Below are 72,089 nucleotides of genomic sequence, written 5' to 3' on the forward strand. Positions count from 1 at the left end.
ATGACTGCAAACTGGGCACCATAATAGACTCTCCAGCCGACACAAGCATCCTACAAAAGGGCCTCATAGAAACAGACAACTGGTGCCAGAGCCATGGCCTCAAGCTAAACTCCAAAAAGTGTATAGTCATCCCTTTGGCAAAAACAAAGTGCCCACAAATTACCACATAGGTGGTAATCCATTAAGTACAGAAGAAGTAATTAGGAACCTGGGGATCCAAGTTGACAGCAACCTCTCATTTGACAACCACGTGGCCAAAGTGGTTAGAAAAACATTTTATATAGCCCACCTAATCATGAAGGGATTCACATCTAGATCAAGGGAGGTCATCGTGCCTCTTTACTCATCCCTCATCAGGCCCATAATTGAGTACAATGCCCCTTTTGGGATGTACCTTACCAGACACCTGCAGCAACTGGAAAGACCCCAAAAGTACCTCACCAAGAGGATCAAAGGGCTCAAACAGATGCCATATGCTGCCCAGTTAAAGAAACTCCAGCTCTACTCAGTGGCATACTGCCTGCTCAGAGGCAATCTGTGCCTGACGTATAAAGCCATGTCCAACCCGGAATTAATGGACATGCTTCTCCTCAGAAAATCCAAATCCCATCGAGCTACGCGCTCGAGAGACTTGAACCTCAGCACTGAAATAAATAGGACATGCTGGAGGGACAGATTCATAACCCAGAGGCTCCCTTCACTCTGGAATAAAATCCCAGTCCAGGTTAGGCAGAGTCCCTCATTAACTCTCTTCAAGAGGAATCTTGATGAGTGGATGGGAGATGGTAGGTTTACCCCGGGTATCACTTCTGTGTCACTGTTAGACAGAGGCACAGTATAATAACCTCGAAAAAGGGCATAGCAAAATTCATTTAAAATGGGTGGCGAAAGCCAAACACACTCTGGCTAGGCTTATAAATGCCCTAGGGCAGATAGCCTAGTATGAACCTATGAACCTATTAGAACCAGAAGCCTATCACATTACTCATGGATGAACTATGCAATCAAATGACATGCTTTAAACTACTTTTCTGAAAAAAAGAAAATGCTTCAGAAATCTTGAGACCCTCAGTTAAGAGCATCAAAGAAGCATCAACTGGACAGGAGGTGGTGATACAGTTGGTAGCTTACTTCACTGTAGGCTACCGATCAAACCAAAGATTGAAACAAGAATGTTTAACTGCAACAACTTTAATATGCTATTGGACCAGAAATTACTAATGCTGTTGGCACTAGACTTGCATTGCAACGTATCCTCAGTAATTGATTTAAAGTGTATGCATTGTAATTATAGGACCTGAAGTGAGTCCTGTATTACTTTTTGTCAGTACCTCTCCATGTTAGGATTGGTTAATTTGCATGCCTTCTGGCTTTCCTTCATATGGTACTATTTCTCAGACTATTCCAGAATTAAATTATGATTTCCTGTTATCTGTGGTCACCATAATTTGCACAGACAGTTCCATGGAAAGATGACATAATAAGACATTATAATGTTCTGTCATTGTCATGAGGACACACAATCATTAATGTTTATCTAGAATCACCAAGGCTACTGGGTTGAGACCTGCTTTTGTTTTGGTCCAATATCAGCATCCCTGGAGGTCAGCACTTGTCTGTGTGTATTAACTGTTGAATCACCACATTTAACTAAATAACTGTATAGTGACCAAAAGAATCATTAATGTCAGCATACATTAACTCTGGAATTGCCTTAGTTATGCAACTAAAGATACAGTGATCAAAGGAATCATAAATGACTTAATGAGCCCTTTGCAGTTTCACTATATAGAGACTTGCATGGTTTAATCTTAGAAACAAGCACATGTTACTGGCAATATCAACCACAGAAACACCACAGGATGGAATGAAGGTGGGGCTGTAACCACAACCTCTACTAAAAGGGGGCCTCTACCCATGCAGGACACCCTGGATGCTACTCAGAGGCCAGCTTTATATCCAAGAGCTGTAGGTCAGCCATTCTAAGGAATGAACCTTGCAAAATATAGGGGTACAGCAAGACCCTTCTGCAAAAGGGTGGTCAGAACTAAAAGACACAACTACCACTCATAATATGGCACATCTCTGTGCATGACAGGACCCCTTCACTAGAGTGTGGGCACATCATTCTTACCTTGAATGGTGGGGAACATTAACTGCTCAAAACCAGAAATTGCACTAATTTTTTTTTGGTTTAGAAACCCATTCTGTGTACAGTAACCACAACAGCAATGACATAGAGGTCCTCTGCCAATGGGAAATGGCCAGTCGAACTGACTGTTCATTGGGACAAAATCTCAGAGACTACAGGAAGGCAAATATGCTCTCATTTGGACTTCCACAGCAGAATTTCTGAGGTGTACATCTTGACCTCTCTCATCTAGACCAGAGCACTGCCACTGGAGCCTTGAACTGCCAAGCCTTCCCTTATAGACTTCCAACCCTCATGTGCTAGTTCAGTACCTGGCTAACAGGGGGTCCATGCCTGTAGGCTGGCCACTGCAATGATCTACACCACCACCCTATCACCTGGTGGCTGTGGGTTGGATCATGAGTGCCCTCAAGCCTTCCTGGAAGAGAGAGCCTCTGACCATGGCTGACCTTGGGGAACATCCCTCAGCAAAATGAAGTAAGAAGGTAGCATTGTTGCCATTTGGACTTCCACCAGTGGGACTTCCAAGAAGAGTAACACCCATCCCTTTTAACACTGATTCTAGCAAACCTTCCCTTATTGAATTCCACAAGGCTGACTCCAGCATCTGCTCACCTTGCTAGGCCGAGAGGTTCCCGATGCTTATATCTTGGCTGCTGCTACAATTCTGCCCTACATCCATGCAACTTGGTGGCTATCCTGCCACATCTGATAACACATACAAATGAGTACCCTTGGGGAACAGTCCCTATAACCATCACTGACATTCCATTTGTGCACAGGTAGGCAGATCTGCTCTCACTCAGACTTCCACCTGCATATCTTCTAAGGATGGCACTACTTGACTCCTCACTCTGGCTAGAGGAGTCCAACAATGACTTTGAACTACTGAACCTTCCGAGAGGTCTGAGTCTGCATACCATCCAACACCATAATTTGCTCCATCATCATTTGCTGTTGACAATGCACATCCATATGGCATCATGCCTGCCCTCAGGCATTCCAGAGGGATGAACCTGCCAGATCCAGATGAATCCACAGAACTCAAATTCAGAACCTCGGATTTGATGACAGCATCTACTGTCACTTCTACTTCACATTCTTTCAGATAATCAGTCCAGAAATTGTACACATAAAGAAATTATAACTAAATGACAAGGGAAATAAATTAGCAAATATTTAATCTTGTACATGAATATGACATACAAGCATCAGAAAAAAATACACCATTTGTAAGACACTACTGCCAATTTTTTTATACTTTTGAACTTTACATTCTTTCCCCAAAAGCACTCCACATACCAGTGGCAGCCATTATTCTCCTAGGTGCTTCAACATTTGAAGAATAAATAAAGAAGAAAAACTAAATTACTAAATTGCTTAAAAAATGAACTCATAGCTACATTGATTAATACTAATGATTATTTTAGTTATTATTTTAGGGACTTCCATGATGATGAGACCATCATCTTGCTATTCTTGCCTGGCCACACCACTTCACCTGGGCTGCTGACCACCACTTCCACCCCTTGAGATTTCCAGCTCTCAGACCTCCACCCCAACATCCTGCTGTTACTGCCTGTCTATAGCAATCCATTCCCAGCCACAGATGGTCACTCTTTCCCCAGGGGCCTTTCATGACCTGGGTCAGAACCATATCACAGCTGAATTCAAAAACAACCACTCACCCTGAAGAAGGACAGACTGTAATTATGGATGCAGATTCTTAAGGAGAATAACAATAACCATACCGGATAGTATATTTATAAAACAGCAGAAAGTAGTGTAAAAACTAAGCCAACATGGGAATGGAGAAAGGAAATTCTGCCTATATAGATTCATAGATTAGTACTAAGCTAACTGCCCTCGCGGGCCATTGTAAGCCTGGCCAATTATCCCTTGTGAGACTCAAACCTTGCACTTTGTGTTTGATAGGTAAACACCTTACCCATTAGGCTACCTTCCCACCTCTAATAGGGGTGACTGCAAGTACTGATACTGACAATAGGGAACAGGGAGCTGGAATTTACTGAAGAGAACTGGCAAAGGAACCAAAATATTTGGAGCAAATAATTAGAGAGGAAAAGGTAACAGAATGGTAAGATGCCAATAATTTATTTGGACTGCAGGTTAGAGATTGCCTTCCCTATCAAGGATTGATATCATAGTAGAGGCAAAGAGAAAGAAACAGGAGGATTCTTAGTGAAAGACCAGTGCTGGTAGAGTTTTTAGTAGAATCGAGAACAGAAGTTGATGTTAAAAAGGGATAATTAGTACAACATATAAAATACTGTATGATAACTGTAAGAATCAATTAGAGGAAGTTAGAAAGGATTGGGAAGAGAGATTGGATAAGCAATTCACAAATAAACAATGGGGCATATATGTATGTCTCCCACATATGCAACAAAGTCTAGAAAATTTAGGATCTTTGCTTGGAAGATTTTACACAGGTGTTTTATACTCCAGGTTAACTCAATCATTTTTCCTTAGGTAGGTAGCAAATGTTGAAGGTCTGATAAGGAAGAAAGAGGAGTGTAATGAGTTGTCAGACTTTAAAAATTTCCTGCAGAGTACAGTATCAGAAATACTGGGTAAACAAACTGGTATGAGCAAGGAAATTATTTTTTGAGCTATGAAACTGAATCAGAATTGCCTAGACATAGTTAGGCCTTGCTGACTCTAATTATGGTGGCTGCCAAAAAAGCAATTACTAGAAAATGGAAATCGAAGTCTAGACCAAACTGTACTAGAGGTAGTGAATATAATAACAGAGGTAAAACAACTGGAAATGGGATCTTTAGAAAAGGGTATGAGCAAATTATATAGAAAAAAATGGGAGTTGTGGGAACAAAGCATGCAGAATAATGTTTTGGAGAAGGAATGAGGTTTCAAAGAAGGCAGGAGTGGAGTGAGCTATGATTCGAAGTGATGAATAATGTTTGCAACTAAAATATGTCAATATGGTTTGTTTTCATTTATAGCTGACTCCACCCTACTGTTTTCTCCCTTTCTTCTTTTCTTAGCTGATTGCATTTGTTTCCTGGTAACAGGCCCAACCACAAGAGAGCACAGTTGGACACACTTTGGATCCTTTGAACTAAGTCTTTTTACCCGTGGAGTTTTTTTGCTCTGGATTTTGTATTAGCGTGGACTTTTGGTTTTGTTTTCATTTATATAAATGCATGATTGCCTATCATAAATGATATGTTTCTTTCTTCTTTTTTTTTTTTGTAACAACCTCTAGTCACCACAGGGCACCTAGCCACAAACAGCAGCACAACTGCCCAGAGGTCCTAGTCAGTAAACAAATAATTAGAACTTAGTGCACTATGTTATACCTAACCACTGGGGACTTTAACTTTTTTCTCAGGCAGCTGAACCTCAAGGGTGTTGGTTTCCTGAGTACCCTGCTCCCCCTAGCCCATTGTACAACACTAGCTCTGACTGTGGAGAGAGAGACATGTTCTTTCCCCTGAGAAGTTCCTTGTCCCTGGCTCACCTGAGGACTTTCACCCCAAGCTGAGTCCACATCTCTCTTAACCCCAAGACTCCACTTGCACCGATACACACAGAGTTCTCAAGGATCCCGGCCAGTAATGAAGAACTCCAGGCACCAACATAAATTTAACCACTAAACAGGGATTTTTATACCCCAGGACAGTCACATTTCCAGGTTCCAGACACTCCTATAACCATATTCTCCACCCTGGCTGGAACACACTCAGTTCAGCCATCACTCTCTCACCTGGGAACTTTAACCACTCAGATGTCCACCTAAAACTTCACTCTCCCTGCCTGGTTGTGGCACTCATATCTCACTTGCAGACAGGTGCTGTCCTCCCTTGGTGCTTCCATGACTGTAACTAACTCCAGAGCTTCCAACTCAGGCCAGACTCATAAAACCCTACCCCTGAGACCCTATAACTCAGCCAAACACACATGGATAACTGCCAAGGGGTCCTGGCCAAAAACCTAAAGCTGTAGATACCACAGAGCTGACCACCAAAGAGTGTTTGTTTAACCAAGCAGCTTGATTTCCAGAAACTCAGCCCTCCCACCCTGCTGTACCACATGCCAGCAGCACTGTCAGCCCAGATGCCAGCCACTATTCTCCCCAGGGAATTTTACCACCTGGACCTTCACCCCCTCCACCATGCCCTTCTCCAGCATTGCAGTTGTACTCCTTTCCTGGTTTCACCCAATGTTCCTTCTTAAGACTTCCATAACTCTGGTACCCAGAGCTTTCATCCTAATCTGGACCCACACTACCCCTGTCCCACAGAACCACCCCCCAGGACCCTGCTGCATACATACATTCTCTTAGAGAGATAATTTCTCATGAATCCTGGACAGGAAATAAATATTTACACACCCAGACTCCACCATAAAGTCAACCACCAGGAGGGACTTCAAATTTCTCCCCAGGTAGCTAGACTTTAGAGCACCAGCCCCCTCATACTGTGCTTACATTTCTGAATACACCACCTCAACCTCAGCTGGTGGCTGAGACTCCTTCTGCTGAGGTGTTTCAGAGTTCAGACCTCCTCCCCAAAACTCTGCTTTTTCTGTCAACTGCAGCTGTCCTTTCCTGGATGCAGAAAGGGACTTCTATGACTCAGGCTCCCCCAAGGCTGAACCCACACCTTCCCTGACCCCAGGGGACCATAGACATTCACCTATAGACAACCCCTTTCTCCCAGAAACAAATACCTGCATAACAGAGTGCAGGAACTGGTCAGAAAATTAATACTTGGAACTGCACTTCTTCACCACACACCTAATAACTTGGAAAGATTGAGTTCTACTTAGCAGCAACAGTTCCAGGGTACCAGACCTTCACCACTCTGTCCTCCGTGCCTAGCATCACCACTCCAACCATGGCCACCTCTTCCACCCCTGTGAACTTTCAGGACATAAAACCTCCACCACTACCAAACATCTTATTCTCCATATCCAGCAGTAGCACTTCATTCTTGGGTGCAGATGGGTGCATTTCCCCTCCTTTGGTACTTGTATGACCCTGGACCAAGCAGGGGCTCCACCTGACCTGAATTCACACCACAGTGTCCTGATGGTATCCATCTAGAAACATCTGTACAATTCCCTAGTGGTCCTGGCCAGCAAAGAAATAAGCAGATGTGAGGCTTCACACTGAATACAACCACCATGAAGGACTTGTTTTTTTTACTTCTGCACAACTGCCCCCCACCACCACCCAGCTTTTCCTGCCTATCCACACCACTCCAGCTTCAAATGCAGAAAGGTGCTATCTCCTAGGTACTTCCCTGATATTACCATAGCCCAGGGCTTCCACCTCGAGATGGACTTACACCACACCTAACCCATGAGCCCCCTGCACCATCTAGTCACATTTTTGAATAATTGTTCAAGGGCCCCGTCAAATAAATACAGCCAAGGACATCATGATACAGCTAAACACTGAGGGGGAATTTGAATTTTTTTCACCCAGGCAGCTGGAAACAGCACCTTCCCCAACCCTTTTTCACCTTCCCTGGCTGCAAAATTTGCAACTCATCCATTGCCCACTGCCTCCCCCTGCAGACTTCCACCATCACCTGCAACCCCACTATTCTCTAACACCCAGTTCTCCCTGTCCAGCTGCTGCACTTCTTTCCTGGCTGCAGGCAGGTACTCTTCACTTAACCTTGGCTCACCCCAGGGCTACCATCACTGGTTTGACAATCACTATCCTAACCCAAGAATGCACGAGCATCCAACCACACATGTTATTTGTTGTTTGTCTTTTCGGCTTTTCCCGGTTAGGGGGTCGCCTCAGCAGAACTCCGGTTCGGTAGTGATTGACAGTAGATTTTTATGGTGCCGAGTTGCCAGCCCGACACCCAACCTTCAACAACGGCACGCTCATTCACGCATATCTTTCGAATGTCACTCGACCGCGGGGAGGACATGCAGACTCCACACAGAAGGCACTCCAGCCGAGAATCAAACAGGAGAACCTCTTGCTGTGAGGCAACAATGCTATCGCTGCACCACCATGGCTACAACCACACATACACTTAGATAACTGTGAAGGGATACTGGCAAATAAATATAGACTCCAAGGCACCACCAACCATCTGGCCAACTATGGAAAGACATTATTTTTTTTTTTTTTAGCCAGGCAGCTGGGCTTCCAGAGCAAAAGATCCTCCATATCTCTCTCCAGCTATGGCAATTTCAGCCTGGCTACCAGCCATCAACCTCTTCCTGAGGCGTTAAAGCACCTCACTCTCCATTTCTCAACACCCTGCCCTCTCAGCACGGCTATGGCTCTCCTTTATCAGGCTGAAGTGTTCTTCATCCTGAAAATTTTCACAACCCTGTCTCCCTCAAAAATGCTTCCACACAAGGCCAGAACCACATCATTCCTGATTTTGTGCCCCCCTAGACACACATACTCGGATAATTCCCTAGGGGTTCTGATATTTAAATAAATACTTAGACCCCAAGCCAAGTACTGGGATGGTACTCTGAAATTTTCCTAAGCAGGTGCACTTCCACGGCAAGGCCCCATCACCACTTTAGTCTCATTAACTGGCTGTACCACTCCAGATGCATCTACTTACCTCTACTTCCATAAACAACTTGAACTCATACCCAGCCTCAGTTTCTCATTTGAATACATGAGACATGCGACAACTTCCAGTCATTATCATACTCCACTGTAATTTTTGGCACATAATTGTATGTGTAAAGTTGAGCCTTTCTAACCAAGTGCTCAATATCAAATAAAACAAACTGACAGTTTTAAAAAATAAGTGAATGTAAAATGAAATATAAGTTGTGGTGAGCAAGTCCCCTGGCTTATAATGTCAGATGGCTTGAAATCTCATGTGTTTCAAGTACTAAGGTCACATTCTAGAATTATTGATATTTTCCTACTAAAATAAAAAAAAAAGTTATATTGTCATTGTTTTAAAAGCATTCAGAATCATTTGTTTATTTGTTAGATGGGTAGCTGAACCCAAAAACCTCGTTTTGCTGCAACCTGAGCATTAAGGCTAAAACTTCAATGATTAATACATGTTACTGTAGTAATCGTAAGCCAAGATTGATAGACAAGTTATGTAGTATGCAGCATTCATTTGCAGCAGAACTGAAATCATGCAGACAGGTGCAATCTAGTACCATTTCAGAGTCTCATAATGCTTCTGTTGCAGTGAACTAAAATGACATAAGAAGCAAATAACTGCATAATGCCATGCAAATGAACTGGGATTGTAATATGAGGTTCTAATGATGATAAAATACATGCAGGTGAATCATAGTTATGTACAGAAGAATTTGCACAACTCTGTGCACCTGATTATAAAATGTCAAAGCATGCCAACAATTTCATCACTGCATGTAGCGAAATTGTTTAGAGTTACACCAGCCATCGTGCAGCAGGACATCCTAGCCCTTAATGCTGACAGTTCTAAACAGTGTGCTCATTGAGCCACCCTGTGCCGACGACACAAATGTTACTTCATCAAATTACTTTCCTTAGTTTCACTGATCGAGAGATTATTGGTCACTTAAGAGTCTTTCTGGAAAGTGTGTGGGTTGTAGTAGGCATGTTTCATTCCACACTTGGAATCAACAGGAATGCATGGCCTTCCCATACTTATGGAGACCAAGGTATGTATACTTCTCTCCATACTAAATATTGGGATCTTTCAAAGATCATTTGTGGATATAATGGGTGTTTTACAGGCCTTCACCTCTAGATATTCAAGAAAGTTCCTCAATAAAATGCTTCTAAATGTTGAGGGCCATACATGGTTTCCTGGCATACCACAGGAGAGAGCTAACACCATATATACATTTTACAGCATACCCGCTTCCCTGGGGTACTGGGATCCACAGACTGCACACATCTAGCAGTAAAGGTCCCATGTGGTCCATTGCTACAATGGTTTGTGAAAAGAAAAGGAATTCTGTGAATACCCCGACAGAATGTGTTACATTCATATGATTTTAATAAAATGTATCAACACTGCACACAGGCAGCTTGTTTGATTCACATATATGCCATACATTACAGTTGTATCACCACTTCTAGGGTACTGAAATTCCATGGGGCTATCTAGGGGGTATATGCAAGCACTGTAGCTAATGTTAAATTGCAGAGTGACATAGATAATATGTCTATATGTAGTATCCTCCATATAAATATACTTTGATGCAGGGGACAGTGAATACCTTCTGCAGCCATGTCGTATGACACCCACAGAGTACGGCCAAACTCCAGCATAGCACCTTGCACTCACAAACCTGCATCATGAGCTCTAGTGTAGTACCATGTATGCACAAACTCACAACATCATAAAGTATGTGTTCAACCTGCTCAAAGTCCACTTTTCCTATCCACAGGGTTGGCCTTAGGTGAAATGGAGTCCCAGGCAAAGGATTTCATAATATCTACCCTACTGCCCCCCACACACACTTCACCCCTTAGTGCCCTCTGTTCTCCCCTAACTTGGCCTCCTCACACCATCCAAAAAATACTTTCTTGTTTTTCATACTTTGTCTTAATCTTCATTTTTTTTGCAACTCTCTCAACACAGGCTGAGCGGCTAATATTGGGCCTCAGTAACTGTGGAGGAAATAAGGAAAGAAATTTAGTCTTTTTTTTTTTCTTTTAAGGAAAAAATAAGTTGTGGCCAAGCTTTGGTGTTCAACACTGGCAAAATTGTTCTTGCCAGTAAACCGAGAAGACAAATGTTTGCAAGGATACATACATCCTATATGGGCATATTCCCTATCCCCAAAATACATTCACCATCTTTGCATGAATGTTGGATTGGGATGAAAGAGAAAGAACCCGGAAACATCAAAATGGGTTTTGAGCAAGCTGAAGATATGCTTTACAATGTTGCAGGTTTAGCACTCATGGTGCTATATTGGAATTGATTTGTTGCATGTTTGTGCATGCATGATGTTGCACTGAGTTTGCCCACACTCTAATGGTTCTGTATGACTGTTCTAAGGCAGGTCTTCAGTAATACTGAATACTGAAAAATACTTGTTAGATGAGTTTTAAGCTACCTGCTAGGCAGATGAGTTACTCATTTGCCTGTGAAATATTGTGTCCATAGGTAAAATCAGTAATATTATTTTTTTTTCACAGACAGACACACACACACACACACACACACACACACACACACACACACACACACACACACACACACACACACACACACACACACACAAACAATGCTGACACTGCCCCTAACAAGCCAAAGCTATCAAAATGTGCACACACACACAGGGGGGCTTCCAAGGTGGCTGCACACTCACCAACTGCTTAACTTCAGCTCTCTCAGTGTGAAAGCAGAAACTGAGAAGCAGCCAATGATATTGCCAGCTTGAGTAAAATTCAATTACTGGCTATTAAGTACACTGCCTGGATGCCAGCAAAGAAGCAACTCAACTAGAAAAGGTGATGAGAAAACACACTGACTGGGAAAAATCTCATAGCTTTCCAGCAAAAAGCAATTCAAGCTTCACCTTTCGTGCAAGACATGGCTTCCAGTAATCTAGAGGGGAAACTAAGTTAAATGTGCTCAGAGCTGATTAAAATAAATAAAACACTGAAGGAGTATATCTACTCATATAACAAAAGAATGGAACTAGACTGTAGAAGCTTTAAACAGGTATTCAGATGAGGTGATAAAACTGCAAAAATCAGTGGTAGAAATGAAGACTGAGTATGAGATAATTCAAGAAAAGATGTTTAAAAAATGATAGAATTAGAGGACAAAGGAGGTAGGGAAAATCTGAGATTTTCTTTTGTACTTGAGAAACTAAAAGGAAAAGACTATATTAATTTCATGAAGGCACAAATAACCATCTCGACTGGTATTCCACAACAGGAACTGTTACTTGAAAGGTCACACCATGTGTATGCTCTAAATGGGTCTATATTACGAGATCAAAACCTTAGGTAGTCTAATACCTAAAGGTCGATCTCTAAATATCAAAATGTAAAAATCGCGAATGGATGTTTCCACACAGGGAAACAATGCCATTGGCCAAAGTTTTAAACAGAAATCAAGTACGGGGGGGGCTCTGCCCCCCACAACCCCTGATGTGAGGGGCTGTGCTCCTCCCCGCTGCATCTAACTAAATATATCAACTCTGAGATCACTCTACATTGCAAAAAGGGCAAAATCCATGTAACGGCCAAACAACTTGTTTCCCTGTGTGAAAACGCCCATTCATGATTTTTACATTTCGATATTTAGTGATTGACTTTTAGGTATTTGACTACCTAAGGTTTCGATCTCGTGATAAAGACCCACTCCAAACCTGGCCATGACAAAACAAAAGTTGATAGTGACAAAACTGCGACAAATGGGCAAAGTAATAAAAGCTGGAAACAGTAGAGTGTTTGTGGAAAATGGGTATTTACTGTACACCAGGCAGAAGAGAAACAAATTGATTCCAGTAATCAGAGAATGTCAAGAGACAGGTGTGAAATTCAAGCTGCTGTATCCAACTGTCTTCAGAATATTTTTTCCTAGAGGATCAAAGTCATTTTTGATACAGAAGAGGCTAAGAAGGAAATGCAAAAGTTTGTCCAACAAAAAGTCTGTTGTCAATCAGAAGGGCACCCTGCTTCTCATTCTTCTGATAATGAAGCACATGGAGAGACTTTGCTAGTAAAGTTTTTCCACTATTCCAAAGGAAAATGCTTGAGCAACAGAGAAAAGCATGGGAGTTGACCAGAAGAATTGGGAGTACCTTGGAATTGAACCAGAATCTGGAGCTGGGAGATGGAGATGAAGAGGAGGAAGACTAGCAACAGAGAAATTAGTGAATAAATGTGAGACTACAAAGCATCAATTGCATTTGTGAAACACGGTTGTATAAGAATAAGTGGAAAGAGTGGATTTTTTGTTGACGTCGTTAAACTTGAGGGAACTGAAAACCATTTGGATCACTTCATGTCATTAATGTTTGGAAGGACTATGAGGTGAGGGTAAGAAGGAGCAAGGTAAGTGTAAGCAAAACAATTCCTGTTGTTACAGCATTTCTATGAAACGTTTCAGAATGTAAATTGTATATTTTATAGTAAAGTATTTTCAGTTCTTGTTATGTGATAAAGTTACTAAAGTAATCAGATGCCTTTTTTCCTCTTCTCGTCCTTTCTTCTTTTTAATATTAAGAAATGTAGGCATCACAGTGCAAAAAGAGAAGAAAAGTTAGACAAAAGCACTGTTAAGTTAATAGGCTGTAATTCTGGGTTGTTGAGGTTAGGGATGGGGTGCAAAAGTACACAGATCATGTAGAGCCGATATGTTTTCTCTTACTTTTGCATAGATGAATGTGTAGATTAAGACCCCTGGGTTAATGTAATAATGAATTTTACATAGAAACAAGTAAATATGAGAATGCTGAATATTGTGAGAAGTTTTCCTGTATCAATAAATGTTTCAGCTTGTCTTTCAGGCTGCAGCAGATGACTACATTTTTCTTTCTTCTCTTACATTTCCATACAGACAGGCTGATAATAAAGCAATAAAAGATAGAAAACTGGTTTCGTCAAGGCTTAAAGTTAATGAATTCTGAAATATGCAAGTGCTTTTCACATCTGGGGGATAACAAAAAAAAAAAACAGGCACTAATTAGTGTAAGCAGATGCACAGGCAATAACATGCATCTTAGCAAGGATAACCTCAATTTCTGGTTAATTAGGGCCTGTGTTAACAGCTGCATATTTGGCACAAATATTCCTATTAAGAAGCTTAAACTTTATTATTTGAAAATGTTCATAGTTATGTGTGTGTTTGTATTAAGTTAATGGAGTTCTGTTTTTTTTTTTTTTGAGGGTTTCTATTGAAACAAAAAGTCTTGTAAAATATGACAGGTTCCAGTGCTGATGATAAGAAAAAAACTATAGAAAGGATTAACCTGTCAAACATTAACTGGTGCATGTATCACAAAAACTGGAAATAGAAAATTTAAAAAGCTGCCATATATAATAGTTGGGAATAAAGACTTCTTACCATCATGGTGATACTGTCAATAATATCTTGGAATATGAGTGGTCTCATGGGTATAGACAAAAAGGAAAGCAAACTTAATTATATTATGAAATGCAAAGTACAAATGATGCTACATAAGACACATTTGGAAGGAACTGAGCATGTGAGTTTGACAAAGAAAATATTTCAAGATGATTATTCTGCAGAATATCGGGGACAAAAGAAAAGAAGAGTATTCATATTAATTGTTAGAGGAGCTCCAGTAGTGATAGAGGAAGAAAAAAAGATAATAATGGCAGATTTGTGGTAGTAAGGGGCTACTGGAAAGGGATGAGGATTAGGCTGGCATGTATCTATATTCCACTTAAAACTGCTGTTATGGAGCTTAAACAATTGGGGAGAAGTAATCAGCTTTCAGCAAGGAATTATTATAGGTGGGGACTTGAATTTGATCTGCAACAATGAGAATATATCTGGGGATCCTAGAAGGGGACGTATAACAAAAGAGGATATATTTCTAAAGAAATTTATGAAAGTATTTGGTATGAAAGATGTGAGTTCAGTAGTAGGACCTCACAGAGAATTTACATAGTATTTCCCAAGGAACAATAACTGGTCTAGACTAGACAGAAATTATATTTCACAGGAATGAGCATTTAACTGAGAACTTTGACACAAATCCAATAACTATTTCAGATCATGTGCCACTAATTACTAAGATAAACATGCAGGGTAATTAAGTAAAGATCAAACAATGGTAATCGCTCACCTACCTGTTAAAAAGGGGGAATTTAAAGAATGGGTAGTGAAAATTATCAGGGAGTTAGAAGTTATAGCTAGTAAGTGGGATAAAATGAAAGTCAAGTTTAAAAATAGGGTAGAAATAATAGAAAAAGAGATCTGGTTTTATATAAGAATTATTTAAAGGGGTTGGCAAAGTTTAAAATATTACAAAATAAAGAGAATGTCATAGATCAAGCAAAGGCACAATTGCAGAGGGCTAAGAGAAAATAAATAAATACTTGGATAACATGCATTAGTTTACAAGCCTTGCTGTTAAGCAGCTTTTTGATAATAACTCAAGAACACAAAACCTTTAGGCATAATGACTTGTGCAACCAAAAATATAAAGGTTCTTGCCAAACTTAGGGAGCCTATTAAAAGGAAAAAATAAAGAGATCCTATAGCGGTACTAGAAACATTTCAGAAATTTTATGAAAATCTGTATAAAGCAGAGAAGTGGAGAAATCAAGAAAAAGAAGTGTGTGGCCATGCAGCCTAGAAAAACAGAATTACTCAAAACCAAAAAAAGCCTCGAAGAAAAATGGGGAGCAATATGTTGAGATGTAACTGTACAATAATTCCGCCTTCTATTACCTAATTCCAATAATCTTACTATCTACTCTCATTTTCTCCTTCACATATACTTCTCTACAAACTTGTACATACTTCTTCTCAAACAGACTAATTTATTGCTAAATTCCCCTCTCCCTTCTTACCTAATTCAACTAATAAGCTCTATCCCAACTCCTCTTTTATAGTTCCTTCCTATTCTGTATCCCCAATACTGCTATTTTTTAGCAGTATTTCACCCTCCTCATCTTTTAACCCATTTTTCCCCAATATTCTGCATTTTGTATTCCTTTTTCTTCCTCTGCTAATTTACCTTATCTGTTCTCTACACCTAATGTATTTACTCAATTTGGGAGCCTTGCAGTACTATTTGCTACGTGTATTTTTTCTACATGTGTCATGTTAATGCACTAGCTTATACTTCTAATTGTATAGTATTTGATTTGTATTGTATTTATCTGTCCACTTGTGCTTCATAATGCATTTTGTTGTGTTTTTACACAATGCATTTTGTTTTACTAACTGTTCGGAATATTATGCACATTCATACTAAATACCTTTGTGGAGCCTTTCTCCCTGGGCCTCCACTGAAAATGGGCTGTTTTTGGGCCAGTGGTCTTTCACAGTAAACACATGCCAATAAATAAATAATAAATGAATAAATAAGTAATCTAATTTATTCAAAATAACAAATGGTCAGTTGCTTTCATCCTTGTCAAAATGTTAGGATTTCATCAGAACCATGAGATGAAACAAATCAGTTGACTTTAAAAGACCAAAAAACATGTAATGAATACTTACAAAAATGTGAAAAAACTTGAAACTCTAGTATTCCAACTTACTATAATTAAAAGATTTAGGTACTGTAACTGAGTACATGAATGAAGATATATAAATATGATCCATAGAAATATTGTAAACATTTTAAAAACAGGAATAAGATAAGAATTATCGTTATTATTATTATATCTTTTACCCTCTTATGTAAAATACTATTAAACAAACTTTCACAAGTACAAAGAATAGATAAGAGGGGATGGAAATTTCCTGGAGCAAACTGGTAAAGGAACTAAGGTATTGGGAACAAATAATTAGAAAGGGAAAGTTAATAGAATGGGGAAGAGGCCAAGAAGACATTTAGATTCCAGGCTAGTGATTACCTTCCTTGTCAGAGATTGATATCAGAGTATAGACAAAGAGAAAGGGATAGGGGGATCCTAATGAAAGATCAGAGATTGATATCAGAGTATAGACAAAGAGAAAGGGATAGGGGGATCCTAATGAAAGATCTGCACCGGTTGAGATTTTAACTGAATCTAGAAAAGAAGCTCTTAAAAAAAGGATAATTAGTAGGGCAGATAAAATACTGCATGATAACTAAAGGAATCAATCAGAAGATGTCATAAAAGATTGGGAAGTGAGATTAGATATGCAATTCACAAAGAAACAATGGGAGAACACATTTATGGCTCTCAACTGTGCAACAAAGTCTAAAAGATTTAGGATTTTTGACTGGAAGAGTTTGCATAGATACTTTTATATCTTCAAAGGTTCACGGGCATTTACTAGGCTAATGACCACAAGGGCCTTTTTAAGCCTAGCCATGTATTCCAAATCTCTGACAAGTTCTGATACCCTTGATAAGTGTAAGCATGGGCCTGGAGATGAACCATTTTCAGGTTACCTGTGCCCATTAGAGACATAAGTGCCAAACCAGGGATGAATTTCTGGTTTCCCATCTAATTGCCCAAGTTGCACTTGAATTGGGTTAGGGAGGAACTCTGCTTCACATAGATTGGGAGCCTGTTCCATAGATGTGGTAGTCTCTGGGATACATATCTATCTCTCCAGCACATCCTATTTATATCACAGGCAAGGTTTAAGTCTTTAGAATGGGTAATCCTGATGCTGTTTGTTTTCTGGATTTCTTTAAAATGGGTAATCCTGATGCTGTTTGTTTTCTGGATATGCAGAAGGTCCATCAGAGTGTGGTCTGACAATGCCCTGTATGCCAAGCATAGATCTCCCCTCAAAAGCCTGTAGGAGACAGAATACAAGGATAGGGCCTTGAGGTGGTCTGCATAGGATATTTTACTTATGGCCTTTATTCTTTTGTGAGGAACCTCTGTGGACATTCCAGTTGTTGCATATGCCTGGTTAGGTACATACCAAAGGGGACACTGTACTCAACTACATGTCTGATCAATGCCGAATACAGTGGAACAATGACTTCCTTGTTCTTGGATGCCATACCTTTTATTTATAAGTTGTGCAACATAGAATGATTTCCTAATCACTGTAGACACATGATGTTCAAAGGCTAGATTACTAACTGCGTGTGTCAATAAGTCCCTAACTACTGGGTCATCTCTAAGGGGTGTGTTCTCAATATGATTGTTACCAGGGATGGATGAATTCCCAAAAGATACTATTATGCATTTCTTGGCATTTAGTTTTAGTCCATGGCTCTGACACCAGTTGTTTGTCTGTGTCAGCCCTTCCTGGAGAATATTTGTGTCAGTGTGAGATTCAATGACAGCTCCTAATTTGTAATTGTCTGCAAATTTAGTCAGCCAGAGATTACTGACATTGGCATTGACTACTGAGACGTAAATGCCAAAAAGGAGCAGTCCAAGGACTGATCCCTGAGGGACTCCACTTATGACTGGCCTCTTTGTAGAGGTGGACTCCCCAGTTCTAACTTCCTGGGTCTTGTCTGTGAGCCAGTTGGCTATCCACTGGGTAACATGCTGGTTTGTACCTAACCTCTTGAGTTTGTCAACAATGCCTGAGTGGACCATTGTGTCAAACACCTTGGCTAGGTCAAGGTAGATAGTGTGAATGATTTTGCCCTCATCCATTGCTTTGGTGACCTTCTCAAAGAAGTCCACCAGGTTGAGTAGGCATAATCTACTCTTGATGAAACCAGGCTGGGTTGTGTCCACTGTCTGGAGATTTACTATATCTCTATTGATCATCTCCATGATAATTCTTTCCATGTCTTTACATATAAGACTAGTGAGACTTATGGGTTTGTAGTTTCCAGGGTCTAGTAGATGGCCCACATTTGTGCAGAGGGATGACTGTTGCTTTTCTCCATTCAAGAGGCATGAATCCTGTTTGGAGGTTACAGTTAAACAGTAATTCCAGAGGCCCTGATAGGTCATGTTACATGCTATTTAGAAGACATCCTGGGATATCATCTGGGTCTACTGATGCAGTGTTCTTGGTCTTAAAGAGAGCATTAAGGACCTGTTCCCTAGTGATAGTAGGATCTCAAGCAAACTCCAGAGAATTTTTACTCAGGTAGATGGGAAATGTTGGAAGTGTAATGGGGAAGAAAGAGTTACCTGGTAACATATGTTCATGGAATATAATGAGCTGGTAGACTTTAAAATTTCCCTGTAGTGTACTATGTCAGGAATACTGGGCAAGCAAATGAGTGTAACTAAGAACATATATGTGTGTGTGTGTGTGTGTGTGTGTGTGTGTGTGTGTGTATATATATATATATATATATATATATATATATATGTATGTATGTGTGTGTGTGTGTGTGTGTGTGTGTGTGTGTGTGTGTGTGTGTGTGTATATATATATATATATATATATATATATATATATATATATATATATATAAATATATATATATATATATATATATATATATATATATATATATATATATATATATACATACACACACACACACACACACACACACACACACACACACACACACACACACACACATACACATATACTTGTGTGTCTGTACGCTGGGATACAAAATCTGAATTTTTTAGACATAGTAATGCCTTATTAAGTTTAATTCTGGTGGCTGCCAGAAAACCAATTCCCGGAAAACTGAAATCAAAATCTAAACCAACTATACTTAAAGCAGTGAGTATTGTAACAGAGATAAAAGAACAAGAAGTAGGATCTTTAGAAAAGGGTAGAAGTAAATTACATAGAAAAAAAATGGAAATTGTGGAAACAATACATGCAGAAAAATGTTTTGGAGAAGGAATGAGGTTTAACAGAAGCAGGAATTGAAGAATTTATGCAATGTTTTGATTATATGTTGTATAATGATATATGTTTTTATAACATTTATAAATGTGAGCTTAACATGGTTTGATTACATTTATATAAATGTAAGTTTGCCTATGTCACAACTAATAATTTAATAAAGGTGTTTTAAAAATGTGCACACACACGTAGTCTCTCATTCTACATACTAACATACAGATAAAATTGGAGGAATACCAATTCACCTGTGGCATACCTTTTGTATGTTAGAAGAAACAGGAGCACCTAGACAAAATCCACACTGAGACAAGGAGAACAAGCAGATGCATCAAAGAAGTGAGCTTTAAACCACAAATTTGTTCATATTTAATAGCACTCACCAAGATCATAAGCTTTCATGTAGAATGCTTCATCAGATGTAATAAGACATACATTAAGATATCAAAGTTTACAATAATTCTTTCTCTGTGACTCAAACTTATTTTGTTTGATGATACATACTTTTGTAGTTAAGTTTTTGACCTGGCTGCTTGAGTAACCTTATTTGTGTTTTATAGGATATGCAGATTCCACACAGAAGAAACCATGGTCAAGGACACAAAAAGTGAACCAAACATTGTACAATGCTACTCACTCCAACACTATGCCAGTGATCAGTTACTTTTAAGCATCCTGTCCAAACTGCCAAAATATCCATTTATTGTGCAGATGTACGACAGTGATGAGATATGAAAGACATTATGGCTAACACATTACTTTTAGACACAATGCTACTCCCATTTACACCAACATACACATACATGTATAAGCCATATTAATGACCATTTTACACGATGCTAGCACAAACAATCCATTGCATGACACTGCTTCTGTCAAACAGGGTAAATGACTGTTTAGCTGTGATCAACAACAGTGAAGCAGTCAGTTTTGTCCACAGACAGCCTTCATAGCCATCAATTACAGCCACTTTATTGACTGTTTACACCTCAGATGTCTGATTGTAATTTAAAAAAAAAAACACCACAGTGAAGTATTTCAACTTGCTTTGCACAAATGCATACTGCTCCTCAAAAGATAGATTAATGACTGGTTAATTTGATCACAACAGCAGGATCAGTCATTTGCATCCACAGATAACCCACATACCCAGAAATTATGGCCACTTTGTTGATTGTGTACACTTCACATCTGATTGTGAGAAAAATAATGGCCAGTAGTTATAGGCACTTTTTTGACTGTGTACATCTCAGATTCTGAATGTGATAAAAAAACAATGACCATAGCAATATATTAATCTTTGTCTCATACAAACAGTAGCCACAATAAATGATTCCAGTTTGTTTCATACAAATATACATTAGTCATGCAAAGGTGGAATAACAAATATTTAACTTCAGCAAATGAGAGTAGTGCAGTAATTTTCATCTATGGGCAACTCCTGTACCCAGCAATTACTGCCACTTTGTCGACTGTGTGCACATCTTGTGCCTGATTGTAATAATATTGATAATAATAACAGCCACAGTAATTTATTCCAACTTTGGTTTTCATAAATTTCCAGTAACCAGCCACAGTAAAGTAATCTAATTTGTTTCACACAAATACACAGTAGTGATTCAAAGCCTTAATAACCTGTTGCCCATCAGGATAAGAAAAATACTTGCTACAATCCATGCTGTCTCAGAGGGTGGGAGGTTGGCATAATGGTTAAGGTATTTACCTTAGAAACACAAGGTGCAGGGCTTGATTCTCACATGTGGTAATTGGCTAGGCTTAAAATGGCCCACAAGGACAGTTAGCCTAGTACTAATCTATGAATCTATGAGCAAGTGTGCCCCTGCAGATTTTCACTTTGCTACCAGCTATGGACTCCCTCTGCAGTCTCCACTACAGCAATCATATTCACTCCACTGATCAAAATTTGTGGGCATTCAGATCCTTTTAATCCCTCCTATACCCTCGACCAAACTGCATCTCTGATTCAGATCATGAGTGGGAAGGGGCAGAAAGTTCAAAAACTCCAAAATAAGATGTGCAGCCCCTCCCCCAGTGCACCACTGTAATGGCTGCATTTTACAGGAATACCACTGCAACAGTGTTTCTTTTTTTTTTATTTAAAATAAATAACATGCAGTATAATGGCTATTTTACCAACACCAAGCATTAACTGTAGTAGTGTGAAAGGTAGGAAAGTCTTGATTGCACTCATTTTGCATATTAGAGGGTGAACTGAATATAGATCCAAGCTTTACAGGCATGAAACAGGAAGTCACATGGGGTGCAATTAGTTGTAGTTCAGGCCTGAACTCAGAAGGCTTAGTGTGTGTGTGTGTGTGTGTGTGTGTGTGTGTGTGTGTGTGTGTGTGTGTGTGTGTGTGTGTGTGTGTGTGTGTGTGCGCGTGTGTGCATGCACGCATGCATGCATGCATGCACATGTGTGCTTATCTCTAACCATAGAGAAATTTCTGGAGAGGAGTCTCTAGCATCTTTGAGTGGAAGAATAGAGTTAGTAGTCCATGGATGCTATCCAGTAAAGGAAAGTAGAGGACAACTGTTGTACCTCTCTGGAATTTATCTTGCTTGTGCGAAATGTGATGGGAGTCTTGCCTACTCATGGAATTGTTACTATACCTGCTTTGAAGATTCTAAAGGAAAAGTTATGTAAGTCTTGGATATTTCATGGCTGGCTTTGACAGACTCTTTGTATGGTATGTGTTGCATGGGAATTACATTTCTAAACTGTTATTTTCCGCAAAGCTGTAAGTACTGTTTTAAAGACTGCATTCATTTAAGTTTTCTGTTTCTACCTGTTTTGCCAAGAAGATCATGATTCTGATCATTTCCTTTCTAAATACACCCATGTTGCATCTGGAAAGATATTAACAGCATTTCTGTGACTATTAGTGAAATTAAATATGACAAAATAAATAAAATTGAGAAAAATCCTGCTGGCTGAATGGTGCTGTAACTGGCCTTCTTGTGCACCTATGCTGAAAGCCAGCAATGGCTGCCTCATCATATGCTGGGGCACTTCAGAAGAATCCAGCCACAACATGCAGGATATTCCTAGAATTTAGCATGCTGCATAATACGCTGAGGATTCAGGCAAGGCAGACCCTGGATATTGGCATGATCAGATCAAGCACATGCATGTGTGTATGCATGTACACACACACACACACACACACACACACACACACACACACACACACACACACACACACACACACACACACACACACACACAAACACACACACAGTCTGTACCAGCAGAGAATATACATAACCATCATCATCCAACAAGAGTCTGCTGGAACAGCAACAGCCATCACCTTCAGAACTGCCCCCAAGAAAATAACAGGCATAGTACATTCTGGAGCCAAAATGTAAAAATATGTACTCCAGAAGTATGTACTCTAACAACTACACAGTTACATTGCATTGCTACTGAGATCAAATATGATGCATGCAGTGTAAATATCGGGGTATACTTGTTAGTGCATGGTCAAACCATATTGTGCATCAGGTATTCCAACATTTACAACACAAGAGGGAGGGTGGGTGGGTTGAAGTCACCACCACATGCATGGGAAGCTGGAGGCACAATGACACATTTGGCTATGGGTTCCGGTGTGTAGCTCGCAAGACATTTCCCTGCGAGCTACATTGCCAAAACCAAATAGCTGCAGCAGCACATTGCCGTAGTGCAATATGGCTGAAAAGCATAGCCGCTGCAGCTGTAAACTATGAACGGAAATATTATACCTGGTGGTGATCCTTACAGACAGCTGTCCGGCTGTATTCAAGCAGAGACAGCCGTACTGGATGACATTCCTTATTCTCATTCAAGGAATGCATGTATTTAATTATTTATTTATTTTGTTGTCAGACATCTGACAACAAAATAAATAAATAATGAAATAAATGCATTCCTTGAATGAGAATAGGGAATGTGTTACACATCCAGTACGGCTGTATCTGCTTGAATACAGCCGGACAGCTGTCTGTAAGAATCGCCACCAGGTATAATATTTCCGTTCATGGTTTACAGCCACAACGGCTATGCTTTTCAGCCATAGCGGCTATGCTTTTCAGCCATATTGCACTACGGCAAAGTGTTGCTGCAGCCATTTGGTTTTGGCGATGTAGCTCGCAGGGAAATGTCTTGCGAGCTACACGGGAACCCACCTGGCTACATATAGTGGTCTAGGGGGCATATCTCAGGAATCTGAGATAGGGTCCAAAAGTGGTAGATTTCTATATAACGAAGTTATGTCTTAACATAACATTCCATCTGTATTGGTGATCCTCGTTCTGTCATTACGCATGGGTATCGGTTCCGACCTCGGAACCGAGCCGGCCATTTTCCAAGCTCACGTCAGCTTCAAACTCTCGAGCTAAACTCTTACCCACAATCCTCCCCTCCCTGTTACCTCAGATTGAGTTTGCAAGTCAAAGAAGGTAGAGACTACCTCTGTTCAAATAACCTAAGAGAGCCGGATGGTGAGAGCCACTAGTAACCACAGGAGGGGGAAGGAGGGAGGGTCATAATGACTGAACGAGGATCAACAATACAGATGGAACATTATGGTAAGACATAACTTCTTTATCTGATATTGTTAATCCTTGTTCATTCCTTACACATGAGACAGAGTCCCCAGCTACCTCTATTCCTCGGAGGCTCTCATGGAAGGACATTCCTGAGCACCATAGAACCGAAAGATGCCCTTCCCCTGGAGGCCAAATCCATTTTGTAATGATTAATGAAGGTATGAGGCGTAGCCCAAGTTGCAGCTGCACAGATGTCATGTAAAGAAGCTCTGGCATGGAAGGCAGCAGAAGATGCCACCGACCTTGTTGAATGAGCTTTCATGGTAGTAGGCAACAAGATATTGAGTTGTGTATAGATGAAGGTCATACAGTCCTTCCACCATCTAGCTAATGTGACCTTAGCAACAGCAGATCCTAATCTAGGTCCAGAAAAAGCCAAAAATAACTGGTCAGATTTTACAAAAGGACGTAGTCCTGTTTAAGTAAAAATGGATTTGCCTGTGGATATCTTGGGTATGTAGGCAATACTCTCCTCTGTTTGAATGATTGGGAAAGAAAACTGGCAATTCAGTGGTTTGATTAATGGACATTTCAGAGATCACTTTTGGCAGAAATGATGGATTAGTTCTCAGAGACACTCTATCTCTATGAAAAATCAAGTATGGACTCTTGATACATAAAGCTTGAAGCTCAGAAATACGTCTGGCAGAAGTAATGGTGACCAAATATAAGGTTTTCCATGACAAATGCTTGAGGTCGCAAGAGGAGGCGGGTTCGAAAGGTGGCATTGTCAGAGCTTGTAGAACTAATGATAAATCCCATGGTTGAATGGGTTCTCTAAAAGGTGGCTTCATATGATTCACACCTTTTATGAAGGTCTTGCATAATTTGTGGGACATAAGAGGAATCTTGGACACCCTCGTGAAAATTAGAAATTGCAGCCAAATGAACTCTAATGGTAGAGGCCGATAGACCCGATTGGAAAAGGTCGGCCAGATAGTCTAGTATTATCGACACTGGTGCTGAGAAGAGATCTACTTGTTTATCTTTCAGCCAACAGGTAAATATTTTCCACTTGCTCAGATAAGTAATTCTAGTGGAAGACTTATGAAATGCAATGAGAATGTCATGTACTGGTAAAGAAAGGTCATTCTGCCAGGCAATCAAGGGAATTGGAGTAGCCAAGCCGTGAGCTTCAGGCTGTTCAAGCTGGGATGAATCAGGTTCTGTGGATGTGAGATCAACACCGGGGTTGGATGGAGAATCCATGGTCGATCTAGTAGGTGAGGCCAAAGAAAGGGGAACCAAATCTGTCTAGGTCAATATGGTGCTATGAGGATCACCTTGCTCTTCAACTGATGGGATTTCTTCAGAAACTGGGGAATGAGGGGAAAGGGTGGGAATGTGTAAAGAAGCCCCGAGGGCCAATCATGGACTATAGCATCCCTGGGTGACTGTCCTGGAGGGGGAATCAGGGCGAAGTAGTTGCTGCATTTGTAGTTGTTCGGGGATGCAAAGAGGTAGCAACAAGGACAGTCCCAGCGGTGGAAGATCTCCACCGCTATTAAGGGATTCAGGGACCACTCGTAAGGTTGAAGAATGCACTTGCTGAGTCTGTCTGCTATCACGTTGGAACTCCCGGGAATGTGCGTTGCTAGAAGAAAATGGTTGGTAGCCATCACCCATTGCCATATCCTCATGGCCTCTCGACAAAGGGGGTAAGATTTGGTTCCACCTTGCTTGTTGATGTACTAGACCACCACCATGTTGTCTGATTGAATCATAATTGTCCCAGATGGCAGCAGGGGATGGAATGCTTGCAACGCCAGAAGCACCACCCTCAGCTCTAGAACATGTATATGCAGATGGGCCTCCAGTTCGGACAAAGTGCCTTGAACTGTCTGTCCCTGACATAGCCCCCCCACCCCATCAGGGAGGCGTCCATGGTCACTGTGGCCTTGGGTTGCTGGGGGGAGAAGGGGTGAGACCATTGTGACAGATTGTGTGTCATCCACCAGTTTAAATCCTGTTTGCACCTGTGGGTTACTCGAATCATGGCTGAAAGAGGATGCTTAAAGGGATACCATTGGGTGAGCAGTAGCCATTGTAGAAGCCTCATGTGAAACCTGGCCAGGTAGATGGTCTTGCAGGTTGCCATGGAACCCAACAGCTGTAGAACCAAGTGAGCTGTGAATTTCTCCCTTGAAAGGATTGGAATCAGTTGTTGCTTTATTCTTAAAATTCTGGAATAGCAGCTCTGCAGTTCTTTGTGTTCAAGATAACCTCTATGAATTCTGTCAACTGAAATGGGGTGAGACTGGATTTTTACCAGTTTATGGTTATGCCTAGCCCTTGTGCAGCAAGGTGAGAGTATGCCAAGGCTTCTTCCAGTAGATGTCTGGTGGGGGTGGAAATGAGCCAGTCATCTAGGTATGGAAACACCTGGAATCCTTGAAGTGGCAAGTGAGCTGTGACAATTGCCATGCACTTTGTGAACACTCTGGGGGCTGCAGAGAGTCCAAAGGACAGTACTCTGAACTGGTAGTGACTGACTCCTGCATGGAAGCACAGAAATCTTCTTGATGGCCTGTCCACTTTTATGTGGTGGTACGCATCTTGAAGATCTATTGAGCACATCCAATCATCTTTTTCCAAAAGAGGGAGGACAGACTGTATTGTGACCATCCGGAATTTTTGTACTCTCACAAACTTGTTCAATATACTGAGATCCAAAATTGGTCAGTCTACGTTTTTCTTTGGCACCAAAAATAGTCTCGAGTAGAATCCGGATCCTAGCTGGTCTGTAGGGACTATTTAGATTACTCTCTTTCTTAGTAGCTTTTCTATCTCTAGTGCTCCTTCTTCCCTTTGACTGGGTGGAACATCAGGAAGGTTTTTTGAAGGGACAGGAAAAAGATCAAATTGGGATATGATAACCTCTGGTTATAATCCTTTGTACCCAAGAATCGGTGGTGATGGTTAGCTAGGCAGAAGGGTACAAGGAGAAACATCCCCCAACTACCTCCAGAGGAAAGGAGTTGGGCCACTCTTCAGGAGCCCTGGTAGGATTGACCAGGAAAAGAATCCCTGGAACCCTGGTTACCAGGACCCCCTCTGCCCCGAAAGGAGCATCTTCCCTGTGAGTTTCCCCCTCTGCCTCTAGAGGAAAACTCGGCCTGTGTGTCATGGAAAGGACCCTGAGATTTCTTGAACCATATCTTTCCACTCTTTTGGTTTCGGAAGAAAGCACATTGAGGGGAAGAATAACGGACACCTGTGGCAGAAAGGGTCTTACCATCCTGCTCACATCTGGCCAGTGTGCTTTTAACTTTGGGTCCAAACAACAAGGAGGCCTCAATGGGAGATTTAAAAAAGAAAGGAAGCCTTAAAGGGTTCCGCAAAATTGCACAAGCGCATCCAAGCGTGTCGTCTCAAGACCGCAGCTGAACCCACTGCTCTAGCTGCTCCTTCTGATGCGTGAGATATCAGTCACATAGAGGAGTTAGATATTGACTCAATGGTGGCCAGCTGAGAGGCCACTTTGTCATGGACCTCATCAGATATGGCACCAGCCAAGGTTTCAGAGAGCTCAGGAATCAGATCCCATTGAAGCCTGGTAAAGTGTGCCATATAATTCAGGGACCTGATAGTATAGGTCACTGATGCAAAGGTGCGCTTCCCTATCCTGTCCAAGTCCCGGGACTCTTTGTTAGGTGAATGGACAGTCTGGCTTTCGTCTTCTGCCAGATCCTTTTTTGTTGCGGCCACCACCACTAAAGCATCCACAGGAAGACCTTTTGACCAATGGGGATCTGTAGCAGGAGGGGACAAAATTTTATCTGGCCTCCGGGGAATAGCTTTGACGGTGTCAGGAGCCTTCCAAGCATGCTGCACGATAAGCTGGATGAGTTCATCGGCAGGTGGAGTAACCCAGGAGGTAGGGGGCCGGGCGCGAAAGGCCTGCAGGAACATAGATTCCTCAGAGGTCGGATTAGAGGACTGCCAGTCACATCTCTGTTTCAAGATTTCGAGGATATCACCAAAGGATACCTGAGAGGGTGACTGAGGGGATCCTTCCCCCTCATCAAAATCTGTGTCTTCAGTGTGAGACTCCTCTGTATTGTCCATGTGCTTCCTCTTACACAAACTTTTCTGGTGGACTTCCTCAGTGGGAGAAGCTGGGGAAGACAGTGGAAAAGGGGTTTCCTGTGGGAATATGTCCTGAGGCCCTTGCACCTGATGTCCACTCAGTGCGACTTGTGAAACCAGTGTACCAAGAGAAGGGCAGAGGGATAGACAGTCCAGTATTGCCAGCAGCAGCGAAAGCCTTCTCCATCAGTTGGAAGGCTGGTCCACCTGAAGAGGAGTGAATGTCTAGGACAGGGGTCACCCCTCCCCTAAGTGACTCAGCCTGCTGACCCGGAGTCCCTGGATGGCTATGGAGCAGCAAACTATGCATGTCACAACTGACATCCTGGGTTGTAGCAAAACTTTCCTGCCATGAAGACAACTGCAGTTCCTTAGTGAGATCCATAAAGGGAACCGCAGAAGGGGAAAACTGTGCTATATCCATGGACTTCAAAGGCAATGAAGGAGGAGAATAAGAAGAGGTCTTTGGAGATGGGTGATCACCTCCCAAGGAAGGATAGTTCCTGGGGGGAAGGATACCTCTGGCCAAGAGCAACTGATCCACAAGACGCAACACACCATGTTCAGAAAGGCTTCTAGTGGACCTCACGGAGACTGAAGGAGAAACAGGCCTGTCCACAGAAGAGGCAAGTTCGGTGCCCATCTCACCAGTCTGCAACGAGAACAACAGTGCTAAGAGAGACTGGACTATGGGTGTCTGCACCAAAGAAGTCATCGGTGCCGAGGTCATGGTCTGCACCTACACAGGGATTGGTGCCGAAGTGGTTGTCGGTACCGAAGCTGGAACTGACAAAACTGGAGTCAACAATAAAGGTGTCGGTTCCGAGTAAGTTGTCGGAGTCGATGTGGTCAAGGTCTGTACCGACTGAACGGTCAGTGCCGATACAGTGGTAATAGTCTGAACCAAGGAGCCCCTCGGTGCCGATATAGAGAAGGCTGCAGGAGAAGACGTAGCCAAGATCACTAGGTACCGAAAGCACTAGGGCTGATTGAGTGAGCTCCGGAGCCGAAACTTTAGCCTTTTTAGGTTTTGGTTGGCGGGAGTCCCCAGCCAGGGATGAAGGCAAAGATTTAGCCTTGGTAGGAACATCCAAGATTTTCTTATGGGCTCTAGGAGGGGTTGAGACCTCCGACCCAGAAATAGCCTCTGAAAAGGGAGAATTAAGAAGTCCCTTCAGCAACAGCTTGTTTTTCCTTTCCAACAAAGTCCTATTTGAAAAATTTTCGCAGATAGTACAGGGCGGGTCAACAGATAAGTGGGACGCCCCCAAACAATAAACACACAAAGAGTGTGCATCAGAAGTAGGTAGTATGTGTCCACAATCAGAACACCATTTAAACCTCGGACTACCTTTCTTATCTGCCATGATAGCAAATTAGATAGCAGAAAAGGGTACCAGCAATGGTACAAAAGAATACCCGAGGTATGAGAAAAAGGGAAAGATTACCAACGATGGTAAGGGGAGAATACCTCGTGGTAAAAAGGTAGAGAAAAGAGAAGAAAAACCTGAAGAAAATATGGTTGCTACATGCAATAGGGTAAGAGACAATGAAATAGAAACTTTTCTGACAGAAAGATAATATAAATGACTAATAAACAACAAATAACTGTACTCAGTTCAAGAGAAGCAGCTTGACATATCCAAATGGCAATGCGGCAAACGAAATCTGAGGTAATAGGGAGAGGGGGATTGTGGGTAAGAGTTTAGCTCAAGAGTTTGAAGCTGACGCGAGCTTGGAAAATGGCCGGCTCGGTTATGAGGTCGGAACCGATACCCATGCGTAAGGAATGAATGAGGATTAACAATATCAGATGATATATTACTTGTTTGTGTGATGGGTATACGGGTGTGGCCACAACCTGATGCAGAGGTCAGCATCCACTGCTTAAGGCTGTTCTATGTCATACATAATTTTTTTCTGCAGTGTGTTTGGTATGCCCTAATGTGACCTGTGGCCACTGTGCTGGCGTGCTGTACTAGGACTTGTAGTTCTTCTCTGATAGGGACAGTGTGCAACTGCCAGACTGTGACCACGAGGTGGTGTGCACATCAGATGTCCTGTTCTTCTACTTGTGAGCAAGAATCATAGCCACTCTTTGCAAGGGGAGACTTATGGTACAGGTCCAGATACAGGTAAGGAAACTGCAGTATGTAAAGGTCCCCATGTGGCTCCCAGTACCCTGATCTTGTACAACACACACACAGCCCTTGAGTACAATGATGGTGGCACTGGCAATCCTCTGTATCCATACCCAGGATTAAGACAGACAGTGTCACTGTACCATCAGACTGATTCTGGTATCTGTGTCTTATCATCATGATCTTCAGCCCCAGCATAGGTTAATATGGAAGAACCTTGTGATAGAACCACAGCAGATCAATCACAATGGTGTCTCTGGCCTCCATGTTCTCAAGGATGCCATTTAATATAGCAGAGAGACCCATCCTGGACTGGGTTGCAGGCCATTATACCTGGATGATACTACAGCACATCTGATGTTTGATCATGAGTGCTACCTGTATCTCAGTCAACCTGTGACATGTGATAGCATTGGGAACCCCTGTGAAATTGCAAAGTATTTGGAAAACCCACACCAGATGTAGTATGTATGTCTACTTCTGCTGCAGCAGCTGCAGAGGGAGCATCACTGGTGGCAGGAACTATAGAGTATTTCTCTCCCACTGGAGATAGGGAGTACTCTTGCTGTACAGCTTCATTTTCTTGTGTGTGTGTGTGTGTGTGTGTGTGTGTGTGTGTGTGTGTGTGTGTGTGAGGCTACACATTCAGCCTGCATTGAGAGTACATCCACAGCCAGTATGGACAGACAGTACCACTGTGTGCCATCAGGCTGTAACTCAGGTATTTGTATTTTGTCACTATCATCATCCTCAACATAAGTGCCGATATCAGCTTGATGTTTGCTCCATCCTCTGTAGGTGTCACCAAAGCAATGCTCTGCCCTAAGAATACACAACAAAAGACATATCAGAGTGAGCATAGGTACATGCCCCACAACCATTCTTGTCCTGTATGCATATTAAGGGTGCCCGTGTAAGACATACCTTAAAAACCCAACTTACCTCTGTCACCATTCTGAAATGGGTGGATACTTGATGCATATAAAATAATACAAGCCAAAAGTTGCTGAGATCAGCCTACATTGGCTTTGTGCAGTGCAACTAACATTTTATGCAAGAGGTATCTACCTAGTGCGTCATCCAGAGAGACACATGGGGATTGGTCATTCCTGATGTCAGTGTCCACTACTACAGGGATAATCCCAGAACTAATGTCCCACTGCTAAGATATTAAAAATTGTTCTTGTTCTGTTAGGTAGTTGCTTCCAGCTGCTCCTACCCAATGACCTTCTCTTTTGCAGTTATGGAAAGTGCCTTTGCCTTAGCATAGCATAGCATGTTGATAACATGCTTATGGCACTGCTGCAATGTGTGACTGAGTGACTGTGTCCCTCCATGGCATTTGTATCATGGACCACTATCTGCCACACTTGGTTACATTAAAACTGGTTAGCACCCCCTCTGCCCATCAGGTGCTATCCGTGTATCTTTTATGCTTGTATTAGGACATTATTTACAGCAGGGCTGACATTTTCTAACTCTACTGTCCACCTCATCTCACCAGATGTGCAGACATCTGGGATCCCATTACACACAGCTACACAGACTGTAAATTATTAAGACTGGTAAAATGACAGCTTCAGACAATGGTGTAACCTATTAAAACCATAAAGTACTCAATGTGCAGCTGTGGGACAGAGTAGAAGTTGTGGACAGTAATTATTAAAGAGCTAAAGGATTTTATTTGGTAGGGGAAGAGGACAAGAGTCAAATGGGATAAGGCGATCCTCCTAACAGAACAAGGAGGTTTAGGATTACCTGATTTGAAAGGATATTTTAGAGCTACACAGTTAAGGCTCTTGTATACAACACAATCTGAAAGCTCAAATTCAAAGTGGAAAGGGGTGATGATGAAGGGGAGGTAATTCAAAAAATAAGGAAATAATGGGATTTTGAACGCAGATCGTTAAGGAAAATAACAACAGTCATACAGAGTATTAGTATCAGCGCATACCAAGATTATATATTCCCTGTTCTGAAGGAGGGATGGGCCTCCTTGAAATTGATTACATGTATAGATATGCAATCGTGGGACTCCACATGTATCTGTTGACTTGACAAGACCCAAATGTAGTGAAAGTTTTGAAACATGAGGAGAATAAATCTAACATGACTTCTCTGCTTAATCTAGCAGAAGCATATTGGCGTCAAGCAGAAATGGAAATCAAACCAGAAGTAGATAAAAATCAAGCAGCAACTGAATGTGCCAAAAAACATAAGAAAGAATATAAGGAGAAGGGCCAGATAAGAAGGCAAGAAATGTGGAAAATGTATAAATATAGTTGCAAGTATAGAAAACTTCTAGAAGAACCTCGTGTTGATTAGGAAGGAATACAGGAATGGTTAAGGAGAGGAGAATTCAAACCAAAAGATGAAAGGTTAATATTGGCAGCTCAAGATAGTGGGCTGCATATATGTTGGTTTACAAAGTCCATTGAACATGTGGGAGAAACAAACAAATGTAGGTTTGTGAAACCGAATTGGAAAAAGTCGCACACCTCGTTGCTGGTTGTGACATACTAATGGCAGAAGGACTGTAGACTGAAAGGCATAATAATGTGGCAAGATTGTTGCACTGGGGATTGTGCAAGCATTATGGTAGTGAAGTGGCTGAAAAACACTGGAAACATGAGCTACAAAGCATCATAGAAAATGATGAAGCTTACATCACATGGGATCATCTATTACCAACAGTTCAAAAGATAGATGCTAGAAAACCAGATGTAGTGTTCCATGAAAAAAAGACAAAAGTAGCATTGATCACTGGAGTCACCACACCCAGTGACTACAGTGTCTTGCGTACAGAGTACACAAAGTCATAAAATATCAGGATTTGCAGGCAAAAATGAGGGCAATGTGGAAGAAAGATACCCAGGCAATTCCAATAGTAGTGGGAGCAACAGGTCTTATAAAAAAGAATCTACAATTGTATTTAGCTATGTTACCAATACATGTAACCCCATACAAAGAGCAGAAGGATGCCAGTGGAGGACATTCCTGGGCACATTGTGGGTGCTGCGAAGAGCACTTCTGGCTGACATCAAAGATTTAAACAATACTAATTTCATGAACTTTAATCGTACTTTGACTTAAGAATGCGGTTCATTCCTGTCATGATATCAGAAACCCAAAAGACATGGAGAAAGTAAAACAGAGAAACAGGATTATATTCATAAAGTAGCACAAAGTATACTAAGAACTAAGCCAACATGGGAATGGAGAAAGGTAATTCTGCTTATAGGTATAACTGCAATTAGATACAGAGAATAGACAAGAGGGGATGAAATCTACTGGAGGATGCTGGCAAATGAACCAAGGTATTTTAAACAAGTAATCAGAGAGGGAAGGGTAACAGAATGGGAAGAGGCCAAGAAGACATTTCGATTTCAGGCTAGTGACTAGCTTCCTTATTAGGGATCGATATCAGAATATGTACAAAGAAAAAGAGATAGGGGAATCCTAAATGAAAGGCCAGCACTGGTTGAGTTTTTAATTGAATCTAGAACAGAAGCTGCTGTTAAAAAGGATAATTAGTAGGGCATATAAAATATTGCATGATAACTATGGGAATCAATCAGAGGAGGTCAGAGAATACTGGGATGAGAAATCAGATATGCAATTCACAAAGAAACGTATGTATGGCTCCCAAATATACAATTTCTAGAAGATTCAGGATTTTTTCTTGGAAGTGTTGGCATAGATACTTTTCTATCCTAATCAGACTCCAAAGAATTTTTCCTCGGGTAGATGGCAAATGTTGGAGGTGTGATGGGGAAGAAAGAGATAACTGGAAAGATATGTTTTGGGAGTATAATGAGTTGGAAGACTTTAAAAATTCCCTACAGAGTACTCTGTCAGGAATACTGCACAAGCAAATGAGTGTAATTAAGGAAATTATTTTTTTGAGTGGGAATAAAGGATCTGAATTACCTAGGCATAGTATGGCCTCATTAAGTTTAATTCTGGTGGCTGTCAAAAGCAATTACTGAAAGACTTGAAATCAAAATCTAAACCAACTACACTTGAAGTAGTGAATATTGTAGCAGACATAAAAGAATAAGTTGTAGGATATTTAAAAAGAGTAGGAGTAAATTACAAACAAAAAATGGAAATTGTGGAAACAATACATGCAGAAAAATGTTTTGGAGGAGGAATGAGGCTTAATAGAAGGCAGGAATTGAATAATTTATGTAATGTTTTCATTATATGATATATAATGCTACATGTGATTTATAATGTTTGTAAATGTGGGTTTGTTAATATGGTTTGATTACTTTTATATAAATGTAAGTTTTCCTATGTCACAAGGAATAATTTAATAAACGTGTTTAAAATGTACTCACACATGCAGTCATTCTCATTCTACACGCTTACCTACAGACAAAATTGGGGAAATGCCTATTCACCTTTGGCTTACCTTTGTGTTGGAAGAGACAGGAGCACCTAGATAAAAATCCACACTGAGACGTGGAGAACAAGTAGACTCATCAAAAAAGTGAACTTTGAACCACAGATTTGTTCATTTTTAATAGCAAGACAATAAGCTTTTGTGTAGATTATAGGATATATAACAATTTATGTGATGTATAATGTTTGTAAATGTGAACTTGTTCATATGGTTTGATTGCTTGTAAGTAAATGTAAGTTTGCCAGTGTCTCAAGTGATAATTTAATAAAGGTGTTTAAAAAAATGTACAGCTGTAGGAGTATACCAGATGACAGCTTCAGAGACAAATATGGGAGTAAGTACAGCAGGTGTACATGCATGAGGTATGCGCAAGGCAAGGCAGACATCCCTGATGTGAAGAGTCCATAGGTTCATAGGTAGGTACTAGGCTATCAGCCCTGGGGCCTACATAAGCCTAGCCAAAAAGGTTCCCTGGCGTTCGCCACCCAAAAAAATTATTTTCCTGTGCCCCTGTCAAGCAGTGCCACAGAAGTGATCCCCGGGGTGAATTTTCTATTTCCCATCCAGTCGTCAAGACTTTTCTTAAAGAGGGCCAATGAGGAGCTTTGCTTGACATGAATGGGTAGTTTGTTCCAGAGTATGGGAAGTCTCTGGGACCACCAGTGATATAGCGCTATTGTAGTATACGGGAGGAGGGGAAGTGTGGAGGCATATAACAGTGGTACTCACCACAATAGGTCAACACATAAATTAGACCATAACAGCAATGTAACACTGATAGTCATGTACAGGGATAGGTTGTCCTAATAGTTTGGGTTACAGTGGTACCAATATCTTCTGCAAACAGGAAATACACACAAGCACACATATTCCTTCTGACAGCAATTTGTAATGTGAATTCCAATGGAAAGGTACACATCCTTAGAAACACAGGTTACCACATGCTTTCAGAGTACTGTGTGCCTCTTCAGACTGCCTTTAGGTCCAAATAATGCTGATATTTTTCCTAATAATGCTGCCCAAATAAGCAGTCTATTTTCTCAAATTTGCACAATTTACCATAAACAAATTGAAGTGCCAACAAACCTGTGCAAGTTTACCTGTTTCATGGAAGACTGGTCATAAGACAAATAAGTTTGTGGATAATATTTTGCTGCAGCTTATCAGAGACTTAAGATGCAGTGTACTGTTTGTGTTCACCTTCTAACAGTTTATGACCATGAATGTATGCTGAAAAACTGCACAGTTATGCACATCACATTATTTTATGAGTAGTTGTGCTGCAAAAATCACATTGTATGCATGATTCATTGATCACCATCGTATTGTTTGCAGAAGAAACGGCATTTTCAGAAAAAAATGGGAGTATTGCAGCTTCTAATAATTACTTCAGTAAAGCTTAAAAAACAGCAAGGTAATGCTTTATCTTCTTTGTGGTCATTTCAGGGAAAGCCTACTGGGATCCTAATATGGTGCATTTAAGAGAAAGTGGATTTTTAGTATTACCTGGATAAGGAGCTGTCCTCAGCCATGGGTATCACCAAAACTGAAGAACAACGTAGTCATCATTTTGATGACCTTAAGCACATCAACCCTGATGAACTTTATGCATAGGAAGCAAAGATTAGGGAGGAATATCCAGATTGGTATAGTCAGTACTTTTCCCTATTTTGATATTTCTAGGTTTTCTCTTTTTATCCTGTTATTGACTTAGGACTGCTGTTGCTACTGGCTAGTAATTGTCAAACTCATTCTAGGAAATTAGGTCTGCTATTGTGTGGATCATTTACATCAGAAGGAAGTGGTGGTGGCAATGCATATGATATACCTGCTACTTTCTGCGTGGGTTTCTGCAGAACCCTCTTCTGAGGTGGAGTTTTGCTGTACCACTTTACAGTGACTGCACACTGCCTAGTGTGTTCCCATGTATATCTGTGCCAGTTTCAGTTTATGTATCTTAGCATGTGCAGTGGATACATGCTTGCCTTCTGCCTGTCATGCAGCTCATGGGAGATACATTAGGGATTGTATCTACATCTCTGCATCTCACCTTACAGTTACAATTTCTTTGTCTCTTTCAGCACAAGCAGAACATAATGCAAACTTTGTCACCTTCCACATGAGGCAGGAGAGTCTTACAGTCAGCCATAGTTGTTTCTCTCCTCACAAGGGCTGATATGGCTGTTAAACTGTTCAGTCCAGTGTCAGGATAGAGTCACGTATGATAGCCTTTCCATTTTTGTGTCTTCAGTGCAGGTCTAGATTTGCTCTGCAGGCACCTCAACATGTTCTGCTTCTGCTTAGACTCATGCGGGTGATGGGGCTGGGTTCTGGGTCCTCAGTGGCAGGTAAACCACCTGCATTGTCAGTGCTGGCCAGGTCACACCTATAGCAGCTGCTGGTGGCTCCAGAGGAAAATGCAATAGGCAGATATATAGCTCATATGGAGAGCTTTCTTGCAGTGAATAGCAGCTCTGCTGGACTGGCCAGCCAATGCAATCAGGCCATCAGGAAATGGTGTGTCACATACCACTGTCCACTATGATCAGTCACATGGAGCTGGAGCCATGCGGTCCTTCTGAACGGGGACTGGAGATGACATAGCAGCTGCTTATTCACAACACTCTCTCCAGTCATACAGACTTCTTTCTTCTTGAGTCCCACCATATACCTTCCCTGTACATTAATCAACCCTCTGCATCACTACTTGTTTGTCTCTATCCCTCCAGTATCTTCCCATCCTTTTGTCCTATTGTGGGCACTACCAGCCCTGTTTGTGGTATTCTGTGTTTGTCTGTCTGCCCCTGCATGCTTTCCTGTCTCCCTGTCCTACTTTTCCCTTTCACCTTTCTCCTTCTTCACTTCTGACTAAGATAAGGGATTTTACCATCCACAAAAAAAAAAAATCCCTAACCTGGCTCTGTGGCACAAGAGAAAGATTCATGAATGCATCCTAAGTAACTAGGGTTTGAAAAGTATCCCCAGTACTGGAGGAGCCAGATGAGTAGGGAAGGAGTGAAGAGGCATGGCCCAGTCACCTTTCCCAGGGGAGGGAGGAGTTGTGCACTGGGGTAGGGCATACTGGGTGATGTTAGCTTCCTGGTGATGGCAAGGAAGCTCACTGGTATGCTCTGGGGGATGGGGCAGTGATGCCTGGAGGAAATGACCCTTGCAGAAGTGAGAGGAATGTTCTCCACTGGCATCCCATTGCATGTCCCTCTCCTACACTGGCTGGGTTACATGCATTACGGATGGGGAAACTAAAGATGAAAACCTTTAATCACCCCTTATGGCTGTCTGAATGGTGGCCTCTCCCAGCTGACACTTACCCCAGTGATGGGAAAGGAATAGGCTCATTGGCTGTGGAGGGACTGATGCTTGGCAGACAGCGGAACAAGCAGTGCAAAAAAAATTCCCTCTTTCACCCTATCCTGCACCCTCCTACATATCTCTTTTTGTGTGTCTCTCTGCTTGCTCTTTCCTTTTTCCTACTTCCTGTAAATCACTTTCCAACAGATGTCCACATGCATGAACACCATTAGTAGATCAGTTGCATATAATATGTTGTAACTTAGCCTTATGCTGCATGTGATGCTGTCCTGGTGAAATATGCAGTAACATGCACAACCTAGTTGCTACATGTATTGCTTTATGCTGAGCTATATTGGTCTAAGATCACATTTTCTTTTCTTGGAAGATTATGCTATATAACAACTGTCAGTTGTATGGATTCTGTCTTGCAATTCTGGGGATACATTTCACTGCATGATTTTGTCTACTTGCATTGATAAACTGCACAGTGAGGTCCATTTGCATACTTGCTGTCCTTTAAAATATCTCTGACTGCACACTATAAAAACTGTTTTACATTATAACATGCAACTCGTAACATTAATTTTTATACAAATATTAACAAGAACAAAATCTGTTTTACTTACATATAGTGATTCAGTCCCTTCAGAGCCCTTCTACATGTTAATGGCATAATGTGGGGAATATGCTTTACAGTTTACCTAACAATAAAACAAAGTTAACAAAACTGCATTCTTTCTCAGCCACTTCTTACAGACATATTTCACGTGTTTGTTCTTATATCTAATGGGATTGATGCTTTATGGTCTCCCATTTATTCACTAATTTTACAGTGTTGCTCGTCTTCCTGATCTTCTACATGTCTTAATATCAGTCTCTGGTTCAAGTCTAAGGTGCTCCTGATTCTTCTTGTCAACTCCTGTGTTTTTTTTTTCTCTCAAGCATTTTCCTTTCGAACAATGGGAAAGGTTTCAATGGCAAAGTCTCTCTACAGACTTTGTTATTGTCAGAAAGATAAGAAGCAGAGTCCCCTTCTGTTTGTTGGCACACTCTTTGTTGACTAAACTTTTTTATTTCCTCCTTAGCCTGTTCTGCATTCAAAAATGTCTTTGATCTTCTATGAGAAAATATTCTGAAGACAGCTGGATACAGGAGCTTGAACCTCACACCTGCTTCTCAACATTCATTGACTGATGAGATAAACTTGCTTCCTTTCTGCCTGGTGTACAATGAATAATCCTTTCTCACAAACACTCTGTTGTCCTCAACTTTTAATTTTTTCCATTCTGCTACAATTTATCAGGAGCAATTTTTTTTCTGCTGATATGATTGCATCTTTACAAATATAGGTCTGTGGACTACCTATCCTTGACAATTCACTCCCCATCTTTAGAGCAATGGTATCTACAGTGACATCCTCTACAAAGGTTGGGTCTAAATAGGACCTGCCCACAGCTGAATATCAAGTGAGATCTCCAAGTACTAGACACAGTTTTGTGCTGCAGCATGGGATCTCACAACGGAGACCACAAAACTTTTAAGGTCCACTGTAGAACTCTTGTATGAAATCTTGAATTTGGACCCATGTAAACAGTTGCTTCCATAAATCCCAAAACATTTAGGTACAGTGGTGAGTTCTGAGTGAACTTGAATTATCTAGATCAGCACATTCTCTAAATGAAGCATCTTGTCTGGGGGTAGACATGCCATGCAGGACACTGAGTCCAGTACAAATCCAGTGGATACGAGCAAACTTGAGGACTCCAGCTGTAAATTTGTAGTATTTACTGCGATCCCCAAAGACTCAAGTGAATCTGCTACAAAAATTAGACTATTCAATGTTAAAGTGCTACAAAGTCATTCACTTAGGTAAGGAAACACCTAAACCCCCTGCAGCCTCTGATTTGCATCTAAAGACAAACATTTGGTGGAGACCATGGGGCTGAGCGGAGGGGAGACCAAAGGGAAGGTCTAGAATTGACAATGGCTATCTCTCATTCAGAAGAGTGGAAAACTCCTGGACTCCTTGGAAAACTCTATGTGAAGGTACATGCCCAAGACGTGCAAAAATCACACCCAGTCTCCTTCAAACAGACATGAATTATGAGCTGCACTGTGGCCATATGAAAGGACTATTTAGGGATGAAGATAGTTTGCTTGGACTGCGTAAGGCCTGAGGTCCTTTTTTGGGGTAGTAAAAAGAAGCTGGAGTAAAAACTGTATCCTTTCTGGCTGGTGGGGCTCCCAGATGGCTTGTTTTTGCATGAGGTTTAACATCTTTTTTCTTCTTGTACTTCACTGATGGAATGGGATATCTGGCAATGGGAGACAGGGGGTATGGGAGAGATTCTGATTAGACTTTTCTTCACTTAAATGACTGTGGTACTCCTACTGCTGCCAACTGTAACTGCCTCTAGTATAATGGCAAGGGTTATGTCACTTTCTCCCAGATCCTCTGCTGCTAGCCCATGTCAATCCCAAAGTTGATGTGGAGCCAGTTGCATTCCGGAGAACATGAGGTGGGGAATTTGAAATTTAATGCCCAAAACTGTCCTTTACCATATTCTTCAGGTGGTTTTTCAGTGACAGGCTGAAAACTGCAGTCTTGTGAAGATGGGTATTTAGAAAGGACCTCTTGGTATCAACATCAAAGCCTGTAAGGTAAACCAGATGTGACAGTAAAGGACAATGCATACTGGTGCTGGCTGTGCTTGCTTCCCATCCAAAGACTAGTGAAAGAATCTCAAAGTGGGATTGGCAGTAGAAGCTGTGGTAACTATTTCAATCTGCAACTTGTACTTCAGGTGTTCATCTGGCAAACTTCCAATAACCGGCTTATATCATCAAGCAACCCTTGCTGAAAAGGGAACATGTGAGATAGATAGTTTATCACCCTCAAGGTAAATGTGGAGGAGATTTAAACTCACTGCCTAAACCTGTCCATGGCCCTGTGACCTTAGAGTCTTTATCTGAGGATGGGCAACAGGACCATGCAGAGTAGGAGCCTGTTTAAGGGTTGCTGAAGCAATAATCCCTGGCTTGGAAACTTCTGTCCAGCAGATCCAGTTTTAGAGAGGTCTCTGGACTCTGTCTGACTTCCTCAAGACATCACCACAAAATTAGGATATTCTCATGCAGTTTGAATGATAAAGTATAGCATTTTGACAACCGAGGGGACCACTCAGGAAGAAGTCAGGAGGAATCTGAAAGCTGCCTGCAGGGTCTGTTGTGGAATGGCAGTGGCAACTATGGACCACCCCTCAATGTCTTATCATGTTCAAAACCTCTCCATAGTTGGAGACATTTAGGAGCATGAATGGGAATCAATACTCTCATCCTCATCGATACCTGAGGTGTGGGACTCATAAGAGGAGTCAACATACCTCCTTTTACACCTGTACTTCCTAATGGGCTTCGACATCATAGGTCAGAAAATGAAAACGGGGACTTTAAGAAACCACATATGCAAGAGTGGCCTTGCAACAGCTGTCCTACCCCTCTGTCTGTTCTGAGTTGATGGTAGATAGTCAAAGTGCCAGTTGAAAAAGTGTCTCTTGTCAAGCCAAACAGGTTACAGCCTCATAAAAAGAGGTAGTTTTGTGTGTAATATCAAAAGAAGAGAAATATTAAGATTTAACTTTTGCCATCCTTTTCCAGCTTTAGTTCAGTATTAAATCATGATAATACTGTTTATGACAGTGATTGTGAAAAGGATGGCACAATGTACATCTCAGTTGATAGACAATGGTCAATATTGATTTGTTGAAAGAAGATGCCCCTCTTTTAATACATAAAAAACAGATATCCATGAAAACAGCACATCAACAGAAGAGACCACAGTAGGTAGTGACCCAATATATGGCTTAAAAACAGGATGTAAATTTGTCAGTTTTTCCTTTTTTTTTCCAAAATTGGCAATAGAGTCTGCTTTTGTTAGGGGTATTTCTGTTATTGTACACTAGGGTCTATTATGCCCAGTTAGAAAGGAGCTTGTAGTAAGTATATGTTCAATATTGACTTCACAAGAACTTTACAATGATTTTTCGTAAACCCACCTGGGTAAACTTATAGCTTCATGCCAACATTATACACCCACAAATGTCTAAGTGTGATGTAATAAAATCATAGAGTATGGAGATTGTTCATTTGTCCAGAGAAACATCTAATTTTCTTAAGAATCTGCAGGACCTCCACAGAGATTTTCTTGAGAGGGGGCATCAAAGTGGGACTATCAGATGCATTTTTGATCCTATTAAGGACCTAAAAGTAAGGGAGGACACTTCCTTATATGAAACATAAAAACATTTTTTATGTGGTTTCAGAAGTCCCTATACTTATGAAAGGAAAGATAAACTGAAAAGAAGTATGGCCTTAACTTTCAGTAAAGATACCCATGAGATTAAAAGGATAATTTGTGACAACTGGTTCTTTTTGTCTAGTAATAGTTTGGTGAGAAATATTCTGGATCCTGGCCTTTTTGTTTTCAAAAAAGTAGGAAGATTAGGTCTTATTTAGAAGGATTGTTTAACAAGGACAGTATGGAGAGGCTTGGTACTTTTAAATGTGGGCCCCCTTTATGTACCTTTTGTGAGTTCATGAGCTACAGATATTTTTTTTTTCATCTGGCCCAGTAAGGGTAAGAAATATAACAGTAAGGTGACTTGGAATTGTAGCAGTGGAAGAATTGTTTACAGAGCCCAGTGCTCCAATTGTCAAGTTTTTTTTATGAAGGCAAGACTATTTCTAAGTTTAAAATGATGATAGCCCAACGCATGCCTGACATTAGAAATAAACTAAGCAAGAATCCTCTTGCAAATACCACCATTGACTCATCAGGTCATTCTTTTCACATTTCAGAAATGATTAGGATGGGTCCCCGCAAGGGAAACTGTAATGCACTCTTGAAAAGAAGGAGCTGCAATGGCAAATTCATCTTAATGCCTACAACCCACCTAGAATTAATTCTACTTGTTCAATTAAATGCATTCTTCAGTTTGACTAACCCTGTTTGTGTTTTTTTCTCCTGTACCTTTATAATAGAGGAATTAACATCTGAAGTTTTGGACTGCTCATTACTATTGCTTAATATTGTAACATTTGCATGTTTTTATTTTTCATTTTTAACAAATAACTAGGAAGTGAAGTCAGTCCTCTACCTTAACACTGAGGACAGCTATCTCCTCACATCTCTGTGTTTTTTTTTTTTTTTTGTACCTATTCATTCTATGAATCACTTTTTGTGATAGACAGGATTTCTGGTTGTGAGTCAGATTTACCATTGGTGATCTATCTTTGTCATTTAATTTTATTATAGAAATAAGAAGATTCATGTGATAAGTTTGCATATACAAGGATTACACAGACCCACCAAATGTTAGAGTGGGCCTAAGAACTGCAGTTCGCATGCACTTTCCAAAAGAATGAACCAAGCTCAGGAGGCTGGAAAGAAGGAAACTTTAATACAGCCATCATCCCACTACTTGAACATTTAACATTGTGGTGAATCACTGTCACAACTGTAGTGCATTCATCACAGGATCACAGGAAGTTACTAGGCTAATGGCCCAAGGGCCCTTATAAGCCTAGCCAAAATTACCCTTGTTCCCACAATCAGCACCTACTGCCCCTATCCAAGAGTGACACAGGTGGAACCCCTGAGGTGAATTTATGGTTACCCATCCAATCGTCCAGACTCTGTTTGAAGACGGCCAATGAGGTGCTCTGTTTGACATGAAGTGGGAGTGTATTCCAAAGGTGTGGTAACCTCTGGGAGACAAATCTGCCCCTTCAGCAGGTTCTGTTGATGTCACATATCAGGATTAGGTCTTTAGAATGAGTAACCCATGTGCCATTTGATGTGCAGATGTACAGCATTTCCAATAAAGCAGGGTCAGAGATCTCCTTATATGCAAGGCAGAGATCACCTCTGAGTAGTCTGTATGAAACAGAATAAAGTGACAGTTATTTCAGTTGATCCACATAGGATAGCTGCTGAAGACCTTAAATTTTCCTTGTGAGGAATCTTTGTAGTCTCTCCAGTTGGTGCAGGTGCTTTAAAAGGTACATACCAAAAGAGGCATTATACTCAATTATTGGCCCAATGAGTGAATAGTACAGGTTGGTGATAACTTATCCTTTTCTCAAGGCAATGCCCTTACTTATGAGATGAGCCATATAGAATGCCCTTCTTACCACTGTGGAAACATGGTGATCAAAGGCAAGGTTGCTGTCAACCCGAGTGTCCAGATCTCTCACTACTGAGTGCATACTTAGGGTATTGCCAGTGATGTGGTAATTTGCAGGAACATCACTCTTACTGTAGTGGTGGTGTTGCAATAGCATTGTCACCTCACAGTAAGACGTTGTCCTGTTTGATTCTCAGATAGACTGTCTTCTGTGTGGAGACATGCGTGAATGGGTATACCTTCATTGAAGGTTGTGCATTAGGGCCGGCAACTCGGCACGTAAAAATCTACTGCCAATCATTAGCAGACCGGAGTTCCGCTGTGGTGACCCCAAACTAGGAAAAGCCAAAAGACACAACATCACTCTTACCGAAAATAATGATAATACATCTTTTGCATAGAGTTTGAGGCCATGACTTTGGCACCAGTCATTTGTTTGCATAAGAACTTCTTGAAGGATGTTGATATCATTTGGCGATTCTATGACCACACCCAGTTTACAGTCATCAGCAAACTTTGTCAGTCACAGTCCCTTAGTTTTAGCTTGTACTTCTGAGAAATAGATTCCGAACAGTAGAGGCCCCAGGATTGATCCCTGTGGAACGCCACTGGTTACAGGTCTGCCTTTGGAGGTGGATTCTCCTATTTTGACTGTAGGGGTTCTATCAGTGAGTCAGTTTGCAACCCCCTTACAATAAAAGGGTTGATATCTAGCTGGGAGAGTTTGTCAATTATGCCTGAGTGAGGGATAGTGTCAAATGCCTTGGCTAGGTCTAGGCAGACTGTATGCACAGATTTCCCCTCATCCATGGCCCTAGTGACTGTCTCAAAGAAGTCCACCAGGTTTAACTGACATGATCTACCCTTGACAAATCCAAACTGAGTAGGATTTAGTGTCTGAAGATTAACTATATCTTTGTTGATGAGATCCATGATGAGTCTCTCCACGGCCTTGCAGATAAGGCTAGTCAGTCTAATAGGTCTATAGTCGTGGGGTTAGTAGAAACAACATCTTTGTGCAAGGGGATAATGGTGGCTGTTTTCCATTCAGCTGGGATGAAGCCAATGGTTAGACTGTGATTGAAAAAGAGTACCAAATGGTGATGCTAATTTTTGTTTGAGCCCATGTGGGATGCAGCCTGAGATGTTATCAGGTCCCATGGATGCTAGTGAAAGCAGATAAGGTATACATACTAAATGCAGAGTACTTGATAATAGTTTTCAATCTTACTCACAAACACTAGCTAATCTACAATGTATTTACTGTACCTGTGTACTATGTATGTATTCTATCTATGTTCCAAATTTCAGCTGTATACCACAAATCTATTAATTACCTTTATTTTTAAATTAATATTTTTTTGTTTGTTCTCTCCACTGTAACTGTTGATGTGCCGCATACCACTGTAAAAACATGTCTTTTGTAATTTGTGTGTATACTGATCATGTCTAAATAATTAAATGTATCTGTAATTTTTCTTTGTGGAGCTTTTCTCCCTGGGCCTCTGCTGAAAAACAGCCTTTTCGGCTCATTCAGATACCCCCAGTTAACAAATGTAAAATAAAATAAATGATGTGTTTTTGGCCTTGGAGAGGGCATTTACAACCTGCTCTTTAGAGATACAAGGTAGGGACAGCTGGTAGGGATGTCATGAGGTACATGTGGCGGGGACAGGGGAGTGAAGTTTTCACCAAACCTGTCAGCTAACAGGATAGCTATGTTGTTTGGCTCAGTAGATGTGTTACCATTAACTACTAGTTTGGCACAAATCTGGGCCTTACCTTTTAGGTTACGGATGTAAGTAAAGAACATCTTATGGTTGCCCTTTGTTGTGGAAGCTAACTTGGATTTGAAGTTTGCCTTGGAGGACTTCACAAGAAATCTTATTTGCTTACTTCAGCTGAAGAGGGAGTGTCTCCCATTTAAAGCCTGCTCCTTCTTACTGTCAGACAGCAGTTTCATCCTTTTGTTGTAAAGCTTGTTAATGGCAGTTGTCCACCAGGTAGGTTTGCTCTTCCTTGAAGAGCTTGTTTTGCTCCTAACAGGTACTGCCGAGTCTTGCAATTACACAGGTGCTTGTATAGGGCTTTGGTGTAGAGCTCAGCATAGTTACCAGTTCTGTTTGGGGGGGGGGTGCAATGAAGTTATTTATATCATCCTGTAAGAGGTTATAATCTGCTTTGGAAAAGTTTTTAGTCTAGTTGTTGCTGGGAGGGGGTCAGGTGTGATAGTTACATCAAATGAGATTATTTGTGGTCAGATCTCACCAGTGATGAACTCACAGTGGGGGTGCTACATTGGTCTCCCATATTTGTAAGCACCAGATCCAGGATGTTGGCGCCCCTAGTAGGGGTGTCAACCAGCTGGTCCAGGGCACTGAAGATGACAAAGTCAAGGAACCTTTGGGCAGGTGAATTTGAGCACAAGTAATTCACCCAGAAAATGCTAGGGTAGTTAAAGTCATCCAAAACCATGGTGTTCGGATGTATCTTGATAGACTCAAGTTGATCCAACTAGGCAGAGTGGGTGTCCTGATTCATGGAGGGGGTTCTGTAGCTGGTAATAAGTTGAATAGGTGTCCTAGCAACAGTTAATTGCACCTGAAGTATCTCTAGGGCATCATACTGTTTAACCACTCTGGATGTATATTTATCTTTGAGGAAAATTGATACACCTCCTCCTTTAGTTTTCTTGCCTTCTGTTTGTGGTCTGAACATGCTGAAGGAGGTATAACCTGGTATGGCTGGGGTGCTCTCCACAGCCTTGAACCAGGTCTCCATGAATGCATCCAGTGAGTGCAGATTCATGTTAAGAGTCGTAGAATTTAGCAGCATGACCTTGAGGTTGCTTTTGGTTGATATTTTTACATCAGGAGTTTTGTCCTTGTGACACTGCCTAAAAAGGCACTAGTGGGGTGGCAACAGCCTTAACTAGTAACTGAAATCCCATAGGCGACAGATGAAGACCATCTCTGGCAAAGCACTGAGATCTGTTGATCATGTCATCCCAGGCTGAGAGATACTAGATCCCCTTAGAATGACACCAAAAACTAACTAAGCCAATTATTGAAGTCAATCATTTTCTGTTTGTATTGAGGCATCATTCTAGGTGAAGATAAAATGCTGCTTAAGACTAGGGACATACCTGCCTGAGACACATAGTCCAAGAGCTCTGTCATATCTCTCTTCATAAAGCCCAGTGAGGTACATCTCGGGTCGTTCACACCAACATGGACTATGATGGAGTCATAACAGTACCTGTTGTTGAGAGACTTGAGTTCATGTGTGATATGGCAGATCCTGGCACCTGATAGACAGCTGACCGTGACTTTTTCCTTATTCAGCCTAGTGAGAGGGACATCTGTGTGCCTGATGATGGAGTCACTTATAACTAATATGTTAGGTTTAGTGTTTAGCCTTATGGGCTTGACAGGTGAGACACTGGTACATGAGCTATTGTGTGTATTGTATTCTGCAGAGGAAGTATTATGTGTAGCATGCTTGTGTTTGGGAGGTCTCTGGTGTTTAGATAAGATTCTGGCGAGGACCTCCTCATATGTAGATCTGTGTGATGTGGGTTTGGGTAGAGTAGGTGGTGAGGTGTGCGTGCTGACAACCCATTCAGTGTCAGATGTACTGACTGGCATGTGAGAGAGCATGGATTCAAGGGTTTTAATGTAGTTGCATCTCTCACATGTTGAGTTTGTGTTGACTAGAAGTAGAGGATTGTCTGTGTACATGAGGCAGCTGCTACACTGCCTCAGTATACCCATGTCAACCAAGCTGGCTGGAGAAACTGTGGGAAGTTGTCCACCCATAGTGTAGGAATATGGCAGGAAAAGGGGTCACACATAGGAATAAGTAGTGGGCAAGGTGTGTTAGTACCTCAGAGGCTAGCCTTAGTGCTACACTAGTCAGTAGACCATGGCGGCAGAAAAATGCTTGAGGCTGTTATCACAATAGGTACACAACTTCACTAGTTCATAGGTTCATAGGTTCATACTAGGCTATCTGCCCTAGGGCATTTATAAGCCTAGCCAGAATGTGTTTGGCTTTCGCCACCCATTTTAAATTTATTTTGCTATGCCCTTTTTCGAGGTTAGTATACTGTGCCTCTGTCTAACAGTGACACAGAAGTGATACCCGGGGTAAACCTATGATCTCCCATCCACTCATCAAGATTCCTCTTGAAGAGAGTCAATGAGGGACTCTGCCTATCCTGGACTGGGATTTTATTCCAGAGTAAAGGGAGCCTCTGGGTTATGAATCTGTCCCTCCAGCATGTCCTATTTATTTCAGTGCTGAGGTTCAAGTCTCTCGAGTGCGTAGCTCGATGGGATTTGGATTTTCTGAGGTGCAGCATGTCCATTAATTGTGGGTTGGACATGGCTTTATACGTCAGGCACAGATCGCCTCTGAACAGGCGGTATGCCACTGAGTAGAGCTGGAGTTTCTTTAACCGGGCAGCATATGGCATCTGTTTGAGCCCTTTGATCCTCTTGGTGAGGTACTTTTGGGGTCTTTCCAGTTGCTGCAGGTGTCTGGTAAGGTACATCCCAAAAGGGGCATTGTACTCAATTATGGGCCTGATGAGGGATGAGTAAAGAGGCACAATGACCTCCCCTGATCTAGATGTGAATCCCTTCATGATTAGGTGGGCTATATAAAATGTTTTTCTAACCACTTTGGCTACGTGGTTGTCAAATGAGAGATTGCTATCAACTTGGGTTCCCAGGTCCCTAATTACTTCTTCTGTACTTAATGGATTACCACCTATGTGGTAATTTGTGGGCACTTTGTTTTTGCCAAAGGGGATGACTATACACTTTTTGGCATTTAGCTTGAGGCCATGGATCTGGCACCAGTTGTCTGTTTCAATGAGGCCCTTTTGGAGGATGCTTGTGTCGGCTGGAGAGTCGATTATGGTGCCCAGTTTGCAGTCATCTGCAAACTTGGTCAGCCACAGTCCTTCCGTGTTGGCCTGTACCTCCGAGAAATATATACCGAACAAGAGAGGTCCCAGGACTGAGCCTTGTGGGACACCACTTGTAACTGGTTTGGAGTCTGACATGGCTCCAGCAATTCTAACCATGTGGGTTCTGTCCTTGAGCCAGTTTGCAATCCATCTAGTGACATAGGGGTTTATATTTAAGCTGGTGAGCCTATCTATAATGCCCGAGTGGGGTATTGTATCGAAGGCTTTTGCGAGGTCCAGGTAGGCTGTGTGGACCACCTTCCCCTCGTCAATGGCCTTGGTGACTGTTTCAAAGAAATCAACCAGGTTTAAGAGGCAGGATCTGCCCTTAACAAAGTCGAACTGGGTAGGATCCAGTGTCTGTAGGTCCCCAATATCTTTATTTATGAGGTCCATGGTGATCCTTTCCATAGCTTTGCAGACCAAGCTAGTCAGGCTTATTGGGCAATAGTTTCCAGGATCCATTGAGGCACCACCTTTATGGAGAGGGACCACTGTTGCTGTATGCCACTCTTTGGGCACATATCCTGTAGTAAGGCTGGGATTGAACAGCAGTTTTATGTTTGGGTTTAGCTCTTCTTGGAGTTCATGTAGGACGCAGCCCGGGACACCGTCTGGTCCCATTGATGCTGTGTTTTTTGCTTTGGAGAGGGCGGCTCTTACCTGAGCATCTGAGATGTCAGGGAGCAGCACTCTGCTGGGATAGATATTTGTCCTTTTGGTGGGGAGGGGGGGAGAAGTTTGCGCTGAACCTGTCAGCTAGGATGTTGGCAATGTCTGTGGGTTCAGTGTATTTTTTGTCATTTTGGACTAATTCTGAGCATATCTGGGAATTACCACCCAGGTTCCTAACATAACTAAAGAAAGCCTTGTGATTATCCTTAGTGTCCTGTGCAATTTTTCTCTCGAAGCTGGTCTTAGACAATTTTATGAGTGCCCGTAGTTTTTTGCTAATACTGATCAGTGATGCCTTCCCTTTTTGGGATTTTGCTCTATCATTTAGTAGCTTCCTCCTTCTATTGTATAGTTTGTTTATGGCTGGGGTCCACCAGACAGGACATCTGCCTTTGGAGGATTGGGTCTTGGTTTTATTTGGGATCGCATGATCCATGCATTCCTGAAGGTGTTCATAGAATGCTTTTATAAAGGATTCTGCGGTCTGGGGTGTATTTGCCACAGGCCTGGGGGCTTTGAAGGATTCCACCTTGGTTTTGAGGAGTGTGAAATTTGCTTTAGAGAAGTTTTTCACTGTGGTTATCTGGGCAGGGGGTGAGGTCGGGATGTGAATATCCAGTGAGATTAGTTTATGGTCTGATCTTACCAGTGAGGGATACACTTCTGGTCTGGAGCATAGAGTCCCCACGTTGGTGATGATCAGGTCCAGTATGTTTTCTCCTCTTGTGGGAGTGGTAACAAGTTGTTCCATAGCATTTGAGTTTATAAATTCTAGGAACCTTTGGGCTAGGGTAATGCCTCCTTGCCCAAAAATGTGCTAAAGACGAGGACTACACTAAAGGGATACAGCTGTATCTAAGAGAAAAATTGTTGAAATTATCTGTCCGGCTATGGCACACAATTGCATGACAGTGTGTGGTGTTACACAATGTGCAAATAAGCAGAAACCCACTCAGAGGTGGGGCTTAAATACAGGAAGGTCAAAACCTAAAAAAAAAAACTTAAAAAAAAAAAGCTCAAAAGAACCAATGAGGTGCTTATTCTAAGCCCTAGACCAGTCAACCTTTACCAGCCGGGTACCAATCAGCACAATCCTCTCACTAGAGTGCAGAAGGGCCCTTTCCAATCCAGGATAGCCTGGAAAATTAGCTCAGCACAAACACACACTACAAACAAACAGACCCAGATGCAGCAAACCTGTATCTGGACTACACTACACTTACTAGCTATACTATTTCAGGCTGAAAACACTTAAGAAATGTTACCACAACAGAAAAACAGAAGTGAGACACTAAATAAATGTTTTAAAGAGCAAAAAAGAGTGAAGAGACTCTAGAGAATGCTTTTACCTGCAAATAATCCAGTTATATAACACACAAACAGATGCTTTACAAACAGAAAATTTCCAGTAAATACTTTACAAACAGTGAAAACAGTAACAAAAAGTGATTTAACAGGCCCAGTAAGGCAGACAATTGCAGAACAACAGTGCAGATTCATTTATACTAATAAAATCCAGTAAAAAAAGTATGCAGCAGACAATAAAAAGTGCAATAAATAATAAGAATAAGCAATAAATAGTAAAAAATAATCAGGAAAACAGGCAAATTATGTTTTTTAGGTAGCTCAGAGGCCTCTAGTCATCGGTACCTCAGCACAGAGTTGTGGCTGGTAGCCCTCCTTAGTGCAGCTCAGTATGTACAAGCAGAAACCCACTTAAGGGTGGGCCTCAAATACCAGAAGGTTAAAACCTAAAAAAACTTTTAAAAAAGCTTAAGAGAACCAATGAGGTACTTACTCCAAGCCCTAAGCCAGCCAACCTTTACCAGTCAGATACCAATCAGCACAATCCTCTCACTAGAGTGCAGGAAGGCCCTTTCTAATCCAAGATGGCCTGGAAAAATGTGATCAGAACAAATAGCCACTGCAAACAAACAGGCCCAGATGCAGCAAACCTGTATCTAGACTGTGCTAGCGCTACTAGTTTCACTATTTAGGCTGAAACACTAAAGAAATGTTTACTACACCAGAAAACAGCAGTGGGACACTAAATAAATGGTTTAAACAGTAAAAAAGAGCAAGGAGACTCTAAAGAATGTTTTTAACTGCAAACAGTTCAGAACATATGCTTTACAAATAGAGAAAATTTCCAGTAAATACTTTACAAACAGTGAAAATAGAAAAAAGCTTTGCAAACAGTGAAAACAGTAACAAAAAGTGATTTAGCAGGTCCAGTAAAGGTCCTTATCCATGATAAGAATATCAAAGACATCCTGTGCCCCCGTAAGGAGAGAAGATTTTCATATCATATTCTACATTCCTCTTAAATTAGACATGCAGCTTGTAATGCTTGGAGAAAGGATGGACAAACATTCAAGTAGCTGCTTCACAAATGCTCTATGCAAATACATTTGTGAAGAAAAGTGTTGTGATGGCTGCTGCTTTTCTAGAATGAACATTGTTTTTTCACTTTAATTGTAGTAGAGAAGAAGAGAGTTTGTAAACAGATATGCCTGCCTTTCCAGGGAATAAGTAATGGACACATCTGCCTATCGTTTATCCTAGCAGTGTAATATTTGAGCTTTCCGTGGACATATACCAAATACAAAATAATTTCTTCTTTATTTTGGGAAGTTGGACAATCTGGCAAAGTATTAACTCAGAAAGTACATAAACTACCTCAGGCATGAAATTATTATTCTAAAGGCTCACTCTATCCTCATGAAAGTTAGTGTACAGTTTTCTATATATGATGGTGAGAAAAAAAAAAAACAGAAAAAAAATAATTCATCTGATGTTTGGCTCATAAAGGGCCAGTGTTAGGTTTTATAATAATGTTGAGATCCCCTGAGTGAGGTACCAGTCTCCTAGCAGTTCTCAGATGAAAAACCCTTTACAACAACTGTTTGAACAAGGAGTGGGAGGAAAAAGAAAGACGCAAGTTCAGAAATGAACCAATGATTTAGAGGAGCATCTCTCATTACAGCCGAATGTGCCTCCAGGCATTTCTGCAGTTACCTCCTACTGATGCCACTGGGTGTCAAATATTGCATGTTCATATTTGCATTAATAATTCCAAAACGATTCTACACTCAAGGTATCAGAAGATTTCATCTTAAAGCATACATGATGGTAAACACAACTGTATTGATATTTGACCGCTGTTTGATTCAACTAAAGGGATATTGCTTATTTGTACACTGTTTATTTGTATTGTAATAATTTTCACATTTCTCTAAATATCTCATCATTCAGGTAACACAGACAGAACTGCATAGCCTGATATGAAAGCTCACAGCTGTATGAAGAAAATCCTGCTAGTAATACATGTCTTGCTTGAATGGTTACTGAGATATCATAAACTGTTTATACATTACAACATTAATATTCACTGTCTTTATTTTGGCTTATAAAATCCAGTTTAAAGCATTGAATTGAATGAATGCTACTAAAGTAAAGATTAATTTATACTGAATAGTTTGCCATTTGTAGTTTTCTAGCAACACTTATGGTTCCAGAGATGTGTATTATTTTGAACTGTAAGGTGATAACTTCAATTTTTAAAGGCTCAGGCCACACCCACTGGGAGTTAAAAGTACTCACTCAAAAGAGCTGTAGTGGAGGGATTGAGTTAATGTAAGCAAAATGTCTGCACACAACTTCTCAGAGTTCTGTGCTGTGTGCAGAGAAAGCCCTTTACATGAGGGCATCAATAAATGGATATTTTCAGTTTAGCTAATTAAGATTTTCTAGTGCCTGGTTTACTCATCATCTGCAAGATGCTTATAGGTTCATAGGTTGGTACTAGGCTATCGGCCCTAAGGCCTATGCAAGCCTAGCCATAACAATTTCCTGGAAATTATTTCCCACAATATTTACTTCTCTGGGCCCCAGTCTAGCAGGACGACTGACATGATCCCCGGGGTGAATTTCCTATCTCCCATCCAATCGTCAAGGTTCCTTTTGAAGAGGGCCAATGAGGTGCTCTGCTTGACATGTATGGGCAGTCTATTCCAGAGTATGTGGAGTCTCTGGGTCAGGAACCTATCCCTCCAGCATGTTTTGTTCATTGTGATGATAAGGTTTAGATCCCTGGAGCGTGTGGCTCTGAGGGATTGGTATTTCTTTAAGTGGAGCATGTCCAACAGCTCAGGGTTTGACATGGCCTTGTATGTTAAGCAGAGATCACCTCTGAGTAGACGATATGCCACAGAGTATAGCTGGAGTTTTTTTAGACGGTCAGCATATGCTTTAGGCCTGTGATTCTTTTAGTGAGGTATTTCTGTGGCCTTTCCAGCTGTTGCAGATGTCTTGTGATGTACATACCAAATGGGGCATTATACTCTATAATGGATCTAATAAGGGATGAGTACAGTGGGACAATGACCTCCTTTTTTCTGGATGAAAAGCCCTTAGTAATGAGGTGTGCCATGTAGAAGGATTTCCTGACTGTTGTGGCGATGTGGTTATCGAACGTGAGACCACTGTCCACTTGTGTCCCTAAGTCTCTCATCACACTTTCAATGTTTAGTGTCCTGCCACCTATGTGGTAGTTCATGGGTACATGTTTTTTTCCAAAGGGGATGACTATACATTTCTTTGCATTAAGCTTGAGCCCATGGCTCTGGCACCAGGCATCTGTTTCTGTAAGGCCCTTTTGTAGAATATCCACATCATTTGGGGATTCAATAATGGCTCCCAGTTTGCAGTCATCTGCAAACTTTGTTAGCCAGAGTCCCTTAGTGTTGGCCTGTACTTCAGATAAGTAGATGCCAAACAAGAGTGGTCCCAGGACTGAACCCTGAGGTACTCCACTTGTCACTTGTCTGGAGCTGGATTTGGAGTCGGCTACTTTTACAGTTTGGGTTCTGTCAGTATGCCAGTTGGCAACCCATCGAGTGACGTAGGGATTTATGCCCAGCTTAGTAAGTTTATCTATGATTCCAGAGTGGGGATGGTGTTGAAGGCCTTGGCGAGGTCCAGATAGGCTGTGTGGACCTCCTTACCCTCGTCCACAGCTCTGGAGACTGATTCAAAGAAGTCAATCAGATTCAGGAGACAAGATCGGCCCTTCACAAACCCAAACTGGGTGGGGTCCAGTGTCTGGAGGTTGCCAATGTCTTTGTTTATAAGTTCCATGATAATGCGTTCCATGCCCTTGCAGATCAGGCTTGTCAGACTGATGGGACGGTAGTTCCCGGAATCCAAGGTGGATCCTCCTCTTACAGCTAATCCTTTAAAAGTATCAGGATAAAAGGACCCATGGTGTCGGTTTCAGGTTCTTTAAGCTGGTTATACCACAGCTTCAGAAGAAACAGCAATGTTGTGGACCCAAAAGAGGAATATCTCTTGCTATGTTCACTATCTGTGAGAAGCACAAATTCCTAAAAGAGATACGAGTTACCAGCAGGGCAGTGACCTTGTCCAAAATCATATTCGAAAGCACAGGTAGGGTCAGAAAGACCCACAATAGGTCTCTTTCAAGTAATATCAAAGACACTCACTGTCCTTACTTTCCTGAATGGGAACCTGGAACAAAATCTCTGTAGCTGGTAACTTTAGTCTTATGCAATGAAGTCCATTACTAGTAGACCATATCTCTAAGTGATAAGAAAACTTTGGGATCTAGCTTCCACTCATAGGTATTGGTCCTGCTCAATTTGCCTGCCTCCATCTTTTGGGAAGAGAGTATGTAAGATGCTTGGAGGTGTAGGTACAGTTGGACAGACAGCTTCCACATACCTGCCAGACTACACAGCAGCTAAGAATAAATGCCACCCTGTTTATTTAGGTACCACACCACCATGGTGTTGTCTGTACCATCCTTAAGGTGCATGATATCAAGGATGAGGTGAATGCCCTCATGGACAAATCCAAGACCATCATCTCCATAATAGTGATATACTTTTGCAGCAAAGTTTTCCTTCACTTTCCATGGACTTTGCTGTTTCAGGTAGGTCTAAGGCAGCTATGGTAAAGGTTTGTTTCCTTGTAGAACTACCACAAGCTTGCCTTGTCTGAGGTCTTCCTGCTGAGCCAACCAAGAGAACTTTTTCCTAATGGGGGAAATGAAAGGAATTGCTGCTGCCAGATATTTGTGAACTACCAACAGATTTTTCCTTGCATGCAGTCTGGCCAGTGAGACTCTTCATACAGTGGAAAATATGTACTCTAGGTTTCTGTGGAGTCTACTGGCTGACAGCTGTGACTTCTGTACCAGGTATGAAAAGAAAGCTTTTAAATAAAGAAGCACAGCTTGCCTGAATCCAAGTAAGCCCCTACAAACTCTTTGATTCCTCCAAGACCATGTTCAGTTTTTGAGGGATTTGGCAAAAAAAAAAAAAATCTTGGTCTAGCAACACACACTGAGCAATAAATATTTCCTGACCTTTTCCACCAGTGAGTATTGGATAAGGTAGTTGTCCAGATGTGAACAAATAGGGTCTATATCACATAGTCGAAGTTGCATAACTTTGAACACCTAATGGTCGAACCATTATGTTCAAAGTTACATAACTTCAACTACCTAAAAAAAAAACACAATGGACAACAAAAAAATTGTTATAAGCAGGGAGGCAAGCCCCCTCCACCCCCCCCCCACATCCCTCGCTACTTAAATATACCAACTCCGAGATCGCACCACAGTGAAGTGAATGGAAACCTACTCCTATGGAGATTTCCATTCACACTGTCGAACTTTTACAAATTCAAACATATGGTCTCTACCATATGTGGTTCGAACTTGTAAAAGTTCGATGACGTGATAGGAACCCGAGCAAATATGCACCCTTTGCTTATTCAAGAAATACGATCTCTGGGGTCATGCATTTGTTGAACAACTTGGGATATGCTGAAGTCAGCCCAAAGGGATGGGAAGAAAACTGGAAACAGCTATGGACCAGCTTGAAGCTCAAGTACTGCTTGTGATGGGACTTCCAAGATGGCTGCACACTGAGTAAAGGCTTAATTCTAGCTCTCCCAGTGTGAAAAAACAAACTCAGCAAAGAAAGCCAGTGGACTTATATTTCTGGGTAAATTGCAGTAACTGACTAGTAAGTGCAATACCTGGATGCCAGGAAAAAAGAAATACAAAGGACCTGAAAGAAAATCAGGTACAAAAGGTGAGGAAAAACACAGACTGGGAAGAGTACTGCAGCTGTTCAGCAAAAAGCAGTGCAAACTCCAAACATGACTTTCAGTAACCTAGAGGAAATTATAAGACAAATGCACACAGACCTGATTAAAATAAACAAGACACTGATGGAGTACTGTATATCAGTTCAAATAACTAAAGTCTGGAGAAATTGGAAGAAGCTTTAAACAGATATTCATATATGGTGAAAAAACGACTAAAATCAGAGGTTGAAGTGATGAAAAGGCTGGCTGAATATGAGACTGTTCAAGAAGAGGTGTTTCAAAAATAAAAGACTTGGAGGAAAGAACACATAGGGAAAACCGATATTTTCTGCTGTACCACAGAAGCTGGAAGGAACAGACTGTATTAAGTTTATGAAAGCACAAAAAAGCAACAGGACTGGCATTCCACAGCAGGAATTGTTAATTAAAAGGGCACATCATGCGTATGCTACAAACCTGGCTATGAGAAAGTAAGCTACACCTTTAATAGCAAAGCTGCAATCTTGCCAGCAGAAGGAGTTGATTCTGACAAAAGTGTGGCAGAGGGACAAAGTACTAAAAGTAGGAGACAGCAGAGTGTTTGTGGAGAATGATTACTCACTCTACACCAGGCAAAAGAGGAGTACATTTATTCCACTCTTCAGGGAATATTGAGAAGCAGGCATGAGTTTCAAATCGCTGTACCCAGCTATCTTCAAAATATTCTTTCCTGGAGGTACAAAATCATTTTTTGATGCAGTACATGCTAAAGAGAAAATACAAACGTTTGTCCAACAAAAAGTGAGCTGTGAAACAGAATAAGATTATGCTTCTTGTTCTTCTGGTAATAAAGACCACAGAGAGATTGTGCCAGTGAAACCTTTTCCAATGTTTCAATGGAAAATGATTGAGAGAAGGAAAAAGCGCAAGAGGTGGCTAGAAGAATCAAGAGTACTCTGGAAGTGAACTAGTAACAGGATTTGGGATATGGAGATGAACAGGAGTAAAACCAGTAACTTGGAAACTGACAAATGTGGGATTACAAAGCAATAATTATACTTGTGAAAGATGACAGAACAAGAAAATCTGGAAGTATTTTTTAACACCTTTATTGAACCATCACTTGTGACATAGGCAAATTTACATTTATACAAAAGTAATCATATTGTATTAAATTAACATTAACAAACATTATAATTCATATATATTGCTATATATTATATAACCTAAGCAACGTTACATAAAGTATTCAATTCCTGACCCTTTTTTTAAACAAGAAACATCTTTATTAAACTATCACTTACAACATAAGCAATCATAGATTTATATAAATGAAAGTGAACCATGCCGACCCAATCCTAGTTGCATTTTACATCACAAACCATGCTGACACACTCCCACTTGCAAACATTATACATCACTTATAATCTACCCAATCATTATCAGTCAAACATTGCATAGCTCATTTAAGTCCTGCCTTCTTTTAAACCTCATTCCTTCTCTGTATGTATCTTTTCCACAATTCCCATGTTTTCCTATGTAGTTTGGTCCTACCCTTTTCTAAAGATCTCAGTTCCAGTTGTTTTATCTCCATTACTATAGACACTGCTTCTAATATAGTTGGCTTAGATTTTGATTTCCATTTTCTAGTAATTGCTTTTTTGGCAGCCACCATAATTAGACACAGCAAGGCCTTACCATGTCTAGACAATTCTGATTCTGTATCATAGCTCAGAAAAATCATCTCCCTCGTCACACCAATCCACCCACCAGCATCTCCAACAGTGCATCCCACAGGGAATCCCTAAAGTCTGCCAACCCACTTCAATCCCAGAAAATATGTTCTCAAGTACCTCTTTCTTCCCTGTCACACTTCTAATATTTGCTGTCTGCTTGAGGAAAAATTGTCTGGAGTCTACTTGGGGTATACAAATATCTATGTAAAGATTTGCAAGAAAAGTTCTAAATCTTATAGACTGTGTTGCATATTTGGGAGACATGCATATATCCGCCCATTGTTTCTTTGTGAATTGCTTATCCAATCTCTTCCCATTTATTTCCAACCTACTCTGATTGATTCTTATAGTTGTGCAATATTTTATATGCATTACCAATTATTCTATTTTCAATGACAGTTTCTGTTCTAGATTCTACTAAAAACAGTGCTGGTCTTTAATTTAAGACCCCCCCCCATTTCTTTCTGTTCGCCTATACTCAGATATCAATCCTTGATAGGGAAGGCAATCTCTAACCTGCAGAACAAATACATTCTTGGCGTCTTCCCATTCTATTACCTTTCCCTCTCTAGTTATTTTTGCTCAATACCTTGGTTCCTTTGCCAGTTTTCTCCAATAAATTCCAGTCCCTCCTGCCTATTATCTATATCCCTAATTCCAGTCATCCCTGTCAGTAGAATATCTTTCCTCTATCCCCATGTTGGCTTAGTTCTTAGAATACTTTCTGCTACTTTAGGGATATAATATTCTGAATAATTATTGTTATTCTCCTTAAAGGCATGCATCTAAAATCCCAGTCTCCCCTTGTTTCTTGAGCTTCCCCCATTTCCACATCATCCCTTTCCACTTTGAATTATAGTTGTCTGCTTGTGCTATGTATAGGAGCCTTAACTGTGTAGCTCTGAAACAACCCTTCAAATTGGGTAATCCCATCCCACCCTGTTCTACTGGAAGAATTAGCTTATTCCACTTGAATCATACTGTCTTCTCCTCCCAGATAAAGTCCTTCAGCTCTTTATTAAATGCTATCTACAGCTTCTCCTCTGGTTTATAAAAATATGCCTGACGTGTATAAGTCTAAGGGCACTAAAAACATTTTGACTGCTTGTATCTTTTTATATCCATATCCATATAACAAAGCTTCCATTTTCTCCGTTTTTGTATTACCTTTAGTTTAGTTTCTTCCCACATATCTTAAGCTGCCACACCAGAATCAATTTTAATCCATACTCCTAAATATTTAATTTTATCATGTCCCCATAAATATGGATATTGCTGAACCAATTTGTGCATAGGTACATAATTTACTGCTATTGCCTTTGTTTTAGCTTCATTAATTTTGTATACTGAAAATATGTGAAACTGTCTCAAAATGTTCCACAACACTGTAATGTAAATTTCTGCTTTTATCAGGTATAAAATAATGTCTGCAAATAGAGCCAGCTTTTATTGACTGCCATACCTATTATATCCTTGAATTTTTGAGTCTCTTATTTTCTTTCCCACTGGTTCTAAATATAATGCAAATAACAAAGGGGAAATGGGGGCACACTCCTCTGCTCAAGCAGAAATTTTCAGGGAGGACCCCACCCACTTTAATTTTCTCTTCCAATCCCTCATATATCCTCCTAATCAACCTTATATTTTCTTTTTCAGGAAATTCAAATGCTTCCATTGCCCTGCTCATAAAGTCCCAGCTTACTCTGTCAAATGCTTTCTCTGTATCAAGACCCACCAACAACAATGATATCTTCTTACATTCTGCTTCCCTTTGGATCATCAGAGTTCTGTTAATGTTGTCAAATGTTTGCCTCCCCTCCACAAAACCACACTGATCCATGTCTATCAATTTCAGCATTACTTTTGCCATTCTTTTAGCCATTATAGACATGAACGCTTTATAATCATGGTTTAGTATTGAAATGGGCCTATATGAATCTGGGTCAAATGGATCTCTACTCCCTTTAGGAATTACAGCTACCACTGCTTTCTTCCAGGATGTTGGTACTTCTCCTTCTCTTAAAATACTGTTAAACAAAGCCTTCCAGATCTTTATCAGTCTTTTCCCTCCTAGCTTCCAAACTTTCACATGAATACCATCTATTCCTGGGGACTTTCCTGTAGATTGGTTATACATCACAATTTTTAACTCATCTCCTCCTATCCTAACCATTAGCAATTCGGACTCATCTACCTCCAATCCTGGCATATTTAATTCTTCCATAAACATTTCCATTTGTATATTTTCTTGATTTCCACATTTCTCTGCTTTATACAGATTTTCTTAGAATTTCCAAAATATTTCTAATACGTCTACATGATCTCTTGTTAATCTTTGATCTTTGTTATAGGCTGCCTAAGCTTAGTGAAACCCTTTTCTACTTTCTGTTGTCTGAGTCATTGTGGTAAAAGTTTTTGTGCTCTACAGTTAGCAAAAAAACATTTGCTTAACAATAATCTTTTCTAAACTTGTGCATATTATTGAGATAATCCCTTATTTTCTGTTTAGCATTCTGCAGTAGATCCTCTTCCTTTTCTTCTTCTTCTTCTGTGAGATTCCCCTATTCTGCAGTACTTTTAAAATTTGTCAGTCCCTCTAAATAATTATTGTTACTTCTTAACCAGATCTCTCTTTCTTTTATTTCCATCCTATTTTTAAATGCCACCTTAATTTTATCACACTCCCTACCTGTATTTTCAGAAGAAATTTCTATCTTCTCTAATAGCTGCTGAATAATCTCTACTACCCATCCCTTAAAAATCCTCTCTTTTTAACAAATAGGTGGGAAGGCAGCAGTGTCTCATTTGTATTTCATTACCCTGTGTTTTTATTTTAGTTATTATTGGTGCATGATCTGAAATAGTTATTGGGTGCGTATCAAGACCTTCAATTAAATGCACATGTTCCTGTGAAATGTAAATTATGTCTAGCATAGCACAATTTTTATCTGAACTCCTAATATTAAATTTATATCTCCCATACCAAATATTTTTTATAAATTTCATCAAAAATCTACACTCCTTTATTATATTTTACCTTCTGGGTCCTCCAGACACATCTTCACTCTTGCAAATCACATTCCATTCCCCACCTATAAGTAATATTCCTTGCTGAAAATGGATTATTTCTCCCAGAATTTTCTTAAGCTCTATTATTGCAGTTTTAGGTGGAATATAAATATGTGAATGTGTAATCCTCCACCTGCCATTATCTTTTTTATTCTCTTCTATCACTATTGGAGCTCCTCTTGCAGATAATATAATTACTCATCTTTAACTTTGCCCTAGGTATTTTGCAGAATAGCCATCCTAAATCACATATTCAGTTCTAAGCCTGTCTCCTGTAAAATACCAGTTTGCAGGCTGCATCTTTAATATAGTTCACTACTCTTTCTTTTTTGTATTTATCTCTGAGACCATTGACATTTAAAGACATTACAGAAAGCATCATTGCATTCAAAAGTTATTATTCCCACTTTTTATGTATAATACCTTTTTTGTTATCTGTCTAGTTTCAGCTTTTGTGTTACATGCATACACTGTTTGACAGGTTGAACTTTTATACAGTTGTTCCTAGTCATATCCATTTGAGCCTATGTCAAATCTTACAAAACCTTTTGTTTTATTGAAAGCCTTCAAACAAACAAACAAAAAAAAAACAATACAAAACTGGGACAAAGGAAAAGAGGAGTACTTATATTAATTTGCCAGAGGAGCTCCAATAGTGATAGAAGAGTATAAAGATAATAATGGTAGATTTGTAGTACTAAGGGGTTACTGGCAAGGGAGGAAGATTACACGGGCATGTATTTATTTTCCACTTAAAACTGTTATAAAGGAGAAATTCTGGGAGAGATAGCTTTCAGCAAGGAATATTACTTGTAGGTGGGGATTGGAATTCGATTTGCAGCAGTGAAGATGTATCTGGGGCCCCTAGGGAAAGTATAACAAAGGAGAGTAGATTTTTGAAGAAATTTATGAAAATATTTGGCATGAAAGATGTGAATTCAGTACTAGGAGTTTGGAGTGAATGTATATGTTATTCCCCAAGATGCAAAAACTGGTCTATGCTAGACAGAATTTACATTTCACTGGAACATGTGCATTTAATTGAATGTCTTGATACATACCTAATAACTATTTCAGACCATGCACCAGTAATAACCAAAATAAAAACAAAGGTTAACGAAATAAAAAAATGAGACACTGGCACTTTCCCACCTGTCTGTTGAAAAGAGAGGAATTTAAGGAATGGTTAGTGGAAATTATTCAGGAGCTATTACAGAATACAGATTTTTTTCTGAAAATATAGCTAAGGAGTGGGATAAAATTAAAAGTGGAGTTTAAAAATAGGGTGGACATAAAAGAAAGGGAGATACTGTTAAGTAACAAGAATTATTTAGAGGGACTGACAAATGTTAAAGTATTGCAGAATATAGGGAGTGTCACAGAACAAGAAGAGGGGCAACTGCAGAATGTTAAACAGAAAATAAGGGATTACCTCAGTAATATGCATGAGTTTAGAAAGACTGCTGTTAAACAACTGTATTTTATAATAACTCTAGAGGATAAAAACTTTTAGCACAATGACTCAGGCAACAGAAAGTAGAAAGATCTTTTGCTAAACTTGTGTAACCTACAACAAGGAAGATAACAAAATATCTTGTATAGGTATTAGGAATATTTAGGAAATTCTATGAAAGTCTGCATAAAGTAGTGAAATATGGAAATCAAGGAAAGGTACAAATTAAAGAATTAAATATGCCAAGGTTAGAGGCAGATGAGGCTGAATTACTAACAGATAGGATAGGTGGAAATGAGATAAAAATGGTGATGTATAACCAATCGACATGGCATTCCAGTGGAAGTTTGGAAGCTAGGAGGGAAACAACTGAAAAAGATCTGGAATGTTTTGTTTAACAGTATTTTAAGAGGAGAAGTATCAGCATCCTGGAAGAAAGCGGTGGTAGTTGTAATAACTAAAGAGGGTAAAGACCCATCAGATCCAGCTTCATACAGGCCCATTTCAATACTAAACCATGATTATAAAGTGTTTATGTCTATAACAGCTAAAGGAATGGCAAAAGTGATGTCAAAATGGATAGATATGGGTCAATGTGGTTTTGTGGAGGAAAGGCAAACATATAACAAAATTAAATGAACATTGATGATCCAGAGGGAAGAAGAATGTAAGAAAATACCAGTGTTATTGGTGGGTCTTGATGAAGAGAAGCATTTGATAGAGTAAGCTGGGACTTTATGAGCAGGGCAATGGAAGCATTTGCATTCCCTGATAAACTTATATGGTTGATTAAGAGGTTTTATGAAGGACTGGAGGCGAAAATTAAAGTGGTGGGTTCCTCTCTAATAATTTCTGCTTGAGCAGAGGAACCAGACAAGGGTCTCCTCTTTCCCCTTTATTTGTATTATATTTAGAAGCACTGACGAAGAAAATAAGGGGCTCAGAAATTCAAGTATATAATTGGTATGGTAGTCAAGAAAGCTGGTTCTATTTGCAGATTATATTATTTCATAACTGATCAAACCAGAAAAGGACATTTCAGTGTTGTGGAACATTCTGAGACAGTTTCAAATCTTTTAGGGATACAAAATTAATAAATCTAAAACAAAGGCAATAGCTGTAGATTATGTACCTACACTTGAACTGGTTCAGAAATATCCATATTTAAGGGGACATGATAAAATTAAGTACTTAGGAGTATGGATTTAAAATGATTCCAGTGTGGCAGCTAAGGATATGTGGGAAGAGACTAAACAAAAGTTAATACAAAACTGAGAAATTGCAAGCTCTGTTATATGGATATGGATAGTAAGATACAAAGAGTTAAAATGTTTTTAGTCCCTTTAATCGTATACACAAGTTAGGCATATTTTTATCAACCAGAGGAGAAGTTGTGGATAACAATTAATAAAGAGCTGAAGGATTTTATCTGGGAGGGGAAGATGGCAAGAGTCAAGGGGGCTAAGCTGATTCCTCAAATAGAACAAGGCAGATTGAGATTACCCAATTTGAAGGGGTATTTCAGAGCTACACAGTTAAGGCTCCTATACATAGCACAAGCAGAAACCTATAATTCAAAGTGGAAAGGGATGATGATGAAATGTGGGGAAGCTCAATAAACAAGGAGATATTGGGATTTTGGATGCAGACCTTTAAGGAGAATAAAAATAATCATACGGAATATTATATTCATATTAAGTAGCAGAAAGCATTCTAAATAAGCCAACATGGGACTGGAGAAAGGAGACTCTGACGATAGGGATGACTGCAATTAGGAGACAGACAATAGGGCAAGAGGGGGCTGGAATTTATTGGAGAAAACTGGCAAAGGAACCAAGGTATTGGGAGCAAATAACTAGAGAGGGAAAGGTAATAGAATGGGAAGATGTCAATAATTTATTTGGACTCAAGGTTAGAGATTGCCGTCCCTATCAATGACTGATAACAATGTATAGGAAAAGAGAAAGAAAGAGGGGTGTCCTAAATAAAAGGCCAGCATTGGAAGAGTTTTTATTAGAGTCTAGAACAGAAGCTGTTGTTAAAAAACAACAATGATCAGCACAGCATATAAAATATTGCATGATAACTATAAGAATGAATCAGAGGAGGTTAGAAAGGATTGGGAAGAGAGACTGGGTAAGCAATTCACAAAGAAATAATGGGTGGTGTATGTATACCTCCCAAATAAGCAACAAAATCTGGAAGATTTAGGATTTCTGCTTGGAAATGTTTACATAGGTATTTTTATACCCCAAGTAGACTCCAGAGAATTTTTCCTCAGGTAGACAGCAAATGTTTTAGTTGTGATAGGGAAGAAACAGGTAATTGGGAACATGTTTTCTGCCTGTGTAATGAGTTGGCAGACTAAGTATTCCCTGCAGACTACTCTATCAGAGATACTAGGTGAGCAAATTGGTGTATCTAGGGAAATGATTTTTCTGAGCTATGATACAGAATCGGAATTGCCTAGACCTAGTAAGGCCTTGCTCAGTTTAATTATGATGGCTATCAAAAAAGTAATTACTGGAAAAAGGAAATCAAAGTTTAAACTAACTGTACAAGCAGTACTGAATAGAGTAACAGAGATAAAACAACTGGAATTTCGATCTCTAGAAAAGGGAAGGAGCAAATTACTTAGAAAAAATGGGAAATAGGGGAACAATACATACAGAGAATGAATGAGGTTTAAAAGAAGGCAGGATTTTAATGACATATGTAATGTTTGACTGACAATTATTGTGTAGATTATAACTGATGTATAATGTTTGCAATTAAAATAATGTCAATATGGTTTGTGATTTCTAATGCTTGTAACTAAGACTATGTCAATACAGTTTGTTTTCATTTATATAAATATATGATTGCCTGTCATAAGTAATAATTTAATAAAGATGTTTCTCGTTTAAAAAAAAAAGTATTGCTTTTGCTGTTTGTAAATGGAAATGTGTTCACAAGCTTCCATCAGCACCAGAGAGGCCAAGATGACCACTGGAATCAATGAAAGTACCAGACACCGGACACTGAGCATACTGAGCATGGTCATTCTTACCTCTCAGATACTTATTTAGCTTCAACAAGTCTATGATAAGCATCCTGTAGTCATCCTTTGGGACAAGGAACAGCCTGGAATAGAATCCCTCACCTTGCTCTTATAATGACACTTTTCTACTATTCCACAGGCAGTTACTTACTCCAGTACCATAAAAGTGCTAGGCAGGTCTGCTACAAAGGGACTGCAGGCATATACATGATGAGAAATACTAATTTAAATACCAAAGAAATAGTCTTCCTCACCTACTGGATACAGGACAGACTGAACCAGTTTCCTCTGAAATGACTGTATCGCCCAAAAGATGAGAAGGAGGGTGTTGTAGGCAATACTGACTACTAGATCAATATGGGTGAAGGACCTTCCTCCTCTACCACACCCTGTTGTCTACATCTATCTCTGCCACCTCTGCAAGTCTGCTTCTTTTCTAAAGCCTTCCCCTGCTTAAACTGATCCACTCATGTCTGTTTTCAAAAGAAAGACCACTGCTTGGCAGACTAAATTCTAAAGCATCTTGGAATTTAATGCAAGGGTGTATCAAAAAGCTAACCTTTCATGTCTTCTAGAATTATGAGCCAGGCATGCCTTCTTATGTTTCAAGTTGCTGTTCCTCTGATACAGGCATATTGCATTCTACCCACACTTTATGGCATGTTTAATCACTCTGATACCATTTGGGTCAGTTTTCACAATCTCTCCTTTAATGCTTCATCAAAAATCTCTGATGCATTATCTTCAATTTGCATCAGACTTTGCCCTGATAACTGATAATATGTGTTTGTCAATTAATAGCTTGAAAAGGTAAAGTGGCTCAGGACCCAGCTGTTTTTACTATTCCGAAACATATACATCCCAGGTACAATTTTCGGGCATCAAGTGGCTTCTAATGAAACAATCTCTGGTCTGCTACTGGAATATTATATAGGTATTTATAAGCCTCTCTAAACCCATAAATCTGTTGGACATCTTAGGAGCAGGTGGATGGGAATCAAGCCTAAAGAATGCCAATTCAAAGGTGCCATTGTAAGCCAGAGAGACAGGGGAACACTAGGATTTTGCATCCATCTCTGCTTAAGAGCTCTAAGTGTACTTCTTGGATTTTGATGCTTCCATGAATTCCATTTAAAGTGCGGCTGCATAAAATTTAAAGTGCTGCTAAAAGAGACATCCTCAGGGGTACCCAGAAGAGGTAGATTTCTCATCATTAGTATCATATCCCATTGATAAAAAATCAGATGAAAATAAAATATATCCTCCCCTTTATGTTCTGAATCTGAGAAGTAAGATGATGGAGACTCCCTCCTTCTCTTTGGTGGAAAGGCTACTCCTGAAACAGAGGGCTGTGGCAGGGGTGGCATATTACTCTCAAACCCCTTCTAATCAAAGGAAAATGAGAAGTTTTCCTCAGGGCTACTGCCTTGTCCTCAGGTGTTAGGCCTACTTTGCCAGTTGATGCCAATCGTTCTGTAGAGTAGGGCTTATCAGACATGTCAAAGATGCTCTGGTCTTGTTCACAGTCTAGGAATCTGCCTTAAAGTTTCAGGCATTTCAGGTGGTGTGACAAAAATCTGAAGATCCAGACATTTCTTGCAGGCACCTGGGAACAACTGTCTGGCCTAGACATCTCTACTGCCTCTTTTACAACCTGAGTAGTAGCAGAAAGTACATTCCCACTTGCATGCCTCTTGAAGAGCTGAGGGAAACAGGGACTTAAGTAGAATTAAGATGTGTGATTCTGGTGAACAAGGCAGAGACACATCAGGTCAAATTTCTATATACCTGGTGTGACAGAGGGGGCCACTAAGCATACCTTCCAAATGTCCAGAGTTTTGCAGAATAGACTTTTGCCTCTTATTTTTGATCTTTTATTCATAAAATTTGTGGCTTTCTGGCAAATCATTGAGCCCTGCAGTCACTTTCAGGCTCCTTCAGAAAATGCACATTAATACAAAACTTGCTATTCTAGCAATTTTCTAAATTTATAAAAGTAATATTTAAATCAGTCCCTGATTTTGGCCATTGAGACACCCATTATATTTGGGACTGTCCAGAATTTTTGAGTAAAGAAGATAAGAGGTATGCCACTAAGGCCTCACATTCTCTGCTTTTGGTGTCTTTAACTGGTATCTTTTTAAGTCACGCCGTTTTCCTAACTTTCCCAGTCTGCACGTCATTCCTGGAAGGTTCTTAGTGCATATGGCTTACCTCTTTTTCTAGTTTAGCTAGACTTCAAGTTTCTTGCTCTACCTGCTACTGTATTTTCCTAAATGTCAGACAGTGGTTGCTAAAGGATACTTGGTGCTCTTCCCCTAACAATAAAAAGGACTTTATATGGAAATCTTCCTTACCTGTTAGATTGATTTTCCAAGGAAGTTACGAAACTCAGAACTTTTTAGGGTTTCAGAGTCAAAACACTTCAATACTAAAAGGGCATGCAATAATCAAAACAATGCAATTCAAAATCCTGCAGAAAAAAAGTGTTCCCAGATTGGATACTTGCTCTTCTATGGAAGCTGCTTGAAAGGGACAGTCACACTGTCAAACAATCTTTTCTTGCAATATAAAATAACTGAAAAAATATGCTATCTATAAGGTTGATGCCTCCTGCAAAAGGAGTTCAGCCTGCCGGGGACATCAGCAAAAGCTCTGGAGGAAAAAAAAAGCTTTTTCAGTATAGTTACCTCCAACCTGACAATTAAAATTTGCGATAATGTAGCACCAAATAGTAGCAATTTAGCAAAGTTCTTTATTTAAAAGATATGTATTGTTATTAACAAAACTGAATGTGGCATCTGCATTTAGCTTCTACTGTTTTGAGAAAGTCTCTAGTGGCTAGTAGTGGGGGGCTTTTTCTTTTTTTTTAAACATATTTATTAAATTATCACTTAAGACATAGGCACATACACATTAATAGAAAACAAAACAAACCATATTATCTTTTTCCTATTTACACACATTACACATTACATTTGTTTTCTTTCTTTCTTTCTAGCAACTATCATTCAGTCCAGCATTACATAAATTGCTAAATTCCTGCCTTCAATTAAATCTCACTCCTTCTGAACATTATTCTGCATGTATGTTCCCACACATTACATTTATTTCTATGTAATTTGCTCCTTTCCCTTTCTAAAAATCATTCTTTCTGTTCTATTATCTCCTTTATAATATTTTTAGATTTTGAAGTCCATTTTCTAGAACAGAATTAAACTTAATAAGGCATTACTATGTCTAAATAATTCAGATCGTGTGTCCAGCTCAAAAGAATAATTTCCTTTGTTGCAGTGATTTGCTTCCTCCTCAATATTTCAACAGAGTACTCTGTGAGGAATTTTCCTCCAACATTTATCTAGCTTGGGAAAAAAAATCTTTGAATTCTCTTCGCAATCTTTTCTAAACTATGACTGAGACTTATTGTGTATTATTTTATATGCCCTACTAATCATCCCTTTTTAACAGAAGCTTCTGTTCCAGATTCAAGTGACAATTCTACCACAGTAGGTCTTTCACATAAGATTCCCCAATCCCTTTTCTTTGCCTATACTCTATCAGTCCGTGGTAGGGATCATACAAACATCTACTGTTATAGTAAGTTTACTTACACAGCTGTACCATGTCCTTCATATTGATCAAGGCTGCAGTAGCCTAAGCTCTATGGGTAGATTATCATAGCTTAGAACAACAGGGAGTTGGAAGGGGAAGGGTCCAGGAACCCCTGGAGAATGGTCTTAGCAAAGCCTGTCCAAGACCTGGAGAAGTAATCTACTTTATAGAGCTTTGTAAAAGTATGCTTTTGCACAGAGAACCAAATTAATTGCTTTTTGAATTCTTCTAGAGTCCAACCCTTTTCAAAAAGCCATAGATAAAGTCAAAGCCCTGTTAGAAAGAGCCTTGACCCTACCTGGGATAGTTTTGCTATGGTAGGAATAACAAAAGGTAGTAACCTGGAAAGACCATTTGGAAATAGTCTACTATGACAAAGGTTGTCCCAAAGGTTGTCCCTTCTTCTTATCTTCTCAAGAAATGAACTGATTGGAAGTTCTTAAAGATTTTATTCTGTTAAGATAGTACCTGAGTTGCATGTGGATAACAAAGATACAGAGAATCCTTTATCTTTGATTTTTAGGTTCTGAAAGAAAACAGGGAGATAGTTTAGTTTAAAGTAAACAGGGATACCAAATTAGTGATAAAAGAAGGATTTGTTCTCAGCATCTCTGTCTCTGTAAAATATAAGATATGGCTTACAACTCAGATACTCTTCTTTCAGAGGTCAGAGCAAGAGGAGTAAGACAGGCCATTGGATACTAACTCACAAATACTGTAACACTAGAGAAATACTAGCCTTGAATGGGTGTTGTTTTTTTTTTTTTTTTTACTGGTACCACCTAGAAATCCTTTTCTGATTGGCTTATATATGATTTTTTTAGTAGCAAGCCTTCTCATCTCCATTAGTACCTGTTGCACATCCTCAGAAAACAAATGTCTAAAAGTTTTTCAACTCTATCATCCAGGCAGTCAATTGTAGTTGTTTGGGGTCAGGATTTATCAAACACCCTTGTTATTCTCATAGTAAATCTAGTCTGTGAGGAAGTTTGTGGTAATTGCCCCTGGCCAATTCGAAAAGAACCACTGTTGCCTGGGCCAGGAGGGAGTCATCACAATGATCTTTGGGAAACCCTTCTGAATCTTCAGAAGTACCCAGGATAGCAGTGAAAAACATGGAAAAGCCAATAGGAACAGTCTTGTCCAAGGAAAAGAAAAGGCATCTGTCTTCCAATCCTGGAACAAAATCCTGCCCATTGATTGCTTAGAGAGGAGGTAAAAATGTCTTTTTGAGGAATTAGTCGCTACTGGACCAATACTTTTTTTAAAACACCTTTACTGAATTATCACTTGTGGCATAAGCACATTTACATTTATATAAAAGTAATCAAACTGCATTAACAAGTTAAAATTAATAAACATTATGCTTCACATATGTTGCTATATATCATATAACCTAAGCAACATTACAATTTACCATAGTTGCAAGCATTTTACATCACAAACAATACTGACACACTCACAGTTGCAAATATTATACATCACTTATAATCTACCCAATCATTTTCAGTCAAACATTACATAACTCTTTGTATAAACTACATAGGAAAAATGGGAATTGTAGGAACAATATATGCAGAGCAGGAACGAGGTTTAAGAAATAGGATTTGAATGAGCCATATAATGCTTAACCAACAATGACTGGATAGATTATAAGTGATGTATACTGTTTGCAACTAAAGTGTTGTCATGTTGTTTGTTTTTCATTTGTATAAATGTAAGATTGCCTATGTCATGTGTGAAAATTTAATAAAGATGTTTGTTGGAGGGAAAAAACATTACATAACTCATTTAAGTCCTGCCTTCTTTTAAACTTCATTCATGCTCTGTATGTATTGTTCCCACAATTCCCATTTTTTTCCTATGTAGTTTGCTCCAACCCTTTTCTAAAAATCTCAGTTCTAGTTGTTTTATCTCTATTACTACATTCACTACTTCTAATATTGTTGGTTTAGAGTCTGATTTCCATTTTCTTGGAATTGCTTTTTTGGCAGCCACTATAATTAGACACAGCAAGGCCTTACCATGTCTAGGCAATTCCAATTCTGTATCAACAGCTCAGAAAAATCATCTCCCTCATCACAACAATCTGCCCACTCTGCTTCTCTGACAGTGCACCCCGTAGGGAATG

This window comes from Protopterus annectens, chromosome 4.part0 (genome assembly GCF_019279795.1).
Source record: "Protopterus annectens isolate FY-2018-M chromosome 4.part0, PAN1.0, whole genome shotgun sequence".
Taxonomy (NCBI): domain Eukaryota; kingdom Metazoa; phylum Chordata; order Ceratodontiformes; family Protopteridae; genus Protopterus; species Protopterus annectens.